Source organism: Cryptomeria japonica, chromosome 3 (genome assembly GCF_030272615.1).
Source record: "Cryptomeria japonica chromosome 3, Sugi_1.0, whole genome shotgun sequence".
NCBI lineage: Eukaryota > Viridiplantae > Streptophyta > Pinopsida > Cupressales > Cupressaceae > Cryptomeria > Cryptomeria japonica.
Window position 1 is genome coordinate 350327717 of NC_081407.1, and position 72089 is coordinate 350399805.

The 72089-nt window shown below is 34.6% G+C and overlaps 1 protein-coding gene across 2 annotated transcripts; it reads right to left on the reverse strand.

The window, feature by feature from the left end:
- Nucleotides 1-5246: 5246 nt before the first annotated feature.
- LOC131076518 (leucine aminopeptidase 1) lies at nt 5247-48321 on the reverse strand. Of its 2 annotated transcripts, XR_009113385.2 has the most exons (11): nt 47834-48321; nt 47081-47486; nt 46557-46751; nt 45326-45551; nt 31639-31765; nt 31275-31370; nt 25000-25077; nt 24660-24720; nt 8261-8448; nt 5882-6089; nt 5596-5734 (listed from the first exon to the last, which is right to left on the reverse strand). XR_009113385.2 is itself a non-coding variant. In XM_058013752.2 (10 exons), the coding sequence occupies exons 1-10, from the start codon at nt 48143-48145 to the stop codon at nt 5606-5608; spliced, it is 1818 nt and encodes a 605-aa protein (XP_057869735.1). In that variant the 5' UTR covers nt 48146-48319; the 3' UTR covers nt 5247-5605. The 2 variants fall into 2 exon arrangements, 1 of the variants encoding a protein (XP_057869735.1); XM_058013752.2 differs by lacking the exon at nt 5882-6089 and having other exon boundaries at nt 5247-5734; nt 47834-48319.
- Between the last annotated feature and the right edge of the window lie 23768 nt (nt 48322-72089).

Here is a 72089-nt window from a genome sequence, read left to right on the forward strand (position 1 = left end):
AAATAAACTAAAATATATAGCATACAAAGCAATGACTAAAACATAGTTTTCCACGATCGTTGGGGATTGAGAGACAAGGGGACGGGTTTTGGGGATGAGGGGACAAAGGGCCTAAGTTTGGGGATGACAGGGGGGTCACGGGGTGGTGGTGATGATATAGTTATACATATACTTATAGTACTTGAAAAGCTAGTTTTGAAAAGATGTATAACAGTATAAGAATTACATTTCAAATAAAACTGTAGGAAATTAGTAAAATTATTAAATAGCAAAATTTGAAATACTAAATCTAAATACGAAGATTTCTTGAATGCTTATTGCTAAATAAAATTTGACAAATGAAATTGTCAAATTTGAAATTTTTATTATATCGAAAATTAAAATATGAATATCTGATGTCATATGAGATATCACAAAATCTATAAAGATGATTACATGATTCATCATTACAATGAGTAGAAAATATAGATACTAATAGCAATAGAATTACAAAAGACAAAATGCCAAAATGTCAAAACTCAAAATGTAGCGAAGGGAGACCTCTAATCATTTGCAAACTCCTCACCACTGGAACTGTTGGACTCCTTAAAGTCAATCTATGAAGGCTATGAAGGCTCCTCTGGCTCTACATCCCATTGTGTCGCTTGACTCTTCTTGTACACAAGTGTCTTGCGGTCCATGAGACACAAAGCACTATGTACAGCCACAAGATTCTCTACTCTCTTAGAGGTAAGGCTATTCCTCTTCAGAAAGTGGATGAAGCTATATGTGGACCAGTTCCTCTCAGCAACTGAAAAACTGGACACCTCAGATAGCAAACGGATAGCTAGAGTGGTGGTCAAATATTCCAAACCATAACAATTCCACCACAAAAGTGGATCCTCATGTGCCATAGTTTCTATATCCATCTTTGTCACATCTGAATAGCCTCTAAGAGTGGCAAATCTTCCCCACTCAGTGCGAATTATGTGGGCATCTCTAGAAGCATACATCTTCTCTATGCACCTAAAGAAACACGCCTTCACCTCATCATCCTGAATTGGTGTCACTCTACTCGGTCTAGCCTTGTACCACTTAGGATTCTAGGCAAAGGCAACCATATGCAAAGGAGTGTTCAACTTGTCCCATCTGCAATGAATGATTGGTCGGATGTGCTCATTGTAGAATGCTAGAGAGGGGACCTTCACTCACATAGCAGCCCTCATCTAGTCAAGCATAGAGTCAATGCACTCATACACCTTTCCAAGGTTAGGTGCATCCCCATCCCCTTATCTAATGACCTAGACTACTGGAGAAATGATGGAGAAAATGTATTTTGCATCAAATCCAAAACACATCACTCTTCACTATATCCTTCACCCTTCTCCCTTGCTCTGTCTTGGCCTCGGCTCACCTATTTCACTCATTAGTCATAACCATGAGTTGCAATGTCTCTTGCAACTCAATCATTCTCTCCAAGAAAATGAAATAGGATGCATATCTGGTCTCAACTGGATTCAAGAACTCCTTCGCGAAGGTCCTGAAGAGTGCATGTGAAGTGTGGTGGTTGCAGATAAACATCTGCACATCTCTCGCATCGCTGACCACTCCTCTAATCCAGTTAGATTTCCCCATGTCCTTGAAAGCATTGTTCATGGCATGCACACATGGGGTCCACCAAATATGTCTATAAGTTGCCTCAATGAGTTTCTCTGCTGCTCTGCACACATGGGATGCATCTGTCACTACTTGGACCACATTTTGTGGCCCAACCTCCTCAACAGCTGCCCTAAGGACCTGAAAGTGAAAATCAACATCTTTGCAATGCCCTGTACAATCAACTGCTCTAAGGAAGTATGTGCCCTCTACACATGTGACCATGATGTTGATGAGTGGATGGTGGCTAATGTCCATCCACCCATCCATAACTATATTGCACCCAAATGCCACCCAACATGCCTTCATCTTCTCCATCAAAATATTGATCTTGGAATAGCTCTTATCCAAGATCGAGGTCATCAATTTCCTCACACCTGGTGGCACATATGATGGTCCTCCCTTTGCCACCATAGACATCATCTCCCTATAATAAGGAGATCGTGCAACACGAAATGGGATGTCATTGGCAAAGAAGAATCTACCAATGGACTCATCTATTTCATCCTTCAACTGCACATTAAACAAATCAACTATGGAGTTACTTTGCATCTTGTGATTCCTTGTCCCCTTAACCTCTTGTGATTGGGGCATGGCACTAGAAGTGGAAGTGGATGAAGGTCTACACAACATTCCTCTTGTCTGTGATGCATGAGGAGAAATATGTTACACTTGATGGTTTTGTTGAAGATTGGCCCTAGCAGACAAAGTAGTAGAGACTGAAACATCTCTATCATCTAGAATGTCCCAAAGCTTGTTCATCTCAATTTTGTACTCTATTTTTAGTTTCTACCAAAAACTTACAATAATCCACACCTTTTCTTTTTCCAAAAAAGTAAGTATGCATTCACTCTAGTGATGCTACCAAACCATTCAACCCCACAAATATTGCACTTCCACTTCCTTGTTCCCCCACTTGTACGTGATGTGCCTTCTACTGTTGAAGCAAACTGTCTTAGAGGAGATTTAGTATCATAAGCACCCCTAGCATATTGTGCCAACAACTCTGAAGGGCAACCTATACTAGCTGGCGCACTCGCCATAGAACTAGATTGGGTTCTATGATCAGCCCCATGGTCACCACCCTCATTCTCAAGTTCAAAATTTGAAACATTTTCACTATGAGAATATATTTTCATCTCATCCTCACTCATGTCATGGGAGTTCATCGTGATAGTGACATTGCATTTCACAAAATAAAAATAAAAATAAATTCAACCTCTTAACAAATTAAAATACAAATTTGAAATTTCAATTTTGAAAACAAAATTTACACTTTATAATTTGTTATTATTTAAAATTAAATTTTGATGTTGAAACTTAAGAGCATCATTTTGCCCTCAAGATTCAACATCAAATATGATTTTGAGATGAATACAAAAAAAGTTTAAACAAAGAATTGAAAATCAGAAAATAAAACAAACAAAATACAAGAAAAACCCTACCTTGTGCTTGAAAAATCTCTCCAAAATGTTGTAGAATCATCTTCTTGCTCCACTCCTCTCACACTTGTACTCACTCTTTTCACTCCTTCAATCAAACTTCTCCAAGTTTTTCCTCCCCTTTTGCTGGGAAAAAAAAAATCAGACTTGGAAAATCTAATGAAATCACCAAATGTGATGGTTTTGTGTTGTTTTGAGGGAAGGGGTGGGGCCCACGTCAAATAGGGTTACCCCCAAACCCCCAAAAATAAGTCCTTTTTTAAAAATTATTTGTGTCTTTTTACGACTTTAAATTATTTTTTTTGTCTTTTTACGACTGGGTGACGAGAGACGTCTAGGCATTTCTCGGCCTCTCGATAAACGCCTAGGCATCTCCCAAAGAGACTTGGAAATGTCTCAGCATCTCCACATCTCCTTGGGAGACACAGAGACGTTTCCCTGTCTCCAATGGAACACCGGTGGCGGTGGCAAGATGACGAGGGATGCCACGTCCCTATTTCCCTATCCTGGAAACGTCCCCATCTCAAAAAACGCGGGTCTACGGGGGGGGGGGATGCGTTTCTATGGAACATTGCTAAAGCATCATTTCTGAATACTAGCTCAAAATTGCACTTATTTTGGAATGCATTCATCATTTAAAAATAGTGACTACCTCTTAGACATTTATTGGGAATGAGTATGTCTGGCTTATTCACAAAGCATTTTGGCACATCTTTTGCCAATCGTGTAATGAAGCAAGCATTGGCTCCATCAAGGAAACTGGGTGGGGGGAGGGGAGTGAGTGTGGGTGTATATAGTAGTACGATCGATGGATTTCTGTCCATTAATAACTGCAAGCTGAGATGGATGAGATTAATGGACATTAGCTGAATGCTACTGCAGGTACATGTGAAGAAATGATGAAAGAGCCCCATTGGATAGACAATTGGGAATTCCTAAAGTCATGCATGACTATCTGACAGGAGGTTTTACAGAAAATACTTAGAATTAGTAACTACCTTATTAAAATTGAAGGTTCAGTAGGGAAGAAGGGCATTCCATATGCCTGTAGGGTTGGGTGGGGCAGAAGCAGGGGTATGAGAAACAGTTGATCCGGTTGAAACACCTTAGAAGAGTACGCTGATCTAGATCCGGATGCCCCTACCTCTATAGTCCAACATCGCTCACTCCGGCAATCTTGTTGTTCCCCTCAGAAGGCAGTGGTTCCATAAGCCATATTACCTGTTCGTATACACAGGTGTAGCAGAACAGAGGTGGAAACAACTATAATCCTCTCACCAAACCTAATCTATAACCTGCGCTGATTAATTAAGTGGTTACTATATTTGCTTTCATTAGCAGGCTTAGCAGATGTATTTTAACTTAGGATAATTATGATCATACCAATAGTCACTTTTAGCTAGCACATTAATAAAATAGAATAAAATCCAGCAGACAGAAAAAAGCTCATTAGAAATAAGAAAACTTTAAATAAAACAAGCATCCCTTTTTCATAAAAAACTACTACATGCATTTATAAAAACATCATATGCAATTGACATGATGCAGGTGTCAGACCCATACTCATGTTTTCTATCGATAATACACATGCAGGAAAATTACAAGGAAAAAGTCAACAACAAAATGAGCAGGACATTCAAACTTCATGCATCAACAAATGTTGGGATGACATTGTAAAATATGCTAAGAACATGCAAATGTTCGGATCTCTGAGGAAAATAATGAATCGAAGCAGCTAGCCAAGCTCTTAGAACATGTCAAAAAGGCAAAGACAACTACACAAAATGAAAAGTCTAACTCAAATTTGAATCCGAATCAACTCTATTTCTGTGTATCTTTAAAAAGCTTTATGACTTGATACTGCAACCATAAATCCTAAACTTTGAACCATACAAAATATCATATGCCTGGCTGGAATGCACAATAATGGATAAATTCCACCGCTAGTGTTATCCTTGGCAAGGCAGTGAAAAATAAGAATATCTCACTAGGAGCCTAAGTAGAGGAGCCTAACATAAAACAGTGATTTTTTGTAGTGTCCAAAGATGCGAAAGCAATCATGTACAATAATATTTGAAGACATCACGCAAAAATTAAATGTATCATTTACTGATGCTATGACTATGAGAAAATGTAACATTAAAACAGTCACTTGTATATAGAAATTAGTAAACTTAACCCATCATTTATTATTGAGAAAACTTTAAACACCAGTACATTGATTTTGAAAGTTGATTCTGAAATTTTTTAAGCATATCAAAACCTATGGAACATTAATAATCAATATCAAAAACTCAGTCCACATAATAGAGCAAGCCTTATTTTTTTGTAAGCAGTTCTTTTTTTCCCTAACAATTTATCCCTAAAATGAGTAAACATAGAAATTGGGAATCCTATTGTCTCTATGCACAACTTATATTTAAAAATTTGAAAAAAGATGACTACATAGTCCATCTGGATTCTTGCTAATGAGGATAATGCTTTCATAAATATGCAAGAAACCAGATAATCGATTTTTCCAATATCACTCATGATGAGTTTTTCAGTACCCATTCTACCAAGGTTGGGACAGCAAATCCTGTTGCACAGCGTTTCTTTTCACTCCAGACAGGGCCAGCCATGTCTATATGTAGCCACTTCACATTGTCATCCACAAACTGTAAAGTAGTAATCATCAAATAAGCACATAAATTATGTTGTACCCAGTCATTTTTATAAAATGCTCCTAAACTGGAAGAGTAGACAGTAGCATTTGAAAAACAATTTACAGCAAGAAAACACAAATCTCAGAAAGAAAAATTTACTTTGGAAACGAAGAATTTCATCTTCAAAAAGAATACATTGATCTTGATGATGTCATATGGTGGCAGGATAATAAAGAGGGTACATGTAGTGTAAGAACTGAGTATGCTGTACAACAAAGATGTATTTCCTCTGTTGGTAATGATTGTACTAATAATATAATCAGGAACGCCAAGGCTCTGTCAAAATGTTGTACTTTTGCTTGGCTAGCTGCAAGGAATCAGATTTTAATTTTGTTAATTTTATGAGAAAAAAAATTTGTGGGTCTTCCAGGCGTCTGTCATGCTGTGCAAGGAAAAGGAGACAGTGAATCATATGCTATTGCATTGTGACAATACCCAATCCATATGCTCAAAGCTTCTCGTAAACCTGAAAATGCTCTGGCCTTTTCTGGGTGCGCTCAATCTACACCTCAAAAGCTGGCCTAGAGGCTTGACTAATTTACAGGCCCTGTGGCAAATAGCTGGTATGTGTGTATCATGGGGTTTGTGGTTCAAAGGAATAAGTGTACTTTTAAGGGGATGAGGCCCTCAGTTGTCAGATGTTGGAACCCGATATAATCAGTCGAAAAGTATATCTATGCTCCTATTTGGTTAGTAGAAGGCAGCTTTAATGCTTTTGAATAAGTGTATTAGTCTACCTCTATTCATGTTAAAGGCTGAATAGAGAAACATAAGTGCAAAGAGGAACTGACATAGCAAAGACCGAGGTAAGAGGTGAAGTTAATTTTTATGGGCCATCCAAAGCAAACTCCGGTAGGGTTGAGACAGGATATGTGTTATGTGATCAAAATGAAGGATTTGACGAATAATTATCCAAAATGGACAGCATTGCTTGCTGGACTTAAAGCTTCATATGAGTTGAGTTTTCAAGAAGTGGAAGTTGAGGGCAACTCTCAAATAGTCATTAATGAAGCAATAAATGGACATTGTACAAATTGGTAGATGAATATATTGGAAGCAGTTGAATGATGGAGAATGAAATTTATCTCTTTCAATATTTTCAAGAAGTGGAAGTTGAGGGCAACTCTCAAATAGTCATTAATGAAGCAATAAATGGACATTGTACGAATTGGTAGATGAATATATTGGAAGCAGTTGAATGATGGAGAATGAAATTTATCTCTTTCAATATCTCTCATTGCTAGAGAGTGCAAAATAGCGTAGGACATTATTTAACTAATCAGGGGGCATCACTTCAAGACTTGACTTTAGTAGAAACTAAGAACATAAATAATCAGATTAAACTTGCTACCTTCATTGAGAAGGATTGGCCAGCTTATGAATTTAATGTAAGTGAGGTGGATTGAAGTACTTAGAGGCTCTTAGTTTGTGGTGGCTCATGGGATAATCATAAGTATGGAAATGCATCTGTTGATAATGTTGGGTGGTGTTATTCTAGTATTTGTTGTTTGAAGTGGCAGATTCTTGGGTAATGTAGATGGCTCTTTAAGTCTGGTTTGGGTGCTAAGTGTAGGCTTCTTGTTGCAAGGCAGTCATGGTATTTTCTTTAGGATCTTGGATAGTGTGTGGGGAGTTATCCAGGGACCAGTCTGGACTATTGTTTGAAGCAGATATTCAATTGTGATAATGCCATCAATTTGCAGCTGATAAAAGCCATTTTGGGGGAGGAGGGCTTGGCTGATACTGGATGCATTAGGTCATGTGTTATGATCATTGCTGAATTTCAGGAGAAGCTTTCTAAGGCAGTAGTGAATGAAGAAATTAGGGCTTGTCTGTTGGAGCTCTTGAATAAGTTTAAAGACGAGGAAGATGTGCAGGAAGGAGATCTTTTCTCTGGAATTGTCTAGTGGCTTCACAATGCCCAAATTGGAGAATGGTCTGCTGACAAGGGTTGTGCCGCGATCAAGCTGCACCAAGTGGCACAGGCTTCTGATGCTTTTGCATAACTATTACTGTCTCTAGGAATGGGTTGTATGGTAGTGTTTCTGCACATTGGAAAGCAGCTCCTCCAGATGCTGCTGTGCTAAAGATCTTTCCAGTTAATATCTATTCAGATGTTTTCTCTAGCCATGGGTCTTTAGTTTTCTGGGTCTCTTCTGTAAGGTGTTTTTTCTGTTAGAGCTGATTTTGCGTGATACTGCTCTATTTTGGAAAGCAGTATTTTAATCCCATCTTTAAGTGTTTTGCTGGCAGTGCTTGGATAAGGCTGGTTGTGTAATTTTCCTGTTGTGCTTAATGGTAGCTATACTATAATAATGTTTGTACAATTTATTCTATAGTTGGGCTGGTACCCCATTTCTAGATCCCTGATAAAAAAGTTTAATACATTGATCCTGATGGAAGAAACCATAAAAACATTCACTCAATAAAGTTTGTGAGTAAACCTCCATGTCAACATTTTAAAGCAATCTTGTATACCTGCTTCAGAAAAAGTGCCGCGGTGATAGAGCCACCTGGACGACCTCCAGTGTTCACCATATCTGCTATGCCTGATTTCATGCTTTCCCAGTAGCTTTCCTCCAGTGGCATTCTCCAAAATTTCTCTCCTGAAGCCTCAGAAGCTTTAGATAGTTCTTCTGCCATGTCATCATTGGGAGTGTACATTCCTGTATATACCAAGAGTTTAATAAGATAATCCTGTACTTAAGCTTATTGTTTACAGTTTACTGTTTATACACTAAGCATTATTTTATCCATACAGATTTTTTCATAGACAATGTTAAATGTTGGCATCCCCAAAGGAATTAAAACTGTTGATATCATATGCCAATGTTCTGCATTCAATGTTTTTCCCTACACATCTTAAAGTCAATCTTCCTCATATGTCTTATCATCAGGATTAATAATTATAGATAAAATTGAAAAAAAATCCTGGATATTTTCACCAATCATTACAACATTTGTCATTTGATCAATTCAAAGCTTGTATTAAGGCAGGAAAATCTGATTGTAGTATTTGAATATATAGGTATAGAAAAACAGAGATAATTAAAAACATAATGAAGTCTATAGCATTTACCATAAGCATTATACTTCCAAAAACTCAAAACCACATTGATATATTATTATATAAAAGATACTGACCAATGCATGAATCATTTCAAAACCACCATATATTAGAGACTAGATAGAATTGCGGGGTGAAGGATTGTGGCTGTTGAAGGTAGTTACCATGAGTACCGTTTAAGTAACTCCAAGAAATCAAAGAGTGCCAAGATTAAGGAAAAGTTCTTGCAATCCATCAAGAAGCATTTAAAAAATGATGAGACCATTTCTGTACTAATTATATCTTGTTATGGTATTAGATTTAGAATTTTCCTGTTGCTTGAGAGAATAATTTTTTTACAAACAATTTGCCACCATTACAATATTTTAGACCTAAAGGAGTCTATGGAATGATGAAAGCTAAAACAGATTTCCTCCATGTACCCTTGCTCAACAGCTGCTACAGAACAACTTAACATAGATATAAACCTGGAAGGGGATGAATACCAACTCAAATCAACATATTTTAACTGTATTGCACATGTAATAGTAAACATGGCAACGTCAACTAACCTTGGGCAGGCCATATACATAAATTAAGGACAAAATTTATACTGCAAAGCAATTCAGTGCAAGACGTGCTGTGTGTAAAACATGTGTAACCAAACAGACTACTTACAAAAGTAGCATTTTACAAGGCTTCCAAAATAAAAATGATGAGAGAATTTCTTTGTTTTAATCTCACCCCTCTACCTATATCTTTTGAGCTATGGAAGATGAGTTTGACCAACACTGCAACTACTATTTGCAGCAAAATTCATACCAAAGATCACAATCAAACTTCAGTTAAATTTTCCAGGTAGAGACACTTCTTGACTACCTTTGACGACAGAGAAAATGTAGGTATTGCAAATCTGAGTCAGTATGTTGCCTAGTTTTTGTATGTACTAAACTCAGAGATGTGGATGGAATCCATAGCATCAGCCAACAATTCACAAACATAATCACAGACAAAAGTTTCCCATAAGATTGAATAGTAATACATATACGCTACATGTTTTGGTCACAGCCTCAAACTAAATAATCAAATCCTATGTATAATGTAAGTAATGATGTACACAGAATATTTAGACAAAAAGATCCTTCAGAAAAAGAGTACAATAAAAGTTTAGAGTTTATTCTCTAGTATTACAGGAAATAATAAAGTGCAATGTATAATAGCATGGTGGCTGCACCAAAATTGCCACAGTATGATGAATCAGTATTAGATTAAAATCAACGTTCAAATTAACAAATGGAATGTCATTTAGGAAACGGAAGCAGCTATGTTGCTTTATCGTACACTGATAACATTCAAAGTTCTAGAGAAACTGTTAATCCTATGAGGATCCGGTTAATACTAAGACGGGGGGTGAATCAGTATTAAGACCAATTCAAACTTTTAACTCAAAATCAAACTTTATTTCAGCTTATCTCAGATCTGAAACTATATGAAAAATATCTCAACTTCTGTAATCAGATCTAATAACCTCTTTATCAGATTTGCTTAACACATTAATCAAATCATTTACCAATACTTTCACCACCAAAGTAATCATATAAACTTGATCAATTACCAACTCATTAACCTTATCAAAAAGATCAAATACTTTCTCAAACAACTTCTTATCAGTACTGGTAACCTCTGATAAACTTCTGATAAAACATCATAACTGGTTTCTCAGAAATAATGCATGAAATATAAACAAGAACATCACATGAAAAGCATTCCATGCATGAACACCATAAGTTTTTGACATGGAAACCCAAATAGGGAAAAAACCACGGTGGGAGTTGGCACCCACAACTATTTGTACTCTTTTGAAGTACGCCCAGTTAGGAGCTTAGCCTTGTTAGAAGCTTACAATACGCCCGGTTAAGAGTAGACCCTGTTAGGAGTCACCCGGTTAGGGGATTTGCCTTGCAACTCAATTAGGAGCTTGATGATTTGTTAGGATCAACCTCCTGAGAGGATTTAACACTCTTTTGAGAGGTGCCCTGTTAGGGGACTTAAAAGTTTAAGGCCTGTTAAAACCTACCCGGTCAAGGGATTTAACCTGCTGCAACTGTTAGGGAACAACAGTAAGAAAATGATCTGTTTACTTGCACTTCTCTGCTTGCTTGATCAAATCCAGTTATACACAACACTCTACAACTCTCAAGCAGATTACACACTTCACTTGGATGGCTTAACACATTCTCTAAGACCACCGACACAATAAACATCAACTGTGTCAACATAAATAGCCATCTCAACTAGGTCGGCCACAAAACCTAATTACATCATGAATTTACAATAAGATCACAAAAGATCATCGTAGATCGCTATCCATATCATAACAACAAATTACAATGCAATACCAATCGTTGATTGATCATAACTCATCACGGAAATCCAATCTATATCCTCAAAACACTCTACAAAGCATTTCGTTGATTCCCAAGAAAATCTTCCTTGAATCACGCTAAAGCAACAATTAAATGTTTCATGCGGGTTGTTTTGTGTTACCAACTTTAAGTAGACTCGTTGTCAATCACCGTCATAACAAAAATCATTACCGGTTTGATGATTTCTTCACCGGTCCTTAAACCCTACAAAAACCTTAGCAAAACTTCATTAGAAATTGAAACACACCTTCCGGTAATCATCACAAGTTCCGGTTCCGGTCACATACATCTTTCCATGATACAAGTTCACCATCCAAACCACAAATCACCAATCATTGCCAATCGACCAATCCAATCAAAATAATTCAGCTTTACCGATTAAAGTCCTATTTCACAAACATTAGCTCTCTGTCGGTAAACCCTTTCTTCCGATAAACCAAATCACTTAGATGATACAACAAAACATCAAGAACATCAGTTGCCAAGAATGACAACACAAATAACTAATCATGTCATCTATTCATAGAATCTCAATCTCTTCATCACAAATAGACTTCTATCATTTACCAGTGCAGTCATCCAACTTCAATTGCATGACCTGATCTGCATCAGTTACGCCAAATGCCAACAGAAACCATCATCAAATTTAATTTTAGAACAATAAGCAATCAAAAATCAACAAGTTAAACTTATGCTGACAAATGATAGATTAGACATGAATATTATGTTTGTGGAACCTTCTATCTATCCAGACTAACCATGACATACTATGCTCAAAAGCTAAGTATGCATATGAAAGTTGGAGCTATGAGGTAACTACATGTACAGTTGTACAAGTTAAAACTACATAATCAGAAGTAGGCAGCACGTATCCTATGAAGGCATTCATTGGTGGCCACTCTCAACCCTCGAATAGAAATTAAAGAATGGAAAGAAGAAATGGCTAAAGGATAAAGAAAATTGAAAATTATTCATAAATCAAGAAAAAGGCCAAAGAGCAAGATGTGGAACATTTTGCACAGAGAAAATAATATACTCTGTAATGTCCCCACTTTGAAATATAATTTAATAATAAATAACAGCAATAAAATTTAAAATACAAAAGAATAAATATAAAAATTAAATTAAAATATCAAATAACATAATTAAATATAATTAAAATTTGATTAAAGTTAATGAATGGTCAAAAGGCATGAAATGATAAGTTGTGACTCCCCCAAATATGAGGTATAAAAGGGAGAAGAGAACTCATTTGAAGAGGAGGTAATTTGGGAATCAGACGTGCAGATCTGATTGTGAAAAGTTGTGTCCCTTTCAAATGACAGAAATAATGAAGAGTTGCACTCTTTCAAAGGGTGCAAATGGTGAAAGGGTGTCTCTTGCCAAAGGGCATACATGATGAAGAGGTGTGACCTCTCCCTCACATTAAGAAATATAAAGGAAAGGAATCAAAAGCATCCAGTGACATCACCATCGGTCAGTTCAGATCACAACTGTTATTAAGTTACAGGCAGTAACATCCTTGTTCTTGGTGGTATGCATGGGGATGTGCTTAATATGTATTGATTAATATATGAAGCATGATAATGTTCTTATAAAGAATTTAATAGTAATATTAATATAGACTGCAATATGTATGACAGTCATACTTAATTTCAATTGTTTACATATTTATTCATAATACATTAGAAGTTAGTGTGTACTCATAGCCCATTCCTTAATCATTCGAGAATAGGTTGGTTTTGTTAGGGAGAGGTGGAGTAAAACCTCACAAGATAAGTAAGCCCAAGATGGGATACGGACGGAGTCCTCAAACCTTGAGGAACCCTACTTGTAGACTGGTTTCCAAGCGCCCTATGACAAGTAATTCCCCATCCTCGGTTATGGTTGATGATTAGGAAAGATGTAAGGATTGGGGCTTAAGTATAGTAACTGTCAAATGAATTATGAATCCTAATTGTTCCTTAATTTTAATAATCTGATTTACGATATAATAATGCATAGTGATGTATGTTAATCATTGGCAATTGGCAGCCTCCCAAAAGAGGACATTACATACTCTGCTCTCCGAAACTTGTGATGACTCCACGTAAGACTTCTGCGAGACAGGTAAAGCCCAATTCCACTAAGAATAATCATGAATAATAAGGAAAATGAAGTATAACAGCCTATTCATAAATGAACACTGGTGAGTTGGAATATTTTAAAAGAACTGAATCCCTGAATGATTGTGAATATAATATAAAAAAAAATGAATGCCTCTGCACTTTTGTTCTACGAAATCAAATAAATAAGGTTCAAATTGTAGTGGCAGAAATCTTTCTGAATCATTAATTAATTGGCACTGGATCAGGTGGTGGTTTTTCTTTATAAAACCAGTCAAACCTATCTTTTGACAAAAAAATCACAAATTTCCAAAAGGTGATGATTTACTTTTTGTGATTAAATCATAATTTTTTATGATTTTACCTTAACCCAATTTTTCCAAATTAATTGAAAAAATATTTATCTTTAGGTATGCCAATTCATTCCTGAGAAAGGTTTTGGCTACTATGGTTCAAATTATCTGTCACTTCCAATTTATATGAAAGCATGATGTCATTTTTAGTTTGATGAAGCACAATTTTTAGATCTGATATTCATATTTCTTCTCGTCATAGATTTCGGTTTTTAGAATGTTGTGATGCAGCACAGTAAAAAAAAAATTAATAATTGAAATATCCATGTGCCTTGAACTCCAAGCTTATTTCCAACTCTCATAGGAACTTACCATTGAGAGACTTGTTCTCATGGAAGTCCTCTCGCATAAATAATCAAGCTCTGGCATTCTTTGACAGAAAAACATAACAGAAAAAAATTGCTCTCACAAAGCAAAATATCACTTCTGGAGGCTGTACCATACCAAACAGCATTTGATCCAGAAACAGAGATTATTTTAAGCAGCCAAAATCTGGGAAATTTGTTGTTGATTTTGTTCAATAAGAATGTTCATTTGAGACAACATCTTTATTCCCAATGGGAGTATGAAATATTCTGAGGTACTTCAAATCCTAATAAAGTTTGTTGTGGAACAACATCATAATTTCCTTTCACAATTATATCTGATACACATATTGCTAGGAATTGTTTTCTGAAGCAAAGTACATCATTGCCATGGTTGTTGATGTGGCCATTGAGCATGTCCTAGATTTGAACCCACTCTATCAAGTAGGCATTGTTGTCATCGTGGTCATTCTACATGCTCTGAAAGGAAGGGTTTGTAGTGGATATACTTCGATCTTAAGCTTAGCACATCCTTGTTCTTTGGCAGCCAGTTGATTTAGAGAATAAGGATATAGGAAGAGGCAGTCTACGCCCTAAACAGAAAATTTTAAAAGAAATAAGTATACTAAAACTAATATAAAAAAATTCCCCATTTAAGAAATAAGAAATAATAAATATCATACATGTTTTTAAACAAAAGAATAAATGCAACAATTGTCTTAGCAAAAAGACACCTCCAATGGAAGAACCCTTGAAGCCAAATGTTCAATTTTGCAACAAATTGCAATAATGATCCATATGCAGCTCATTCCACATTTTTAACCTTTCCCATTCTACCCAGTCTTCCATGATAAAACAATGCTTGTTGATCAAATTCTGTAAGATTCAACAAGGTGAGGAAATTGGCAAAGCGAAGCTAATTTCTGCAGACAAACAACTGTTGGATGCCTCAAATTACCTAGCATAGAAGACCATCGTGAAGACAATCTTAATATGTGTGCATCTCTCTGAAGTGATTGAGTTCAAAGAACCACAGAGTTTGAGCTACAAACAAGAAGAGCAACCATTCAAACACAATTGGAAGGCCCTCATGCTCATTATGATGTGAGTTGAATATAGGGTGTGCTTATGCACATTAAAAGCACACAGGATGTTTGTGGGGCTTGGAAAAAAATTAAGACTGTGTATGAGGAAAACAATAAGCCACAAGTATTAAATCACGTGGAGAAGCTACACATACTTCAAATGCAGATGAAAAAAAGTCAAATAATATCTAATGCAACTGACAAACATCAAAAACCACAAATTTAAAGTGGAGAAAGAAGTTGAATAACATCAACTAATGGTGATCATACTTTGTGCTCTACATCATTCAAGTGTTTGTAACCTCCTTGAGTTTTCTCAATCAACAAGTTACCTATCAAGAGCTCTTAAGGCTTACTTCAACAAGAAGTAAAATATGCAGGTGAAAAAAATGAAGAAAGAGAGGCTCTTTTACAAATAAAAAGATTATAAATTCTTCAAACGAAAAAAAAAAAGCTTTAGCAAGAACTGTCATGTACAGTAACTTCCAGGAAAGCTCATAACACTAGACTGTTAGCATAAATGGCCCACACAGAAAAATTGAGAAAATCACCAAGGACACAAATGAGACCAGAATCAGCGACATCAAAATAATGTTGTCAAGAAAGATGATAGTGAGGCCATAACAAAAAACAAAAAAGAAAATGCATCAACTCAACCGCTGTAAAGTATATGTATGAAACATTGGTTCTTTCAGCTTAAAGGGCATAAAAGGAGAATGAACCTTGGAAACACCTTCACTCTCGAAATTGTAAGTAAAGGCATTGTGCCTCCCACTCACAAGAAAGTAGAATGTAAGGTTTAAGCCAACCTGCTCATCCCTGAAATGAATATAACGTCAATGAGTCAAATGCTTGAAAGCAATCTGAAAGTTGAATTTGACATGACAGATGCTAATAAATTTTCTCTGATCAAATACAAATCCAAGCACAACAGAGTTGTGTCAAATTGGTCTAAGAAAGGAGGTGCAATTGTTGAAAAACTATGTAACAATGGTCGGATAATTCTTACCCTTGATCATACTTCACTGTATTTGCATATTCTGATCACAGATCACGATGATTGATTTACTCTATAATCATTTATATAACAATCGGATTATACGTAGTATTGTTTATGTTGTATATCCATTGTCAAGAGTTATGATTAATAGTTGTTGATAAGTCATAGTATCGGTCACTAATTATACAGATTAGTAATTGTTTAAACATTGTGTATGTTTACCATCAGTTACCAATGGTCATTCCTCCACATAGGAGTCACGACTCTATGTGGAATCATGTTGATTCCACATAGAGCCGTGACTCTATGTGGACCACCGAGTGTTTACATATATCTCAGCCCTATTCCCTTCGATGGTTGAATACGAAGTTGTTGATAATAAGCAAAGTCGGTATCGTAAGGAAAGACAGACAGAAGTCGATATTATTGTGATAGCAAACAGCAGCGATCTGCAAGACAATAAGCTGTTATATTATACAGAATATTGTTGATCTTCATAATTATAATTTAAAATTACCTATAGATAAATCTGATAAACAGTAACATGGTATCCGAGCCAGCATAAGAAAAAGATCAGATCAGATTTATATAGGTGAGACTACACTTATATTTTCTCGAATTCTTCAACTCCCTTCTACACATCAAAATGGTGAATGGTGTTAGATTCGAGGATCGATTTGATGGAGCTTCCAACTTTGTATCTTGGAAGTTCAGTATCATGCTTGCTTTAAGAGAAAACGAATTAGATGAATTCGTAAAGAAAGCTATACCTGTACCTAATGAAGAAAGTGAAAAGCCTCAATGGATGAAAAAGAACAATAAAGCTATGAAAATGTTGGTGGATGCAGTAAAAGACCATATTGTACCAATTATCTCAAAATTGGAAATGGCCTATGATATGTTCAAATCATTAGAAAGTATGTATGGATAAATAACACTAGTAGAGCTCTCGCAACAGCTCAACCATGTTAAAATGATCAAGGGTGAAACTATCACCGCATACTTCATGAGGATAACAAACTAAGAGACCAGCTCTCCACCATTGGTCACACAATTGAAAGTAAAGAGTTAACCATGTTGGCCCTCAATGGTCTCCCTTCTTCTTGGGAATCATTTATTCAAGGGATAAGTGCACGATCTTAACTTCCTAAGTTTGATCATCTAAAAACTGATTGCATTCAAGAAGAATCGAGACTCCTCACAAGAGGTATTGGACAAAACTCCACGAACAATGACATTCATGTTCTAGCCACACACTCCACCAAGAAGAAGGGAAAGAAAGGATACTTTAAAAGAAAGAAAGACAAAGAATCAAATGGTGTTTCTAAGTCCAAGAGAAGGAAGGATATGTCAAAAGTATAATGTTTCAGATGTGACAAATATGGTCACTATGCCATGAAATATCCTACCAGGAACATGCCTCAAGCTTCCATTGCACATGTTGACAAAACCCTTCCTCAAGGAGATTCAGATGGATTCATCTTCTATTCAGCTCTTTCAAGTCATGTGGCTACCGGTCACAATACTTGGATAATTAATAGTGGGGCATCACGCCACATCACAGGATTTAAAGAACACCTAGATAACTTGGTGGAGAATACATCAAATGAAAAAGTTACCATTGGAGATGACTCTAGCTATTCAATGAAAGGAGTTGGGACCTCTACTTTACAACTAAATTCAGGCATCTCTATACAATTTGACTTATGTATTATTCGTACCAGGGATTAAGCGAAACTTGGTCTCCATATCAGCCTTGGAAGACAAAGGCTACCAAATTGCTTTCATGGATGGCAAGGTCCTAGCATGGCCCAAGAAGACAAACGTCAAGAAGGCTCAAACTATATAGAGAGTACCTAAAATAGAGTTTAACCCATGAATTGTAGAAAATAGATTCTTGTTGTTTATATTCATATTGCTGATTACATAGGCAAATATTCAATTAACTTTTAAAAGGGCAGTCACCAAATACACCAAATGGTTGTCAGACAGCTGAGATCAAAGATTAGCTAAAGTCTATGAAGTAGCTGAGATCAAAATTTATCAGACAGCTATCCAGCTATAGTTAGGAATTTAGTAACAAGAGAAGCCATTTTGAAGTTGTTCAAGACTTTCATTGTGATTGAGGCCAGGAGTTTTCTAGGGGCAGTTCAATATTGAGAAAGCTTATCAAATCATATTCGAGAGTTGCAATGCTTTATATTCCCTGATGGCAATTGGTAAATCTTTTATATGGGGTAGAATTCAACAAAAGTCATTTGTTTAGCTGAAGTAAAAGAATAGCAAGCCACTAGTTTTGACAATACCTAGCTTGCAACTACCATTTTAGGTTTATGTGTTGGAGGCTGTTTTATTACAAGTATGTACGCTTGTTTGTTGTCATTCAACTTTATTTTGTGGAGCACTTTGGATATATTACTCACATAATGAATTGTATGTCTTTGTTTGAGCAAACATTAACTATATCAATTAAAAATTAAAAATCATAAGTCCATATTGTTGTTTGTAACTAGGGTTATATGGGTTCGGATTGCCTTAAGGCAACATTCGAACCCCCTTTAGGACCGGGCCCTATCCTAGGGTAACGTGACCCTATCATATGCACAACCCAATACCACGCTATGCTAAATACACGCCATCTAATTTATTGGCGCCAAAAACCCAAGGAGGCCGACTTGCATTCAAGGAGTAAAAGATGTGTATAAATAAGTGACAATTTACAAGTCAATACACATTCATTCATTTTTCTACATGCAAATGAGAAAACAGCTCTGCTCATCAAGTGCGAATTAATAAGGAAGAAGGCGAATTCATCCAGACTTATGCAAATTTGTGCAAGATGACATGGGTGGTGTTGTACAACTTGAAGGACATAGCAAGAGCAGATCTGCTACACAAATAGATCAGATCTGACAGAAAAGCTAAGTATTGTAATTGTGCATTTAAGAGGAGAATATATAATCTGACCAATGGGTCTTTCATGCTGGGTTTTTCCTCCTTGGAGGTTTTCCCAGGGTATGCTTCTTTGTCTACTGTTTTATTTCTGATTTATGTTGGCTTATTAAATACTGCAAATCTGATTACAATCTAGGGCATATTTAATTTATGTTGGCCTAATAAAATACTGCAAATCTGATTACAACCTAGGGCATGATCAATTATATAAATCTGATTAACATACCTAGGGTTTAAAATTACACATATCTATACATATTATTTATGTCTTTGGATGTTTAGTGTCACGGTAGAAACACTCCATTGGTGAGGCAGCCACCAAGACTCAAACCCCTGCTGGGCCATTGAGCTCACAAGCCTTTTGCCTTCGCGAGGACGTTTAGCTCGTGGGTTTGAACAAGGGAAGTGTGGGGAATGGTGACCCCCAGGAAATTGCCTAGTCGAAAGAGATCCTCTATAAGTGGTCCCTTTGGGATCAGACAAACCCGAGTTTCCTCCATCAAAAAAAAATATATTATATATTATATATTGTATTAAAAATTAAATATGTACATTATAAATTTTACATTATTTTTAATTTATAGTTTATTATATAACTATTAATATATACTCATAGTCTATAATAGTTTAAATTTTAAAACTACTTTATAGCATTAATTATGAACCATAGGGGTTCGCTCCTTACCCATTAAAATGCCATCTATAATAGTGCATAATAGTATTAATTTTAAAGCTAGTGTACGATATTAATTATATACTTGTACACATCAAAATCCATGGGGCAGGATGTGCCGAGAGCTTGAGTCATATCGAAGCCGCGATTTAGAGCAGATATGCCAATATGCCCCCCACGATTTAGGATGATTGAGGCCCTTTCAAATTCGGTTGATGACCACCATTGCTCCTCCCACACCTCTATTCAAGGATTTTCAAAGGTTGGAAAGAAAACTAAGGGACAAAATAACAAACTTTTTCAACGTTGATTCCACATTGACTCTAATTTTGTCTCAGATCAACCCTATTTTTTAGCAATTCAATAATTTCATGAGTTTTTATAGGGTTTTGCAAGTTTTTACAATGATTTTTTTCAAATTTTTTGCCATTTTTGGGGGTTTTTTGTTGGTTTTTATGTGTAACTAGGATAGGAAAATAAATAGGATTCGGATTGCCTTAAGGCATCATCCGAATCCTTATAGGGCAGGGCCCTATCTATTGTATTTATATGTAATGTGTAAAACCATTAAGGGTTGGACCTAACATGTAAAGGGGCGCATCTCTAGGTCCAACGTGTGGACCTATCCCCAGCACACACATTTTGTGGCGTATAGTCTTATGTATTGATGGGCTGGGCCCAAATGATTGTATTATTAAAAGGACGCATCCCTTCTCCAAACATGTGGTCCTATATCTTATTTAGCACATCTCTATGTAGCGTGGGCTCTTGTAACGTGGAAACTATATTGTTTAGGTCCCATGCTTATGGTGGTGTGTGGAACTAATATTATAGTGTTGGCCCCAAGGATGGATTGGGCCGACCCAAGATAGGGCTCACCTCTTGTATATATGCACAAGCATATCACTAGTTGAAAATGCAATCAGGCTATCCGAATATTAGACAATCAATGTGAAGACCCTATGCTCTGCAATAAAAGGTCAATGCGAATTCTGATCAAGGAATCAGCGAATTACTTCTGCCATCAGTATTTGCCATACATGCGATCTTGGACAGTGAATACATTGAAGAGGATAGCGAGTTCCTCTTGAAGGTCTACAAACACCATTAGGTCTGCAATCTTCAGTGAAGAACTACGAAGAGCTGGAAGTTGTATGCTGATGATATTCTTATATAAGAAAGAGATAAGTCTGCTATCTTCTGTTGTTACATTGTGCCCTAGCTGGGTTACGACTGTAACTCTAATTCTGCCCTAGGTTGACAGTTATATCCGATAAGTAATCTGATCTTTATTGCCATTGTCCGATAAGTAATCTGATCTTTATTGCCATTGTATTCTACAATTAATAAAAGGATCTAGATCTGATTTGTTGCTGGGTTTTTCCTCCAAGAGGGAGGTTTTCCCAGGGTATGTGTTGTGTCTTGTCTCTTTTGTATTCTTGCATTGACATTGTTCTCTGCAACTATGTATGTCAGTTTTCTGCTCATTGATTTACAATCTGATCACTAAAGTTAACATTTTTAACATGATTTAAATGCAAAATATCAATAAAAATTGGGTCAACGATTTTTTCAACAAAAAATCGACTAGCTCTAGGATTCAAGATAAATCGGGTATAATTGTGATTTTTTGCTAACTATTGCTTCTATGGTTTGAATCCCCAACCTAAGATTCATCAATGCCTTCGTGCCACCCCTACTAATTTAACATAGCTAATCCTAATACACAATCAAATATAAGCCATGCACCACCTAAAACTAGCCACATGTACCCAATTCTCTACAAATATTTTAAACCTTTTTCAAAACTTCACAAGAAACGCTGATCAAAAATTAGTATATCCTTTGAACACAAATTTCAATGGATCTCTCTTCATCATGAATTTGAACCTTAAAATACAACTAAAATTGCACTTCAACCCTAATTGGACCCTAAACCTAACAATAACCCTAATTGAAATAGAGCCCTAACCCTAACCATAATTAATTGAACCATGATTGATCCTTGCGCTAACTCTTAACCCTCATTAAATCCTCCCTAACACTAACCCTTACTTTATTGAAATCTAAACCTAATCCTTACCTAACTGAATTCTACCCCTTACCCTAATTGAACCCTATTCATAACCCTGTTTGAACCTCAAACCTAACCATAACCCCAAGCTTTACTATGGAACCCTAACCATAATTGCAACCCAATCGTAATTGAATCCAAACCCTAACCCTAACCATGAACCCTGATTGAATCAGAACTCTAATTGAACCCTATCCCTAACCTTAATTGAACTATAACCCTCACCCTAACACTAACCCTAATTGAACCTTATCTATAACCCTTACAACACACTAATCCTAACCCCAAGCTTCATTGTAGAACTCTAACCCTAATCCTAATTGAACCTTGATTGAGCCCTAACCCAAACTCTAAAGCCTAATGAGACCTAACCCTAATTTAACTCTAACCCAAACTGTAAATCGTAACTGAACCTTAACAATAACCCAAATTGAACCCTACCCCTAACCTTAAGCATAACCCTAAATGTTAACTTAAGCTTAACTATAATCGTAATTGTAGCCATAACTGGTAATTCTAAGCATAACCCTATTTAACCCTAATAGTAATTCTACATAACCCTAAATGTTAACTTAAGCTTAACTATAATCATAATTGTAGCCATAACTAGTAATTCTAAGAATAACCCTATTTAACCCTACTAGTAATTCTACCAACCCTTAACCCTCACCATAACGCTAATTTTGACATTAAGCCTAACTCTAACCCTAATTCTAACATGATTATAATTTTGATTTAACTCTAACCCTAATTCTAAACATAATTATAATTTTGATTTAACTCTAACCTAATCCTAATTCTAATCAAAACTGTAACCCCAATTCTAACCCTAATTGTAAGACTAATCCTTAATCTACAATGACCCTAATTATAACACATTCTACATCTAACCCTACCTTTAACCATTGCTCTTACCCTAATCCTAACCCTAAAGTTAACCTTCTCCCAAACTCTAATTCTAAACTTAAACCTAAATATAACCATAATCTTAATTCTAACCCTTACCCTCATCCTAATTTTACAATAATTCGTTCATGTTACATTCTCTCCTAGTAAAACAGATATACATCGATAAAAGTTTAAAAACTTTCGATACACCAAAATTGCATTCTTTACCTTTATAGTTCGTTCATATGTCATAGTTTATTCGCTATTTTAATAATTTATCTAAATATATAAAATGTCAAGTGCTATTTTTAGGTTATTTAATGTTCTTTTGAAACTTGTAAATCTTATAGAAATTATGAACCCGAGCAAGGCTAATGAAATTATTGCTCAACCTTTCTTGTTCCTTTTATTTAAAATCTTTACTTAGTGCATATTTAGGTTGCATAAATATGACATCACATGTCCCTTGCCTCAGTATTAGGAGCTTTATTTGTGAGTGTTAAAAGGGTTCCAAAATAGATAATTTTGTATATGAGAGTCTTGGTTCAGGTTTGTGTTAATGAACATATCATAAGAATTAAATTATGTAATTGAGTTATGTATCATAAATGTTTAACGTAATGTCATTGAGTTGTATATTGAGATCAATGATCCAAAAGCAATTCCGAGCCCCATGAGCATTACAAATTGTGAGTATATTTTAACTCATAGAATACAACAAGGGCCATTAGATTATATTTTAAATCAATGGTGGCAACTAAAGATCAGTTATGGCCCTAAATTAACTAATAACTATGATATATTATTGATGAATTAATTTAGATTTCAACAAAAACTTATCAAATTTAAACAACTCAGATCTAATCATGTATCGAATATTGTGGTGAGTTTTAGAGTTTAAAAGTTAAATAAAATAAATGCTTTAGCAATTTAAATAAGAAGTGATTCAGGTCACCTTGCAACTTGAACTATTAGCCAAATTTTAATTCCAAAATTTCAACTATTACCCAATTGGCAAATATTCACCACTAAAAAAATCAATGGCATGCTCCCATATGCAAATGAACTCCCCAAATCAATAATGACCCCCTTATTCCATTGTCATCCAACCAAAACACAGAGTCAAAATGGAGCTTAGTCATCCTCCCCTAACACTTATGTCATTCAATTGCACATAATAGAAAGCAACAACTTGGGATTGTCCAAAAAAGGCATATAAACTACCAATTTAGGTAGGCACAGATGGGCTGCACATGAGAAAATTACTTCTTCATAGAAAGTGCTTGTCTACAAAATAGCAAGAGAATTTGTTAGCGAAGCAAGAGGCAGCCTGAGAAGGGAAAGAGAGGCGACCACAGTCCAAACCAAGCAAGCTCATGGCCCAAACGAAGAAACTCTTATTGTAACACCCCCACTCAAGTGAATTTATTTACTCTTCCACTATCATCAATTACAACCAAGAATAGTAGGTGTTAAATAGAAATCAATTTCAATCATGAGACATTTTTATTGACACAAGCTCTTACCATCTATATGCAACTATAGAATGCCTACCAACATAACCAGTATTGGTAACTTGAGGGACCTAACAAAATGGGCTTTACAAACTCCTACAAGTTACAAGTATTGTATGAGTTATTCTTTTATCAAATATAATATTCAATACAGTCAAAATGAGTAGTATCTAAGCAAATTACTTTATGAGGAATGTTGTTAAGATCAAAATAATTATGTATTGCTAATAATAGAACCTAGAGCTATAATTGTATACATAATAGAAACAAAATGCATGGCTGATTCCAACAATAAGTTCCTAGAGGAAATGACTAAAACATCAAGCTAGGAATTCTTCGAGATGAAAGAATCAACATGTCCCTAAGAATATCTAGCATCCAATGCTCATAGAACATTCTATTCATAATGATAATTATAAAGAGAAATAAATGTGAGTGATGAAGGCACATTACCAGCAATTTCATTTCCAAGTGCTATTATACAAGCTCCTGTGAGTGTTGCAAGATCAACAATCTGCGTAAGGATAAGTAAATTTAGAAAAGTAATTAATTTGTTGCACAAAATTCCTCTACATTCCTGTTCCGCCATTTACGGTTAAACAAAACAAATATGGTCAAAATGCAACAAATCTCTTTCATTTTTTTCATGTTCCATTGTATGGCTTACTAGTGCAAAATTTCTAAAAACTAAGTAATTGCATTACAGATATTTTGCCAAAAATCATATAGTCAATAAAAACCAACAAAAGTTCATCATAGCATTCTAGGGTTAAAGTTAGCACAAGCAAAGTACCTTGTCAACACCTTGTTTACATGCATATACTAAAGCATCTGCCAGTGTCAGCCGACCTTCAGCATCTGTATTATTTACCTACAGAATTAAAAACAGAAAACTTAAAATATTAATTTTCAAACAAGAAAATCACAAAATGATCACATAAAGGTAAAACAACTTCTGTCAAAAGGATAATTACTTCAACCTTTTCTTATCATTTACACACGGGATTATTTATTGTAAATATGAAAAACTACATTTCAATCCAGAAAACTTCAAAGTATACGTGCCTGATTACACATGTTAACACCCAGGAAATATTGTACAACCCTGCTAGTGCAATTCTTTAAAACATTGGACAGAACAACATTATAATTAATATTAAAAAGGAAAGCATTATTAATAGCTAAGGCAGTTAGTGCACTAAGTCACAGGGTTCGCCAAATTTCAGCCATGAAGTTCGAAATTCGGCGAACTTCAAAAACATACTAAAAATTTGTAAAAGTCCGCTTCATATTCATACGGAAAAAATGGTGTAGCTTTTAAAAATGAGATATATTTCAGAAAAACACTTTTTTAGGGATTTTCCAGCTTTTTTAAGGTTCGGAAAACTTTCTTTCTGGCTTCTTTAGGTTCATCATGATTTTCTCTGCCTCTATTGGGTTTGTCGGGATTTTCTCTGCCTTATTTAGGGTTTGTCACGATTTTTTCATTCATCAAAGTTTGTCAGGGTTTTTCCCACCTTTATTTGACCAGCATACAGACATTTCTAAGTATGGCAGCTTCAAAATTTGGATTAGTTTCTGAGAGCATTTGAAATTGGTCTAGACTTTTATCTAGGGATTTTGCGATGATTAGTATGGCGCGTGGGTACCTGTCCAGCGATAAGAAAGCAAAGAGTTGATGCCTCTATGTATCAATTAAAAACTAAGACAGTCAAAACACCAAATCTGAACTGTTATTAATTTAAGAATTATAGTTATACTTTAATATTTAATACAGTTTTATTTGAAATTCAATATTTCTAATTTATTAATATAATATTATATATGTTTAAAATGTTATATGGGAAGTTTAATATTTTTAATTTTTTAATATAATATTATATATGTTTAAAATTTAATATTATGTAATTTATAAATTATCAATTTAATTTATGGTGATTTTGCTTATTATATACATAATATAATATGTTATGTAATATTCTAAATCAATTTTTGATTTTAGATTATAAATATGTATATATTTATATTTTTATATGTTTGATATGGATAAATCCAAATCTATCTATCAATTTTAAACAATTTTTAATCATTTTGTAAATATATTATTTATATATGTTATAAATTTGAATTTATATAAGGCGAATTTAATCACGAATTTTTTTTCGAATTTTTTTCCCTTGCCGAATTTCATCCGAATTTTATGGTTGCCAAACTCAAACCTTGTGACATAGGTTAGTGGTATTATAACAATAAACCAAACTTATATGCCTTTGTTGCAACCCAAGATAATTTTCAGTGCTTACATATGAAGTTTAGTGCTTCAAAAAAAATGGGCATCGTGGTTTTGTACTAGAATCTTCTTTTCTTGTGGATCCTTTCTTACAAAAAATGTTACCAACAAGAACACCAGTCAATGTAGAACAAGAAAGCATCAACAATAACTAAGGCAGCTGATGGCAATACAACACTAAACCAAGGCTTATAAACCACCTATCATGACAAGTGTAGATCTTTAAGAGCTTAAATATGTAGTCTCATGTTTTTGCATAATCAGGACCTTGAGGTTCTGTATTGATAGAGCATCTGCTTGTCTTGGAGAGTCCTTCCTTGCCAAAAATGTTTTGCACGAAACATATTATCCCATCAGACCGAACCCATGGGCAGGCAGCTTCATCTAATTACTTCAACCTATTGGAATACCGTAAGTAAAGCAAAAAATATCACATCACTTTAAACATGCACACAAAGATACCTAAAGCATCAAATAAATGCACTCCAGATAGCATACTTATGATGGACTTGAAAAGCACTGAGAGGGGGGGGTGAATCAGTGACACCAAATAAAACACTACTTCAAACACTAACCGGTAGATGAACTTAACCAAGCATTTAAACAAAATACATGCTATCCAAAATGATATAACAGCATCCACAAAAAGTAAAGCATCCACCATAACACAAGTGTTTATACGTGGAAAACCCAAATAGGTAAAAACCACAGTGAGATGGAACTCACAAGTTAACTATCTGCAGTAATAGATAATTGACCGGTTAAGGTCTACAAAGTGCTCTGCTAGGAGCGAATCTTGTTAGAGATCCCAAAGCTTGATTAGAAGCTTATACCCTATTAAGAGTACTACCCTGTTACGAGTAACCTCGTTGGAGGATTTGAGAATCCAAACTAATGGATCACCTTGTTAGAGGATTTGTACAATGAAGCTTGTTAGAGCTTACCCGGTTAGGGGATTTGATTCTGTTGTAATGATTAGAAAACAACAAGAATGGTTTGATCTGTTCTGAGTAGCACAATACTTGCTTGATCAGATCCTTCTAAGTACATTCAACACTACTCTTCATCTTATCGCTCTTCAACAAAAGCTTTCACTCTTGATGCATATCAGTATTCGCATAACATCATAACCATACTCATTCTCTATATATTTCATATGATTCACTAAGATGTCTTAAAATAGACATTCAAATCTTATGTCGGCCTAAGGAAATCAAAACACAATTTCCTAGGTGCAGTGTATCTAGACAAGTGACCAAAACTCATCACAAAAATGACCGCCAAGAAATCGGTGTGGGTAACTCATCACAAAATCAGATGCCGATTAGAACAGTCAATATCGATTGGAACAAAATCCTGGAATCTTCCGCTTGATCTCCATCTTCATCTTCATCTTCATCTTCATTTTGATGCCGATTTAGTGTAGCCATAGGTTGTCTCTTATGCACATATCGGTTGACAGTGTAAACCAATTGAAGTTACATCGGTAGTCAATGTAATCATATGTGTGTGTGAGAGTGTTTCATCAATGACAACAAGTGATGAATACATTACAATCATCATCAAGCCAACAACTTATGCTATACAAGATTCTCACACCAGTCACAAACTATCCTTTTTTAAATTTCCCAACAAAGTAGTAAGCATTAATTCTTATGTTCCATAGGGACACATCTCCTGGCCAAATCTTGTTGTTCCATCCTTAAAACATATCAGGGACATGGGAACGGCTAAAAAACGAAAGGGTACAACAGGGGATGCCTAGATGTCCCCCAACCATCCCAAGGATGGCTAGCCATCCCCTACAGCCTAGCCATATCAAAAAAATTTAAAAAATTAAAAAAAATGGGAAAAAAATTATGTTGCTAGGATTGGATAAAGTTCTTGAAGAGACCAGTATAGTGTGAGAAGACAACCTTGAAGCTTGTGATGACAAATTCATTCAGGGCTTGAGTAAAGGCTCGATAGAGATTTCACTAAGCACAGCTTGTTGGTTGGGATTACGATGCTGTTCTAACTGTTGTTGCAGGCATCCGTATGACATTCTTTTTGCCTCATCAGCAGTAGTGAGGTGCTAATATTGAAGATCTCCACAGAGGAGGTAATCACTCAGGTGTCGATTGCATTTTTTCTGAGCCTTAGAACAGTCAACAAGGTGGGCCATGCACCATTCAAGAAAGCAGATTTGAAACCTAGTTGAAGTTATCCTCAATTTTGGTGCATACCATTGTGATACTGTGCATTGTCTTGGTAGAATAAGAGTTGCCTTGCGATGTCTTGCGATTTCCCCCTCATTTTTGTCTCAATTCTATTATCACTCCCTGTCTATCTGATTTGAGCCAAAGCTCACACCTGAGGTTAGATTATTCCTCCATGCATAGCAGAAATAATATCACCTTTGTTTTCTTTAGACTTGCTTTTGATGAGACAAGCGAAATTGAAGCCACAACTCCAGGGGAAATGCCATGATGGCAAGAATTAAACCAATGATCTCCAAAGTACTTTATTTCATGCACCCAACAATGCAAACATATTAAATCAACAACTAAACAAGGAGAGAAAACAATTGCTCAACACTCGTAATCTTCTCAGTCAACACTAATAATCAACAATCATTCCCAAAAGTCACAATAAAATGCAACGCAACAAAGGGACCTGTGCCAACAAAATGTGAATCGCACCAATATTACTGCACCGTGAATACCTTCAAGAATTATTTTTTCCTTATACACAAGCACCCAAACTATGCATCCTTAATATAAATCGACTCGTAGCATTATTTTATTAATATTTGCATTCATTATCTTTCGGCCGCATCCCATTAATAATTCCTTCACGACTACAGAAAGGCTTTCGATAATGATACTCGCCTCTTTTTTCCACGGTTGATAAGGCTTCTACACCAACAATCATTCATAAGCCTCAATCATTTTAAAAACAATAATCTTTACTTGTTTAATCATGGACACCAAGGATACATATTCCATAGCCAAATAAGATAAATAAAACATCAACTCTCCAAAAATGTGATGCCCAGAATGCAAATTGAAAGCTTTACTTTTATCCAATAAAATAATTAAATCAAACCAGTCATCTAAACTTTATCTTTCCCTCTGAGAAATCTCCAGGATGCCTTCAAAAATACGAACAATATAGTGCAGCTGCGAATTCTGGCAAAACCCAAGGGTTTCCGTCCTAGGGCTTGCTAAAAAACATAATCCCACTCAACCCCAAACTGCCTTTTAAATAACCTCTCAAAATCTTCTGGGATCTTTATTCCCTTCTTTTAAATTTTAAACATAGCTAAAGGGAAATAATAAAGTTACCCATCTTTTAATTCATCATTGACATAAAAGTCACTTTAATAACCTTATTAAATAACTAAAATAAGTCGTCAATAAATTTATTTAATCGCGACAACTTAAATTTTAATTATTTAATTAAATTATAAGGTTCGGATAAAGGGAACATTACAGAAAAATCCATAATGTTGTCAATAGCTATCCATTTGAGCATACCAAGCCCTTAGCATAAGGTTTTTTTTATCAATTTGCACGCCTGAAGGACTTGCCATTAGAAATCTCAAATCTCAAATCCTTGAGGTTGTGTCATATAGAGTTCCTCTGCGAAACCCCCAATCAGAAAAGCATACTCAAAATATGCAAACAACTCACCGAAGCTAAATTTTATTTATATTACATATTTCATTTTTATCTAGGGTTATCAGAAAATAAATTGATAAGGTGTACCATATTTGATTAACTTGACAAACATCATCATACAATATAGAAAAAACCAAAATTAGAATTTCAAACAGAAAATTCAGCAAACCCAATAATTAGAGTACAGCAATAAAATAATGTAGTCTGAATATATGCTCAAAGGCAAAATTTGTAGGATTTAAAGGGGCCTTTAAAAAGGAACCTAGATGATTCCTATTAAATCTATACATTACTGACAATTTTTTGAATTTCAAACAGAAAATGGCAAACCTGGCAACTTAAGAGTATGACAAAATTAGAAGGATATGAAATGACCTTTAAAAAATAATTTGGAGGCTTTCCTTCAAACCTACATGTTCTTTCAAAGGCAGTGAACCGGGTAAACATATTGTGCACCCCATTATAGGACATGATTAGAGTACTTGATATCATCATTGTTTAGTTACTACAGAGACTGAAAGATTAGTCCCGAATCAACAACTATGGTGTCACTAATAGACATGTTCAAAAAAATGGAAAATAGTCAACACTAAAAAAATGGTATCATTTGGTTCACGTAAAAATCAGGGAAAAAAAACAAGCAATTGACATCAAGTTTTTTATACAAATCTTAAAAACAATGGCTTTTGGAAGCCAACCATGGCTACTGACTTGATATTAATGCACAGAAACCTAGATCTAAATTTTACAAGGCAAACTGCATCAAGAAATCCAAACATGAAAAAAAAAACATGAGCCACTGCACAATGAAATCTATCTTTGAAAGCATGAAGTGAAAATATGCTAAATAGAATTCCCTTATGAAATTTTGAATGAGAGTAACATCGAAGCTCCTGACCCAAATGAACTGCGATTAAAGGATTTTCAAAATTTGTTTACACTAGCTTTTAAGGAAATAGGTTCAAAGATAACTTTAGTTTAAGCTGATAAAACTTCATTAAGTAAAATCCTAAAAAGTTAAAAACAATTAAAATATTCAAAGTTATATTGTTAGCGATATCAAATTTGGTAGAGAACCAATTATTTACAAAGCCCATTGTTATACCACATGATTACCTCAATTGTCTTCCCATTTGAAGCTGTAATTACATCGCCAGGCCGCATACCAGTGCCACTGATCATGTTCTCACATGCTGCAACAATAAAATGAACCTGCCAAAGATAAAACATAACAGAACATTCATACTAAATAGATTTACAATTTTACAGTAAATAATGTTTTATGCTTCAAAAATATAAGCTGATCATTACAAATAATAAAAGGAATAAATTATTATGCTTTGTGCTTCAAACAACCATTCACACTTAGGTTTGCAGTATGCAATGCTTTGTGTTTCAAAAAACATAAGCTACGATTAGTAAAGTAATAAATTATAATACAATTTTAAAACTACAAGCTATCCATATAATCCATACTCACCTCCACCCCTAAAGGCTTGATTTGACCAATAGCTTTTGCTGCACCTAAAGCTGCCGCAGAACCTCCCATGTCAAACTTCATCAATTCAATACTGCAGCCTGGTCCTGTCTTGAGGTTGTAACCTCCACTGCTCAAATATTAATTGAAATAAATGAATAACTTCATAAAACATAGGAATAGTCCTGACAAAATGATGTGAAAGAAGAAAGATCAGAAGATAGATTAGGTCTAGACATACAACCTCGTACATGAATATAGGCTCAGGATTATTCAAACAGCATTTTGATGACATATACTTGACTCACACACATTAGAGACAATACAAAACCTATGCAATAGTTGGGAACGGCCCTGCAGCTCAATTTAATATGTTCCACCAAATCCCCTTTTGGGAATAACAATGAACTGCACGAAGGTGATATAGGAAATCTAGAAGAAAAGAATGGTCAAGGGAATGGGCATGAAAATAAAATTATATTTAAACTTTAAAAATTGAAATAAAAACATAATGATACTAGACCACACAAAAATAGAATTGATTCTTATAGAGTTACTAGTCTCACAACAGAGAGCAACACCAAATGCTAAAGCAGGAGATATATATGTCAAAATAGGATCGAATGAGCTTTGCAGATTACAATGAGGATGTACATACGACCATAACGTCACACACAGCTCCAACCTCAAACACAAAAGTGAAGATACATTTTGAGCTCATGTGAAGAAATCAAAATGTGTTTACGCTAGTTTTTTTCTTTTAGGAAAACTTTTAGCTGATTTTAAAAAAACATTGGTTGTGGTTGGGACCCTAAAGGGGTGATGAGTTCCCATGGAAAATAGAAAGTTAAGGCAACAAGATATCCCCAAGTCGGCCCTTCAAAGGAGGGCAGCTCAGGAGCTTCCCCACCACATCCCCCTGCCCTCTACCCACGGGAAAGTTCTTGTGGAAATCTACCACCATGGTGCACAGCATGTGAGCATTCTATTTGCTATGTCTTGCATATTCACATATGCATAGCCCTTTTTATATTTTCAATTAATTTATGATCCAGTGTGACCCTCATGCGTAACTTCAAATAACAATTTTTTACAAATATTATCAAATAATCCAACAATATGATGCATAAAAATGTGACACTTTTGAAGGCCATGTACACTGCAGCCTTTGGGCATGAAGTTTTACAAACTACAAAGCATTCAACCACCAATAAGATATCTGAGAAAGCATAAAATTGATCACTCTTTACCAGATGCCAAAGTATTTTTTTTGGAGCGAGTTGTAGGAACAGTATAAAGAGGAAAATCTAAAAAATTATTATCTCTAATGGAATTTTCTTATCTTCTGATTCTCTGAACAAGAAAAGGTGCGTAGAGAAAATCATGATTTTCTAGGAAAAGAGCATTTATGTTATATGGCTGCCTAAGCATTCCCTGAAAACTTTGAATATAAAGTCAAATTGCAAATTGCAAATTTCAAGAGCTTGATCATTGGTGGAATGGAGAACAAGAGATGGATTGCATAATAAGTTCTAAAAAGAAAAAAATACAAAGCAAGTCTTTTAAGGAAATTTTTATATATATCATGGCTCAAAATTATTAAACTTCCTTGATTATAGTGGATTGCATTTTTTTAACTCATAGTCATGATCAATAACCAACATCAATGTAAGAAGCCATTTTGAGCTTTCTGACCTTTGGGCAATAGCATATCCATGGACCAATGTGAATGGACCTCACGGTAATGCTAATAACTTATAAGTAATGTTTTAGTTGATTTTCATATTTTAAATTAAAGCATGTATCGCCTGAGTTGTCAGTCCCCATTAAAATCACTGTTTCTCATTTTTGGAAAAAAAGAAAAAAAGGATTAAAAAGACAGGTTATTCAAATAAGGGAAAAAATCCACAGGTACAGTTTGCTTCCTAATTGCTTTTTCCTACATTGGCCACTAAAATGTCTCACGTACAACCAAAGACAGGTTTGACTAGCTCCACTGGTCAAAACTTCAAAAGAGGGAAATCAGATGTTTGAGTAGAATGAGAAATTATAACTAGAGCTAATTTTATGAACATTTTGGACATGCTTCCCAAACTATTTCCAAATATAGGAAGGAGTTGCATTTTAGATGAAGATTTAACGAGTAGTCAACACACAAAAGGATACTGAGATGTCATCTTTGAAGTTGATGAGACTCGTAATAGTCCTCCTTTTCCTTTGTCATTCTTCCTTGTTACTTTCTTTTCATGCCTTGAAATCATGATTATGCTATTGACGTCATATATATGTATTATAATTGTTTACTAATGCTTGAAGAAATTGATGGTAGAAAAACATGGATTTTCCATGTTAGATTTGCCATTAACCATGTGTTCCTAACATACACTGGCTTGCAGTAATTTTGCCAATAAAAAGGAAATTGTGTGGCAGAAGAGAATCAGCATCAAGTGAATATTTTGCAACAGATGATGATGCTGTCCAGGAGCTGCAAGTTATATTGTGAGCGGGAATATTGACTTTGAGGTCATCCACAGATTATACTGGTCGATTACTACTGTCACAGGCATAACATATTTGACAGCTAACAATCTACAGCTGGCAGCTGGTAAGAAAAGTTGTGCTGTGATTTTGTTCTCACATGGATAACCTTCAATAGAATCTAACTATGTCACAAGATCCATGTTAGCGTTCATGTTTGACAAGGACAAAATTTGGATCAAATTAGCAAAGACAACTTTGCCCAAAAAAACATCATGCTTAAATTTAACTATATAAATTTATAAAAGAAAATTAATATAAGAAAATAAATTTATAATATTAAGGTATAAATAAATTTTAAAAATTTAACTCAAATATTGTAATTACTAAATATGTAAAATTTTATATATATAACATATTATTAATTATAAATCTGATAAATATTTTTGAATATTAGATTTTAATATACTTAAAAGTTAAAATGAAAATGAAATAATGTCAATGCATTTTTATGTATTAAACTTAATAGAAAACAAAAAGATAAAGTAAAAAAAAAAATGTAAAAGAAAAAATAGAAAACCTAAAAAACAGATGAAATGTATCACCTATTTCTGCCTCCTGCTAAGGAATATAGATCAGTGATAGAGAAAAACAAGTCTTTTATTTCAATGTATATCTGATATATATATTTGATTCTGTCAAATAATAACTGATTTTATTATCGACTGCTTGCTGTATAACGTAATTGCCACTGTTATTGATTATGGTTATCAGCAAGCATCGATATCATTGGGCATATGTATATCGGTGAAGGGTTATGTCTACGTAGAGGCATGACCACGTAGGGTCCAGACCCTACGTAACCATAGCGCTTCACCATATATTGTCAACCGTTATTAGTTATGCACCGAATTATTTATCGTGCTCGATACTATCGTGCTTAACAATAACAATTCAGTAGTACTAATATCAAACATGATTTGAAAGTCATCGGATAAATACAATGATAATATGTTAATGTTACTTTCATTCAATATGTATATGATTTTAACTGAAATAATATATATATCTGTGTGCGTGTGTGTGTGTGTGTGTGTGTGTGTGTATTTCTATATATATATGTGTGTATTATTTTCCTCATAATATATTGCATGCTTCAATCCGAATGAGGCTACATCCTTAACAATCCCTCTTAGCTAAAGAAGATTGAATTTCATAATTATGTTTAAGGGACAACATTCTAGATATACATTCATTTGGCATGAGCATATACATTCACTCAGTAATGCTTACCAGTGAAATACTTCATATCTCAGGGAGATATGGATTATCTGATCTCCAGCACTCTGGGACAACAACTACATGAAGTCTATCAAATAACAACCTTGATCCTCGTGACAATTGTAAGATTGTCATTATCACAGGTATTATATTCTTCAACATATTAATTGTTGTCATTATCATAGGAGCAATAATTTAAGTATCATGACATCTAGCACATTCCGGGACAGCAAATTAATGTAGTCAATCATGATATGATTGTTATCATAATCTCCAACACATTTCGAGACAAAACTTAATGGCAACAAATCAATAACTCAACATAACAAATTTAGTATCAAGATTTCCGGCACATTCCGGGACAGCAACTTAATGTAGTCAATCTTGATAACAGATCGAGCTATTGTTGAGGTCGTCACCTTACAATAGTGATCTTACACATACATCACATGAAAGATCGCCACCTTTCATGACATAACACACAAATACAATATTGCATCCAAAATATTCATGAATATATCAAATTACATATGACTGAGATTCAATATCAGAAATTTCAATTATAATTTAGTCATACCAAGTTTACCTCTAAAGTACTCCACTTTCAACTTTGCAAGAGGTTTGGTGAATATGTCAGCACTTTGCTCTTCAGTGCTAATGTAGGCCAATTTGATAACATCTCTGTCAACCATATCTCTTATGTAATGCTAAGGGATTTCTATATGCTTGGATCAATTATGAAAAACTGGATTTACAAAAAGTATGATGCAGCTTTGATTATCACAGTGAATCACAATGGGGTTCAGGGGCTTCCCAAATAGTCCAACTAGCAATTTCCTTAACCACACTGCTTCACGACCTCCCATGGAGGCAGCCATTTATTCGGCTTCAGTGGAACTCTGAGCAATTGCTCACTGTTTTCTACTAAACCAGGATATCATAGCCGATCCAAGACTAAAACAACACCCCGTTGTACTTTTACGATCAATGGAATTGTCTCCCGAGTCGGAATCAGAATACCCTTGGAGTTGTATCTCAACATTTTCATACTTCAAGCCAAGCCCAATAGTACTATGCAAGTATCTCAGAATATGCTTAGCGGCCATTAGGTGAATCTTCTTAGGTTCGCACATGAAATGACTTAACACATTAGTAGCGTAACAAATATCAGGGCGAGTGTTTACCAAGTACATAAGAGATCCAATAAATGGTCTATAGTATGTAGGATCTGTAGGTTCTGAATCTACTGCTTCACTTTTGAGCTTATAAAGATTTGTTTCCATTGGAGTGGATAGAGGTTTACAATCCCTCATACCAAATTTGGTCAAGATATCAATGGTGTATTTTCCTTGATTTAGGAAAATATAATTCTCTTTTTGCCATATTTCTAGACCCAGAAAATAGTGCAGAAGACCTAGATCCTTCATATCAAATTCAGCCACAAGATCTTGTTTGCATTTTGCAATAAGATGATCTTCTCCTGTTATCAACAAGTCATCAACATAGAGAACAAGTATTAACATGTCACCATTTGATATTTTGAAGTATATGTTAGGATCTGCTTCATTTTTGGAATATCCTAGCTTGGAGAGATAACTATCTATCCTTTCATACCATGCCCTAGGAGCTTGCTTAAGGCCGTAGAGAGCTTTTTTCAGTTTACACACATAGAGGTTTCTATCATGTGTAGCAAAGTCTTCAAGTTGTTCTATATATACTTCTTCATCAATAACACCATTCAAAAATGCGGTCTTTACATCCATTTGATGTATCTTCCACCCTTTAGACGCTGCAATGGCAATAATGGTTCTTACAGAAGTATATCGGGCAACTGGAGCAAATGTCTCTTCGTAATCAATTCCAGCCTTTTGAGAAAACCCCCTGGCAACGAATCTAGCTTTGTGTTTTTCAATACTACCATCTGGTGCATATTTGATTTTGAATAACCACTTTGAAGAGACAACTGATTTGTCTTTTGGTCTAGGTACAATGTCCCAAACATCATTTTTTAAGATAGATTGGTATTCCTCAATCATTGCATCTTTCCAAACTTGACATGTTAAAGCCTCTTCAATATTTGATGGTTCAGATTTTGTAAGCTTGGTCATGAGTGCAACATAGCATGATTGACTTCTTGTTTTCTCATTCTCTCTGAAGATTTCATCAGGTTCCACATTATTTTCTTCAATCATCTTTCTTGCCCATAGAGGTCTTTTCTTGTTGTTAGGATTTTCAGCATTCTCAAAATTAGATGATTGAGGTTCATGATCTTCTATGCTATTCTCCCTCTGATTCTCAATTGTAAGATTTTCATCTAATTCTGTGATTTGATCATCTTCTGCACTTATAGAGAGTTTATAAGCAGCATCTTCTTCAAATTTGACATCTCTACTGATTTCAATAGATCTTCGTCTTGGAATATAGACTCTGTATCCTTTAGTGGTTTCATTGTAGCCAACAAATATGCCTTTCTTCCCGAAGGGTTCTAGTTTGGTCCTCTTTTCTTTAGGAACGTGGATATACACGTGACAACCAAAGATTCTTAGATGGCTTAAATCTGGTTTATTCCCTATAAAGGCTTCTTCAGGTGTTATATTCTCTAAGATTGAATGAGGGCATCTGTTTTGAATATATAGAGTTGTATTTGAGGCTCCAACCCAGAATGAGATATGTAGATTTTGATCATGCATCATGGCTTTAGCGGCTTCGATGATGGTTTTGTTTTTCCTTTTTGCGACTCCATTCTGTTGAGGATTATAAGGTACTATACACTCCCTCTTAATCCCAACAAAAATGCAGAATTCTTTAAAATTTTCAGAGATATATTCACCCCCATTATCTGATCTTAAAGTCTTTATTTTCTTCCCAGTTTGATTTTCCACTAAGGCTTTAAATTCTTTGAATTTCAATAACACTTCATTTGATTCTTTGAGTTTTATGAAATAGATCCAAGTTTTCCTAGAGTAGTCATCAACAAATATCACGTAATACAAAAATCCCCCTAGTAATGGTAATGACATTGGACCACACAAATCAGTGTGGACAAGTTCTAGTACAACTTTTGATTTGTGTTCACTTGAAGGAAAGGACCCTTTTGAGTTCTTCCCTAAAGCACATCCTTTACAAGTTCCACCATGATCAGATTTTAGATTAGGTAATCCTGTGGTGATCTTTCCTATAGAAGGTAGGGCACTAAACCGAAGATGTCCTAATCTTCTATGCCAAATTTCATTAGAATTTGATACTTCATGATTTAGTGCATGTTTTTGAGTATTACATAGTTTATATAAACTACCATCTCTAGATCCTATAGGAATAGCGTTCTTTATGTTAGAATTTTTAGGCCAGAGTAGAACTTTATCTTCGTGGAAGGTGACGCGATATCCTTGATCAGCTAGTCCTGAAATAGAGACCAAATTCCTTTTAATACCCAGTACAAAAAGAAAATCTTTCAATTGAAATGTAACTCCTATTCTTAATTGAATTGAGCAGGTCCCAATTCCTTTCACTGGATAGGTAGAATTGTCTCCAATTGTAACTTCTTCAGTTGAGTGCCCTTCAAAGGTTTTGAATTGATCTCTAAATCCGGTTATGTGTCGTGATGCTCCGTTATCAATTATCCACATATGTTTGTTTGAATTTAGTTCGCTTGATAAGGCTAAGAAAAATAGAGGATTCTCTACTCTCTACTTCCTTGACTTCAGCTATGGTTGCTTGGGCTTTCTTTCTTTCTGGGCAGAACCTGTGAGTGTCTCTAGATTTATCACCCCTGTAGCATTGAATCTTGGAGAAGTCTTTGTTTTTGTGATTATTTCCTCTCTTCCGTTTGAACTTCTTTTTCTTCCCTTTGTTGCTTGTGTTAGCATACAGTGCTTGAATTTCTCCCTCTTTGTTTGGACCCATCCCTCTTATAATTAGTCGAGATTCTTCTTGAGTGCAATCGTTCTTCAGTTGATCGAATTTCGGTAGTGTCAGTCGAGCACTAATGCCTTGAATAAAGGATTCCCAACTAGATGGTAATACCTTAAGTGCTATTAGAGATAGCTCCATATCATCTACATTATTTCCAATAGTTGTCAATTGGTCTTTCAACTCTGAAATCCTCATGAAATAGGATGTGATTGTTTCTCCTTTGTTCATGTTGATATGCATTAATTGTTGTTTTAAAGTAAGCAATTTGCTTGCATTATTTATTTCATATGTATTTTGGATGGTCTTGAACATATCATAAGCAGTAGTTAGTTTTGATATGGTTGGAAAAATGTGGTCTTTAATAGCATCAATTATTATTTTCTTAGCCTTGTTGTTGTGTCTTTTCCAAGTTGTTTTCTCTGGTTCGTCTTCGAGCATCTTTGTGTCTTCTTCAATGTATGCATCCAGTTCAAGTTCTTGAAGAATTGCTATTATTCGAATTTTCTATCCTCCACTTTAACACTGTTCACCATGATTGTTCTTCCCAGTCTGAATTTTAATTAAAAAATCTCACTATCTTTTATTTATTTCTCTATACCATGTAGGAATATAGATCAATGATAGAGAAAAACAATAGTCTTTTATTTCAACGTATATCTGATATATATATTTGATTCTGTCAAATAATAACTGATTTTATTATTGACTGCTTGTTGTATAACAATTGCCACTGTTATTGATTATAATTATCGGCAAGCATTGATATCATTGGGCATATGTATATCGGTGAAGGGTTATGTCTACATAGAGGCATGACCCCTACGTGGCATGCCACGTAGGGTCATGACCCTATGTAACCATAGCGCTTCACCATATATTGTCAACCGTTATTAGTTATGCACTGAATTATTTATCGTGCTCGATACTATCGTTCTTAACAATAACAATTCAGTAGTAGTAATATTGAACATGATTTGAAAGTCATCGGATAAATACAATGATAATATGTTAATGTTACTTTCATTCAATATGTATATGATTTTAGCTGAAATAATAAATATATATGTGTGTGTGTGTGTATGTATTTCTATTCAAACATATATATGTGTGTATTATTTTACTCATAGTATATTGCTTGCTTCAATCCGAAAGAGGCTACATCCTTAACACCTCCCACAGCCATCTCTTCCAGAGTTGGACTTCACTTCACCTACATCTGAGTCCTGTAGAGATGGACTTTAATCATCTCAAGGCTCAAATACAGACTCACAAACTCACACAATACTATAATTCAATAGTCACCCGACTCTCTCCCACTTTTGCAATACAACAGCACTCAACACAAGCCAATAGTCTGCAATGCCAAAACAGCACTTAAACACAGGGCACTCAACAATGTCCATGTCTACGACAATGGTCACCACGTTACAACTCAACACTAAACATTGCACTATCAATGAAACACTAATTGTAGACACCTGAATTCGTCCATACCCGACTACACTTGACTTTATCCCATTCTAGTCTCTAATTCATATGTTATCTTTACCTTTAATTAAAAAAATTTACCTAAACCTTATCCCACATACCTCCAACTAAATCAATTAATTAATATCTACTTAATTAATTAATTTAGTCTAATATTTAATTCCCCCTCACCCTCAATCCTTGTCTACACAATCTTAGCCATCAAATCGATCCACATAGATCAAGATCTAAACTTGTCGTCATGTGACAAGTGTCCCTATCCTCCTCTTGCTCACACAAGTGAGCATGAAAGGTCACCTCATAACCAGCCTACCTCTTACACATGTCATAGACATGTCTCTTTCATGACCTTTCCCATGTGGGAGCGCATATAGCTCTTACACCTATGACACATCATTTGCATGCCTCCTCCTTGTGAAACTTGACACTTGTTACATGGCTAAGTCTTCAATCCGTGCCATCTCTCTAAATCAATCCTAACCATCCATTTATCATCACATCTTGGCCATTGATTTTCCTCATGGAAAATCTATACAGTGAGGCATTTGCTCTCATTTTGATTATCTCTTCATCTCCTAACTACACACTGCCCTATTTCCTATCTATCAATCCTTATCATCCTAACATCATGCTACTACTATAAGCAACCGCATTCCTCTCATCAACAACAATCTAAAGGAGCAAATCAAGTGGAGAAGGGTTCATCTACTTCTGCTCAATCCATGAGATGTGAAGGTTAAAGGCAAGGTAACTTGTGTATTTCACTTACATTTATCTATTTATGTCTTTTATCCCATTTTCTTCATCTTCACTACTCTTGCAAAAACAAAAAAGACACCCACAAAATAACAATGAAACTCGCAATCTTTTTGCATGTCGTGGTGCTGCTTCCATAGTTAAAAAATCTGTAAAAACTAAAAACCTTATTAAAAATGCATTTTTTAAAAAACCTAGAGCCCTTTTCTATATGACGTTTAGGGCGAATTGTAATGATTTATTTGGGCTTTCTTTTAAGTTCATCAAAATTTGAAATTTTTGCTTGGAATTTGATGAATCCTAGAATATAGAAATCTAGAAATTAGCACACAAAAGCAATAGGGAAGAAGGCAAATAAAGGTAGCAGTTTCTATTTTATTTTTTTAATGTCATCCTTTGGATGTACCAAATTTATAGGAACTGTGTTATTTTTAAGAGCAATGTTTTACTGGTCCATTACAACTGTCACAGGCAAAACATAGTTGACAGTTAACAATCTACAACTAGCAGCTGGTATGAAGTTGTGTTGTAATTTAGTTCTCACATGGATAACCTTCAATAGAATCTACCTACGTCATAAGATTCAGGTTAGGGTTCATATTTGACAGAGACAAAATTTAGATCAAATTCAACAGAGACAAAATTTGCCCAAAAAAAACATCATTAAATTTGACTAATATAAATTTACAAAAGGAAATTAATATAAGAAATAAATTTAAAAATTTAATTCTATAAATACTAATTATGTTAAATTTTATATATTAAATGTATTATTAATTAAAAAAAGATTTAAATATTAGATTTTCGTATATTTAAAAAGCTAAAACAAAATGAAACAATGTCCCATGCATTTTAATGTATTAAATTTTAGAAAACAAAATGTAAAGGAAAAAATACAAAACCTAAAAATAAATTAAATGTATCCCCTATTCCTGTCTATCACAGCAATCTCTTGCGGAGTTGGACTTCAGTTCCCCTGCATATGTGTCCTGTAGAGTTGGACTTAAATCATCTCACAACTCGAAGACAGACTCACACAATACTACAATTCAATAGTCATCCGATGTGATGAACCCTTGCTGGTTCAACTCTTCAACCTGCTGTAATTTGTAGATCTTCTTTGTAATTTTTAATTATTAAGATGGTCTTTCAAAAATAGACAAAAGTTGCAGAAAAGGGTTTCTTTAATTTGCAACACATATTGAATAATACATGAATTTAATCAACTAAAACAATGAATTGGAGAATTTAGAAGCATACCCATAGGTCCTTAGCCAATTTATTGAAAAGAAAGAATAAATCAGCAAATTACAAAGTTGCGATTTTTATTCTGGAACAATTCAGATCTGCTCTTATTTAAATAATAAGACACCCAAACAGTGGAAGATGGTGCCAATAAATGAGCAAGCTGTGTGTTTGGGAAAAGAATCCTCCAAACCACAGAAGAATCAACAACAAAATAGTAAATAGGAAAACCCTACAACAAATCTGCCTTGTAAGAAGCCAAATCTGCCCCAATTCAATTCAATTTGACTTCTGAATGAAGCCAACCAAGCTGCCACAATTCGATTGATCTTTCACAATCTCAAAGCTACTGAATTCTGAAGAATGCACGCTCTCCAAAACAAGTCCAAACCCTAGCCGCCATAGCCAAGTGCTCAGAAGAAAATGTCAAATGCTCAATATCAAGAAAATGAGGTTTAATTTCCATCTTGGCTGCCTAAATACCCAAAAGGTGCGATTTTTGGCAATTAGGGATTTAAAAATAATAACTTCCTTTTAGGGTTCCCAACTTAACCCTAAAAGCAACACCTAGCTTAGGAGATAATAAATTTTCACTTAAATAAATTTAAGTGATGCACTTTATGATTTTATATTAATATTTCATCAAAATATTAATTGTCTAAAAACCACTTAAAAATTCATCTCTCTCTCATTATTCCTCGGAAACTGAATCTGTCAGAAGCTAGGGCCACAAATCGCCATGCCAATGAAAATAGGACCATGTCTATTTTTAGACATTTTTCCCAAAATAATAGGAAATCCTCATTAAATGTCAGAAACTGATGAAACGAAGACCAGAACTGAACTCAACACTGAACTAGAACAAATAGACAGACCAGTTCTCAAGATACTGCATTACTGACCCCTTTATCCATACTCTGTTAGCCTACAAGGGTCCAAAAATAAGCTGACTCCTCAATCCCAAGTCCCTGACTAGGATGGGGACATTACATCCGACTCACTTCAACTTTTGTAGTCACAAAAGCACTCAACACAGGCCAGTAGTCTGCAACAACACTTAAACCCAGGGCACTCAACAATGTCCAAGTCTGCAACAGTGACCACCACATTATGACTCAACCCTAAACATTGGACTATCAACAAAACAATACTCACTCGTGCAAAACCAAAAAGCGCCTACAAAATAATAATGAAACACACAATCTTATTATGTCGTGAGTGTTGCTTTTATAGAAAAAAAAAACTGTAAAAACCTAATAAAAATGAAGTTTTAAAATATTATTTAACTAAAAACCCTAAAGCCCTTTTTCTGTACAATATTTGGTACAAACTGTAACGATTTTTTTGGGCTTTCTAAGTTCATCAGATTTTGAAACTTTTGCTTGGAATTCAATGAACCCCATAAGAAATCTACAAATTAGCACGCAAAAGCAACACGAAAGAAGGCAAATAAAGGTAGCAGTTTGTATTTCATTTTTTCATGGCATCCTTTAGATGTGCCAAATTTATAGGAACTGTGTCATTTTTAAGAGCACTTGTAATAATAATATAAATATGGGTCCGATTGAGCATCACAATATAGACTACTGTTAAACATATATTTCAATACAATTATAGTGTTGTTGTTTTAAGAAGAATTCTCTAAGGTGGTGCCTCAAATTCAGGCCCCTGGTCCCCCATCCCTAAAAACCCATTCCCACCTCCCCGTATCCCCCCGTCAGGAAACTCCACGGAACTATGTTATTTATTATACTTATGCTTGTGTGGAGTGTTTATATTGTGAGTGCTAATGTTTGATAAAGTCTTAAATTATTGAGGTTTAGTGTTCCAACTAAGACTCAAATAAAATTGCTTTGTATGTGAAGACACTGATTATTTACATGCCGCCAAATCATTCATGAGTGTTGTTACCTTAATTACTTGAAGCAGTTGTTTGGAGATTCTTTTTTAGCTTTGCAATAAAACCCTTCTCGATCTTTTTCTTCAATAGAATATGCATTCATTGTAAATATACTTGGTTCAATTTCCTACATAGGACCTTGCTGATCCATATCTTTAAAAAATTGAATAGGAATTATTGAGTTGCATATTAATCAATGAACAAAACCAGAACTAAGGTAAAAGACAAGCTCAGTTTAGCCCAATCAGATGTCATCATACTTGGCTATAAATATAATTTCAAAATACAGAAAAAAAGAAGAAAAGAAAAAAAGCAGAATGGATTATAGACAAACCGGGTTAATGAATACCATACACTATATAAGGTTCTGAGTTTGGGGAGAATAGATAGGTGTTTAAGAGAATAACAAATTAAGCTTATTGGATCAGATTTCATTAACTCAAGCATTTCTGATAGCATATCCTGCAGCTTAAAAGGGAATTCAGGTGCAAAATCCAGTTTTCTTTGTCAAGAACCATAAGAAGGCACAAATTGAATAATATACAGTCATATAACCACTAAATAATACAAAAACATTAAAATGTGATTAAAACGTGAAAGGTAAAATTAAAAATCAATGTATAAGCATACCTATCAAATGTCAACCCTTTTCCCACTATAGCAAGCCTGGTCTTAACATCTCCGGTTGGAGGTTTATAAATAAGGTGAATGAATTTTGGAGGGTTAGCAGATGCTGCTGCTACTCCTAAATATGATCCCATTTTCAGCTCTTTACATTGTTCTACATCTAGTATCTTTGCAGTTAACACATCACTGTATGTAGAAGCAATAAAGGAGGCTTCATCTGCAAGTGCACCTGCATAAGAAGGGTGATCAAATAAAATGAGTATTACTTGCATGGCCAGTTTGGGAAGATAATATCTCTATCAACCAGAGACCAAAAATATGCATCTCTTTGGACTTCTCTTACTATCACACCCCACAATTAGAGATTATTCACAGTTTTTTTTCATTATATGGGATAAACACAATAATAAAGATAAGAATTGCCTTCAGATTGCAGCTAATACATTGAGAAGAGCATCTCTCAAGATAATCACATCGAAAAGCACAAGTAAACATATTCTAAACAAAAACTAGATTAACTGCTGTAAACAATTCTGCATTTGTCTTTCAGTTACCAACATCATCCATCTTCTGCTATTGCATTTAAACAGTCTTCTATGCAAAGGCTGCTACAACCGTAATTAATAATTAAGGGAAAACCGAAAAACTGAATTAGAATACATGGCTATTTTTCCTTAAAGTTTGGTTCACAGTAAAAAAGTTAAAAGTAAAACTGTAAAGGATTTCTCAAGCCACAGACATTAGGTAGATAACACAGACATAGAGTTTCAATGGTGAACCAGAAGATATTGAGCAGAAATCAGAGACATGTAGTTTTCAATGATCTTTGTGGAAACAAAAAAGCAACTCAAACTTTGAAGATTTGTTTCTCATATTTTGGTTGTTTTAACCTTCTGATAATTCTTTCCTAGCCAGCAATGCCTACGCAATTTTTCCTCTAAGATTCTGATCAAAATTTATGTCCATCACCAACAAAACTTCACTTTTGTAAAGCTGGGTTCCAAATTTTTGAGTACTGAATGCTTGAAAATGAGCATGCAAAATTTTCTGACAGTTCAAAGTTTCTACAGTTTTCTGTATTTTGTGCAAACCCTATTATCACACTTGTTATCAGATTATTTTAAAATTTATGCCTCACTACAACCTGGTAAGTGTATAATGATTATATTGTGACCTCGCCTCTAAGTGAGAACGAGGAAACTGTCGACAAAAACTGCAAAATAAGTTGACTTACTTGGTGTAAGTACATTTGCGGGTGCATTCACAAGATGCCTAGTTAGAAAAACACCGGAGCAAACTTGCTCTACATACTTAAATCTATGTTCAAACTCAAGACCACTGCCCAGTTCAAGAAAATCCAAACTCTTCAGAAGGGGCTGTTTTGCCTCTGATTTGAAACGATTGTCCTCGTGAACGCCCAGAAGCACTCCTGAAAAAGCATCCAACGCAAAGACAAAAATTAGATCCTCAAAAGCTTTCAGATCCCCACCGCAACCAAGTGAGATGGTGGATAATTGAAATGAGGATTGAATCGAAAACCACAAGACTCCAAACGCTCATTGACAATTCGTAAAAGCTACAAGAATTAGGGCACTGAGTAAGCAATGATATACAAATCTCCGATTGAACACAACATAAATGACATGACAAACGAATTTCTACAATTGAACACACAACAGAAATAGCATGACAAACGAATCTCCTATTGAACACATCAGAAATCGCATGGCAATAAAAAAACAAACAGAAATGCAAAACCTGCTGCGATGGCGGATAAAAAATCAAGCTTGACAGTAGTTGACAAGTCTTGAGCGGAGGGTAATATGACGCCCACACGAATAGCCTGGGCACTCTTAGCAGCCGCAGCAAGGGCCTCTCCGAAGCCCTTCAACGCCTTGTTTACCCCATTCTTCTTTCCAAGCCCAACTAAACCCAGCCTCTGGAATCCAAAGCCAGAAAGCCTTACGAATGTTGTCTGCCCGATCTTCCCTGAAAAGTCCTCCTCCTTCGCAACTTCGCTTAACACACCATTAACAAAGCCATCCAGCTCTTTCAACCTACCATTCTCGAATACACCATTCGATACATCCTTCTCAAACACACCCACAGCCAAGATATCACCCTTCCATTCTTTCAGGTCAATTTCCTTTGCAGAAAATGCAATCTGTACCGCTTACAATCAAAGCAAATGCAATCAGTAAAATGAAAAAGCGACACACTGTAAAAATTTCATCGCTCCGAAAGTACCGACAGCCCAATCAAAAGTGGGTGACGGGGGAGCAGGGAGGGGGTAATATGCCCAAAGTATTACTACTTGTGCCCCCCTAAAACGACATAGGCGCCCACATAAAACAAACGTTTAGCAGGCATGGAAACAAGTTAGAAATGGGAGAAGATTGCTGTATACAAGAAAGAAAGCATAAACCCATTTCTCAACTTGAACTGCGGGCACTAGATAAATCCAGCATATACTTCATTAAGAAACAAAAGAAGAAGAGATGTGAAGCTGACCTGTGGTAGAGATAACTCGGCAGGCTTAGTTAATCCCAGTGTATAGAGAGCCTTGGGCACTCCCCTATTCCCCATCTCACTGAAGCTGCGAGTGATATGAGGGTTTAATCCACTGAATAGAAAACTGGTTGAGCCAAAAGTCCTATTCTTGTCACCAGCAGCAGCAATAGCTCGAGTGCAACAGAATGAATGTGATAAGGTTGATGAAGCTGATTTCAGTGTGACTCCCACGGGAAGCGTTTTCAAAGTCCCCCGAGATGCAATGAGTATTGATGAGCACGATGACGCCACATTTATTCTTATTCCCACCATCTCTCTCCCCTCCTATTTGTTAGGGAGAGAACACAGCATGCTTCATGGATTGCAAGTCTTTGATTTATTCCATTTCCTTCCTTATCACCCTTTGCTGGCATGTAACTGCTCCCCCTCATTCAACACCATATCACATCAAATTCACCATGCATCTCACCCTGGATTGTGCGGTAATGATCCGAAATTCCAACAAGCTTTATAAGATTGTTTCTTAATTAAATTTATGCATTGTCTTTAACCATATCTCTCATGGTGTATAATTAGGTAATGATCCAAAATTCCAGAATTCTTTTAAGATTTTTTAAGGTTTTTTACTTTGTCTCTTTCTCTTAATTTTATGTGAATGGGATCTAATGCTTTATTAGTGCATGATATTGATGTGGGTAATAATAGAGAATTTTTAACAAATTATTTTGTTAATTTTTTTTTTATTTGTCATTCTTGTTATCAAAGTTTTATTTCTTATGGAGATGTTATTTAGGTGTATTTATGTTGGGATGAGGTTCTTTATGAGTGGCTTCATTGATTTATAGGGAAGTCATTGATATATATTAGTGTTGGGATGAGGTTCTTCATTAGTGGTTTTTGTGATTTGTAGCTCCAATCAAAACCATTTACCTACAATTTTTTAAAATAAAAATAAAAAAGTAGATATAAATATTTGACCATATTTTGGTATTTATTATCAAGATGAGATAAATTTATTTTAATGAAAAAAATTTATATTTTCTTTTTTGTTTTGTTTGGATTTGTTGATCTTTTTTTGTAATGATAGGTGTATAAGTGGTGTGCTTTTTTGTGAAAAGTTAATGTATAATTTAAGTCTTATTTGATTTTATATGCACTCATTTTTTAGAGATCAATTTTGATCCTTAGTTTGTCTTTTCTTGTCTAGATTCGAATTTACAATTTGTGCAAGTGAATCAACTTGGTTGTGTGATTTGCAAAAATGAGCTTAAAACTTTTAAATCTGAAATTTAAATTTGAGATGGCCTAACCTTTCCTACTAACTATTATTTGTCGACTTCAAGTACAAATGTTTTACTTACCAAGTTTACATATGAATTTTAAGAGTTAACCTTATTTTTATATCTAATCTACTTAGCACTCAACTTACTTAGCACTCAACACTATAAAAGCATTCAAACAACATCTACTATTAAATTAAGAGCATTCGTAATTGTATCAATATCTAGGGAGAGCATTATCTACATATCAATATATTGTCTTTGATATGTAATCACGTTCATTAAATTGACCCATTAGAAGTTTGACCATAGTAAAATACAACTTACCTCGCAAATCCTCAAAATTGTTCTTAAAAATATGTCAAATGGCTAAAATAGGTCAAGTATTTGGGTGAGCCAAAAAGTAAATAACAAGTTTAGGAGAGATTGGATCTACACAACAAGTATATCTATATTTAAAAAATATAGGTAAATAATGTTGAGAGATATCTTATAATAGAAGGGAATCTGACATTGCTACTTGATTTTATTATTGTTCCCTTTTAAATATTATGGCACTCTTCTACTATCATTTGAATGTAACAGTTTCATATAGTTGGAGACAAGTGGTGTGGGTTCTATTTAATTTGGAGTAATAAAATAACACCTCCACAAAAACCAAAAGATGGCATATTCCATGCATGTACTCGTCATTTGCATGTCAAATTGTTTCAAAATTGAATTTTTGTTTACGGACATTTTGATGTCAGTGTAGATGCCTCTCGGCATAATAATAAAGTGTAGATAGGAGCATATTTGCAATTGTGTGAATAACTTATGTATTCAAATGTTGGAGTATTAGTCTAGTCATTCTTATTCTTTTATACACATTGGTGAATCTATAATCATAAGTTGCGTCATATCTACATTAAATTTTTAACTATATATCTTTATTTTAACTTTTTTTTCAATGCATTATTTCAAATACTTACATGTGCCGACTATTTAATCCTATGACAATTATTAATTTATTTAATCACTATGATTTTATTTGAAAAGTTTATTTATTTCTTTTTCACTTATTAATGAAGCATAAAAGGAACCCTAAATATCTATAAGGTGTTATATCCGTAGTTTCCAAATTATAGTATTTAAGAATAAAAATGATTGTCAAACAAATCAAACACATGGATTAATATATAATAGTTAAGTATAATTCAGGTAAATGTGAAAGTGGAAGGAACAATAGTGTGCATGCCTTTATCCTTAGAATTTGGATATTGTATTATGTCTAATATTGATTATGTATTAGAACATCGTTAAGAAGGATGTGTAGGCAACTATGAATGACTAAATTTGATGCTTTGAACTCCTGGATAGTATCACATTAGCAATGCCAACTTTCAAATTAGTACTCTTATTCATAATATATGATATTTGAAATGCGGCATATAGTGTTATTGGAAACATTTGTTTTTTTGTTGTCCTAAGATTGAAGTAATTTGTGTCCTTATGTTTTAGTTAGACCCCTATTAATTATTGTTTATAAAATTAGAGATATATATGATGTAGAATATCTATATAAGTTTTAATGCAATATATAATTTTTGAATGATCATACAAACCCAGGATATATCATCCTTTACTTATTATTTTTTTGACCAAACAATATCCAATTTGAATTCCTAAGGGTGGATGTTTAGTAACAAAAACTAATGTTTTGGGGCATGTCTTTGCTATGAATAAACAAACTTGGTACCCAAGTTGATATACGATAATTAAATTGTTGAGCACACCACAGGACTGAGAAAGGGGGGTGAATTAGTCTCGACCTTAAAGTATTTTACTTACTATCCTTTAAACTTCAGACCGTAATTAACTTATCATTGCAAAAATGAAACATGAAAGCACAAAGCACAACATATACAAGAACACCATATTCAGGTGGAAAACCCAAGAAGGAAAAAATCATAGTGAGAATCACACTCACAATACGAATATTTGATTACAATATTTTGGGCTCAAGGCCAAGGAGCTCATAGCACTTTATTGGACTTGCAAAACTAAGGCACACAGTCTTAGGGAAAGATACAAAGGACTTGAAATATTGAGACACACAATCTCAGGGCGAGATACAAAGAGTTGCACGAGCTATATATCAAAGGAGCCACTGTCTCCCAGTAGGTACAAAAAATAATAAATTGTAATGAACAAGATCTCTTGATCATGAAACTATCATCGAACCATTAGAACAAGCGAACAATATCATGGCAAACATCACTCTTCATTCATTGTGTCAACAAACTATTGCACTAAAGATATGTTCATCAAAGCTCATCACAAACTAAAATTCACACTTTTGCAACTTGCACACCATTCACATCCAATTCACAATAATCCACACACCAAATCATGCATCTTCGCTTCCATTTATACAAGATTATACATTGTAACCCTCAACTAGGTCAGCCACATATAGAATAAATAAGAATTAGATAAAGTTAGTCACCTGGACCAAAAATAAATATTGTGGTCCACTCCAAGAGATGAGGAGGACCCAAACACATCATAACACATCTTTTAAATTTGATTCCAATGAACCACACATGCTAGAACATCCACCAAAGATGATATCAAATGTGATGTGTAGAACAATAATGAAACATGTTAACCAGTCGACCCAAACACATTACCCAATGCAAAATACTCAATGTAGATCTACACATGCCATGATGAGACCCATATCAATATTCTAACTCGATATCTAGTGCATATCCAAACCAAAAGATCATGATCCAACTAAGATACACCACCTAAGTTAGAAAGAGACCAACATAGCTAACAACATAGAACATAGAACAACATAATTTTACTTGACAATCAAACCAACACTAGAAATCTGAACTGGAACACTAAAAAAACCATATGAACATGTCCTCCAAGTCACGACACTTGAATCACCATAGCAAAGAAATGCAGAGCATTCTCTAGACCACTCTTAACAAACAACCTCAATGTTAGCAAACATCATGTAATGACCCTAAAACCTAAACTCTTAGGAAATAAATACTTTGACTTTTACACGAGGAAAAATATCATAATAGCAGTAAAAGCGTAACTTTCTTTTTATAACATAAATGTATATTCAAATAAAATACTTTGACATTCTTGCCAGAAACATCAAGAAAACAAATGGGAAAACTTCTAATGGATCTCATCAAAATCCTCCCAAGTAGCACTATCTTTTGAGTATTGGTCCCACTAGACCTTGCATTGCAAAATCTCTTTGTTATGTAGGTGAAGCTTACGCATGTCAAGTACTCCAAGAGGCCTGATCATTACTACTCCTGGATCTTGCACCTATAATGTGTTCCAGTCCAAGATGTGTTTAAACCCACTAATGTACTTTTTCAAATATGAAACATGAAAAACATTATGTATCTAGGCCAGAGCTGGTGGTAAGGCAATCTTGTAGGCAATCGAGTTAGCTACTTTGTGAACTCTAAATGGCCCTACATATTGTGGTGCTAGTTTGGAGGACTTTTCAAACTTGATAGAACTCTTATGGGGTTTAACTCTCAATAAAATTGTGTCCCCTACTAAGAACTATCTCATAATATGCTTGGCATCCCCATAACTCTTATACCTGTCATCCGCCTCTACTAATCTTTGCTTGATTGATTTCACTTTTTCCTTCATTTTTGCTAGCATGTTTGGACCAATGTTAATCCTATCTTCTAACTTATCCCATCTTATAGGATTTTAGCATTTCCTTCCATATAATGCTTCAAATGGAGTCATTTTGATTGCAGAGTGATAAGAATTGTTATAAGCAAATTCCACCAATGGAAGATAATCCTACCACTTGTACTATTGATCCATGCAATATACCTGATGCTCTGCAAAAATGGATGGTTAGGATATTGTCAAGACAAACACAAAACAACAAGCAGCAAACAAGTGTTAGTGTTAGAAATCACAAATCAAACACTATCCTAAGCAAGCATATCAAGAGAGACACAAAACATAAAACAAAAAGCTTGATAAATCTAACAAATGCAAAAAGGCATCTCAAAATGCCCTCCACCATGCTTGTAGCTACTCCTCCCTTGTTCCTCTCCTCTCCAAGTTCCCAAATGAGTGTAGCTCTCAGTAGCTTTTTGCACTATTCTGGATGTCTTATGGAGGTTCAATATTGTAAAATGGATGATTATGAGAATGCAAATGTGAACAAGCTAAAACAAGATATTATCTAATTATCTAATATTAATTTTAGCCCCAAAAGACAAATGTAGATGATTATGCTAAATGCTCTCTAAATTTCACTATAAGCTAGATGCATACAAGATTTCAGGATTATAGATGTGCTTGAGAATGCTTGAGGCTTGAGGATTTGAAAATGAGGAATGTGAGTTCTATTTATAGGTAAAATGGAGCAATGGATGGTTGAGATTGAGTATTCTCATCAAGGGTCGGGATTGAGGGGTTTATGATCTATGTGAGGGCTTTCAACCCAATCCTAGGATGACAAATGTCAACATGAGATGGGTTGAGAGGAGAGGGAATAAGTATTAAATATTTGGCATAATTTGAGGGTTAACTTGGGAGGTAAGGTTAATGTTGAGTTGAATGAATAAAACCATTATCCAATAAATAATGCCTTTATCCAATGGATAAACTCTTGTGCAAGAGTTAGTGAGGATAACCATGGTCAAAGCAATAAATGCTTGAAGAGATCCATGAGTCAAATGGGGGTTGAGTTAGAGGTAAAGTCTCTAACCATGGGGGCAATTGGATTTAACCATAAATGGTTATGTAAGAGCCATTAATGGTCATGTGAAAGCCATTAGTGGTTTGGAAGACTTTTAGGGGTTAGCTTGTTGAACACATAAAGCATTAAATGTTTTTCAAAGACTTTGAAGGCTCTGAGAAGTGACTCTAAGTTGCTTAGGAATGTGACAAGATTTAGGGGATGGATTAGGCTAATTAGGAATGGTTTAGAAGAGTCTAGAAGGGGATTTAGGATTGCAAGTGGGTGTGGTGGGTGAGGGAAAATAGGATTTAAATTAAAATAAAATTAATTTATTTCAATTATGGTTGCAACTTGCATTTGTAGGAGAATGCAAGTGGGGGGGGATTTCATGATTTAAATAAATGTTTTAATTATTTATTTCAAAGAGGAAAGAAAATAAAAAAATTAAATTATTTATTTAAAAGAGGAAAGAAAATTAAATTAAATAAATAGGATTTATTCATTTAATTGATTGTGAATTTGGTTTAATGAATAATTTATTTAATTAATAGGAGAATGTTTGAAGATGAATTAATTAAATGTTAATTTAATTAACTATTGGCTAGTGGATTTATTAATCAAGTAAATAGTAAATATTCATTTAATTAAATGGACAGATTTATGTGACTACAATACCCTTAACAAATCTTCCAGGACTTGATTAACTCTCTATGTTTGTCCATCGATCTATGGGTGATATGTTGAACTTATGTTAACTTGAGTCCCTAGTGAAGTAAACAAGGCTTGCCAAAACCTCGATGTCATACAAGAATATCTATTTGAGATGATCTTCTAAGGAGCTCCATGCAATTTGAACACCTCTAGGACAAACTTATGATCTATAACAAATGCACTATCAGTCAATTTTCCAGGTATAATATGTGCTACCTTGGTGAGCCTATCCACCAATACCAAAATAGCATTATGTTTGTTTCTCAACATAGGGAATCCTTGCACAAAATCCATGTTGATGACTTGCCACTTCCTTTTTAGAATCTCATTATTATAGGAATCTTGTCAAGTGTTGATGTTTTTCCTTCACCCTTTGGCATTCTAGATACCCTGCCATAAATCTTGCAACATCCTACTTCATGCACTTCCAAATATATAGCGGTTTAACATCGACTAGAAATTTTGTCACCCCAGGATGTCCTGAATACGATGCAGTGTGTATTTCCCTCAACACGGTATTCCTTAAAACTCTATTGAGTTTGGAACATACATCCTTCCCTTATACCTGAGTAATCCATCTAACTCGAAAAATTGAATCCACCGTATCTTAGGGCTAAGGGATTGACTGAAAGCAATTTCTTAACTTTCTCATAATACTCATCGCCTAAAGAGTTATGTAAAACCTAAAACCTGAAGTCTAAATGAATATTGACCATGGATGATATGCGTCATCTATGAATTAGAGCATCTACCTCTCTATTCTCCTTACCTATAATATAATTAATCTCAAAGTCATAATCAAAAATTAGCTCCAACCATCTTTTGTGCCAAGAATTAAGATGAGGTTGGGTAAATAAATATTTAAGCCCATGATTATCGATCTTCAACTCAAAAAACTTCCCCAACAGGTAATACCACTACATCTACAAAGCATGTACCACATCTACTAGTTATAGATCATGAGGAGCATTATTTTGCTCATAAGTTTTTATATTACAAGACTTGTAGGCTATAACTATCCCTTCTTGCATGTGTACTTGTTCTAATCCTTCTCTTGATACATCATTTATTACTACAAAATGACCTTCTAGATCATGAACTTTTAAAATCATAGTCGTAGTCAACAACCCTTTTAGAATCTCAAACACTCTTTGGCACTTCTCAGTCCATTTGAAGCACTTACCTTTCCTTTGAAGAGAGGTGTTGGGGTATGCAATTATAGAAAAGTTTGCCACAAACTTCCTATAATATCCTACTAAACCCATAAAGCTCCTAACCTCATGCACATTCCTTGGAGTAGGTCATTCCTTTGATTGCATTAATATTTGTCGGGTCCACAACAATTTCCTCAAAAAATATAATATGACTCAAATACTAACCCTCCTTTTGAAATAAGGTTCATTTTGAGATCTTTGCATAGAGCATGTGCTCTTTGAGCCATTGAAGTATGAACCAAATATGTTGAGCATGTTCTTCCTCCTTCTTGGAGTAAATGCATATATCATCCAAGAACACCAAGACAAACTTGTCTAGACAGTCCCTAAACACATTGTTCATCAAGTTCATAAATGCAGCTAAGGCATTAGTCGATCTAAAAGGTAAGACAATGAACTTATAATACTTGTATCTGGTTCTAAAGGTTGTTTAATGAGTATCTTCTTCCTTGACACTCAACTAGTGGTATCCAGACCTAAGGTCAATCTTAGAAAACACTGTCACCCCACACATTTGATCAAAGAGATCATCTATATGTGAAAATGGATACTTGTTCTTTATCGTTGCCTTATTAAGCATACAATATTCAATGTGTAATCATAGGGTTCATGTCACAAGTGTGGTTGTCATTACATCAAAAGATCGACTTGTTAATACTTGATACAACCACTAGACTTATAGAATCCATAGGAGGCGGTTAAGCCATGTCACAAACCCAGGCGTTGCACTACATAACACAAGGAGACCAAGGGCGCACACCTTGCAACAATCCCTCCAACACAAGAAAGGGGTTTGAACCTGTGACCAAGCTATGATACCACTTCTTACAAGTGTAGTTGTCATTGCACCAAAAGATTGACTTGTTAATGCCTAATACAACCACGAGACTTATTAAATCCATAGGAGGTGGTTAAGCCATGTCACAAACCCGAGTGTTGTTTTGCACAACACAAGGAGACCAAGGACGCACACCTTGCAACAATTCCATCCTTCTTCTTGACGAATATAACTAGAGCTTCCCATGGTTACACACTCGACCTAATTAGACCCTTATTCAGTAAATCATGCAACTGTGCCTTAAATTCCATCAACTTTGTAGTAGTCATTCTATAAGGAGCCTTGGAGATTGGTACTGACCCAAGCGCAAGATCTATAGAGAAGTCAAAAACTTTATTCAAAGGTGTTCTTGGAAGTTCTTTTGGAAGTACATCTTGATAATCTTGCAAGAATGGATTGTCTTTTAGACATGGTTTCTTTTGTTCTTCTAGTTTATCTTCATCCATCCCCTAGATTAAAGGAGAATCACTAAAATCTAAATCGTCAAAGACACAGGTATCAAAAATCTCCTCAATCTTCTCCATTTTAACCATGAAGAGTTGACATCCTCTTCACTCCACTCTTTTTAATTGCATAGTTGAGATCTATCTCGACTTCACTTTGAATTCCCTTGAGAAACACCGTATTTCCCAAATCATCCAAACATTCTATTTCCTCGATGAAACAAACTACCTTAGCCCTATGCCTCCATAACCATTTCATATGACCCCAAGGGGGCTACATAAAGGTTGACTTTAGTTGAGAAGTTCAAAAGTTTAACTATGGCTTCAAACAGACATTGCTCTACCCTGGCCTTAGATTGATTGGAATATTCTATGGACCAAGGTTTTGTCTTATATCCAGCTCTCCTAGGGAAGATATTTAGTACTCTATGTGCTATGTAATTCTCTGTCACACCAATGTCAAAAAGAATAGAAATAGGGACTCTAAAAAGTGTACTTGAAATCTTGATGAGAGTGATTTGTTATTCTGCTTGACAATTGTTGAGAGTGGCATGGATTATTTACTATAAATCTTCTTGTGGACTCAATAGTGATTTATCTCGGGGTGGGGCACCTTGGTTCTTGTTTGAGCACTAGTTATCATAGTGATCATTGCCATGAGAGAAACATCCACTTGGAGGTCCTTGGTTCTCAACAATGTTACCCCTGTTGTCACCATTATTTTTCCCATTATAGCTCCCTTGCTTCCTATTTTTACCTTCATTTTGATTGCTCTTGAAACTTTTATCTTCCCCTTTTTCTTAAAAGATTGATTGGAGTGGGCCAATTAACTTTCTTAAAACTTTTCTCACATTGTGTGGCCATACACCTTAAAAAATACTCCTACTTAATGGATTGCTCATATACTTGGTTCGTAGTCGTTGGACGCAGAACATCCACATGTCCTCCAATTTTGGTGTTCAAACCCATGATAAAATTCCTTACTTTCCTCTCATCTACTTGAAACTAAATCGCATATTTAATCAAGTAGGTGAACTTCTGCTAGTATTCAATCATTGACATATTCCCTTGAGTCAAATTTTGGAAGTCAACCAACTTCTGATCGAAGAATAACTAGGGTAGCTACCTCTATTGGAAAATGGCCACAAATTGATCCCAAGTCAAGGTCGTAGTTTTAATTCCCAATTATACCAAGTTCTTATTCATCCACCATGTGGATGGTTCTCCTGAAAGTTGGAAGGATCCCCAAGTTGCCTTGACAACTTCTGAGTAATCTTAACATCAAAATAGTTCTCCATTTTAGAGTCATACTTCCGCTGCATCTCTACTAATATCCCATCAAACTTGCATGGGGTTACTTTCTTGATATCCCTAGCTAGCTCACGTGCCAACTAATCTTTCTTATGGCCTTATTCATGAGAATGACTGTCTCAATGATCCCTCCAATTTGTGTGCTCAGGGTGAAGACTCTAGTCGTACATGGACTCTTCTTCTTGCTCTTGGTGTGTTCCTCCATTATAATGGCCTTGTCCTTCTAATCTATGCTCCAAGGTTCCAATCCTATTGGTATCTTGGTTCAATCTTTGCAATATTTGGTCGAACTTGTCATTTAAATTCTTTGAATGGTGGGAAGCCTCCTGACTCCCCCCGGGTTGGTTTGAGTTCGCACCATTATAAGCTTCTAATCACCCTAATTGGTCATTAATTAGCCCATCATACACATACATCCTAAACAAAAGTTTAATTTTAAAATTTTCATCATTCACAAAAGACAAAAACAAAAAGGATAGCTCGAAAGAAAATTCATTTCTTTATTATATTTCAATTTTGGAATTTATATCCTTATTTCATGGAAAAGTTAATGTAGCTACTACTTGTCATGATTAAGAAGGGTATAACCCTCAGAACCATAAAAAATAATAACTATCACTTCAAGGGGTGGTTGCACACACAGGTGCTCCCCTGAACCTACTAGTTTAACTAGTGACTTAGTGTGAGTACCCTCACTTGGGGCATATCTGTTGATGGATGTCTCATCTAGTTTTGCAAGAGGAGTATCAACTATGACTCTAGCAATTGTTTCCACCACCCTTAGTTGCTTCTTCTATTATATTACTCAAGAAAGAGATTGAATAAAAGTCTTATTGTCTCCCAACCATTCCTCTCCTAGGATGTTAGTTCCTTCAATGGTTTTGATAAGATTTGCCCGCTCTTTCATTGCCTTAAGAACTATCAAATTTCCAATGACTAATTTCATAGCAATTTGCTTAATCCTTACCATTTTGGTACAACAAATCATACAAACATTAGTTGTTGTAGTGAGATCATAGGTCCATGAGTTGAACCTTGTGCTCAGATACCACATGTAACAACTTTGAAACCTAAACTCTTAGAAAATAAATACTTTTACTTTAGCACAAGGTAAAATTTCATTATACTTTAACATTCTTGGTAGAAAACATAATGAAGGAAATGTTTTCTCTAATTTCATTGTATTGGAAATCATGAAACAAAAACAAGGCATAAATAAAATTTTACCAGATATACTCGCTAAGAAAGTACAGTATTATCTTGCAAGCCTCAACTAGTCAATTACATGAGAGAGATCATCATCTAGGAGTTACACCTCCAACCATAGACCAACGGTTTCCTACTCACCTTCTCACTAGAAGTGGCCCTACCATTCACAAGGAGCATATACAATGGCACCTATGTGGTGTCATTTGAGTGCTAGTGTAGTGTGACATATCTCAATCTAATCACACCAATATATACTATCTTCTAACTAAGTATGACCATTTTGGATGAACTATGTTTTGATGACACTTGTGAAATGACTTGTCGTATGCAGTGACAAATACGACACTTTGGTCAGAGTTTTTAATTTTCATAAAAAGTCACTATTCACTCACCTCTTACTCGACTTGGAGACTACTCTCTTCCTAGGGTTTGGTAAGTAAAAATAGCAAGACCAAGAATAGAAAAGTACTTGCTTACACAAACACTTAATGGTATGGACATTCCCTTTGCAACTGCAACCTAAATAGAGTCACTACCCTTAGTCCATCTTAAGTTCGTTTTAGGTTTACCTTCCATGCATGACTTATAGAGTCTACAAGAATATAATAAATTCTTTGACTAGGATTCTATGACCCACCGGTCTCTCTAGAGTTCCTAGTTCTACAAAATGGCATTCCCTTGCCAAAACTAAGAACAAATACATATCCATAACATATTTACTCATATAAATACTTATGTATTTCAGTATTCTCATGCATTATAATATTACAACTATCTTTATCTTTGACTACCTATCAAAAACACTCATAGTGAGTTTAATTACAATGGTATACATTTCTAGAACGAGAATACATGTAATATTGAATTAAGAAAACACATGCATTATTTATGAATTTACACAAATCTCATTTATTTTTTTCAAAAAACTATATCAAGCTTACTCATCGTGAACACTTCATAAAAACACAATTATCCTTGCATTCCAAAAGTAGACATAACAAGTACAAGAATTAAGTTATCAAGAAAAAACATAGAACATGCCTAATTGCTTTGGAGATTGGAAAAGGAAGAAGAAAATGAGTCTCAGAGTCCTTCCTTGAAATCTCCTCCACAAGCTTATCCATGCCTTATTCAAACAAGATAAACATGAAGGAACCCTCTTCTAACTTTTCTTCTAAAAGGAAAGAGTAATCTTCTCCTCTTCAAGACTTCCTAAAACAAAAATAGGACTTTTGCAAATTTCACAATGATAAAGACCCCAAAAAATCCCTTAAAAAACCCAAGGCTATTCTATTTATAGCCTCCCAAGGAATAATAATACTCATTTTTAAAATGGCCTTTCCCTCAAAAAGTTGATTATCTCAATTAAAAGCATAAAAAATTAACTTGTTAACGTATTTATTTTATTGCCATTAAATGTGATTTGACCCCATGTTTCTGATTACAGGAAAAACGGGTTTTGAAGGGACCCCGAAACCCTTTACAGAAGAACTTAAAAAGATAAGAGCATTAAGAAACAAGACAAGACAGACTGCAAAAAAACTTGCAAAGTACTGGGAAAAAGCTAGCACAAAAGCCCAACATAACCAGCAACATCCAGCCAAAACAGAAAATAGACAAATTACTTAATATTTTTAAGGGCATTAGCCAATTTTCCACTAACCCCTTGCATTTCTTTGATATTATCCCTGAGAATTGGGATTTCCTTGGAAGAGGCCAAGGCATCTTTTTTCATACTCACCCTAGTCCTTTTGGTCATACCTCTAGGAGCACTATCCACATTCCCAGCCTCAATAGCATCATCATCAACATCAAGGTCCACAACAGGTTTGGAAGTGCTAGAGCCATCAAGGTATTTGGCAATTTCCTCCATATTCTTGGTCACAGAGTTGAGGATGTCCAGAATCATAATCAGGAAGTTCTTCATGGCTGTCTTTCCTTCCTCCAACTTGTTGATCTGAACTTCCAGCTTCTCCATTTTTTCGTCCATAACCTTTTTCCACTGCTCTTGGTTACTTTCACCTTTCTGTCCCTGCTCTTCCTGTTGATTAGCTATTTTTTCCATTTTATTAATTATTTCATATACCCACCTATCAAAAACCGGATGAGCATCAGACTGGTTCTTGAGCTTATCCAGAATAATCTCATCTCCAGCTCTATCATTTTCCCTGCTCGTATCCTCCTTATCCTTGTTCTACTCAGTTTCCATTTCCCTTTCCTCCTTATTAATCTAGTTGTCCCGCTCCTCCATAGGCTGGAAATTACTAGTACTCGCGTTGTGGGGAGGTTTTTTTTTATCAAAATCATCCTCTTCTGCTCTTTTCTCTTCCCCCACTTCCTCATCTTTCCAGCTCTCCTCCCCGTCAGAATCATCAGTCACCATAATATTAGTATTTATGAAAGGCACAAACAACTAATAAATTAATTGTTTAATAAAGGAAAAGATTCTATTCATTTCACCATTATGTAACGATTAAATATGATTTCTAATGTCATGTTTAAAATAACATAGATCATCTTATGATTTCATTGTGTGTAAAAAGATATATTAATGTATACCTTCACTTATATATTTGTTCAAAATATGTATACATACGTATGTATATATTTTGAACAAAAGTATAAGTGAAGGTACACACTCACACGTGCACGCGTGAGCTCATGTACACACAAAAAAAAATTAAAAAAATGAAATCATATCATGGTCTATGTTATTTTCAAAATGACATTAAAAGTCATGTCTAATCACCACATAGTGGTGAAATGGATAAAATATTTTCATTTATCAAACAATTAATTTATTACTTGTTTGTGCCTTTCATAAAGGCTAATATTATGGCAACTTTAAGAAGAGTTTTGTGGTAGCCACAAACCACAATTTTTAGGCAAAAAAATAAAATTTTAATAGTCATAATAGCATACCACATGGAGGTAGCAATTTATTTAAAATTCATTTGAATAATAATGAAGACTTGTTCAAACACCACATAATGGTGTAATTAAGGAAAAGCCAAAAATAACAAGTGGTGGTTTTTAAATTTTGTTTGGGATAAGGACAATAAAAAGAGAGATGAAAATAAAAAATATTGTCAAAGAAGAATGATGAGGACAAAACACCATGTGAGTAAAAGTTACCCTTACCCCCATAAGAGAGAATAAGAGACTCCCCCCCCCCATTGATGTAAAACATGCCAATTGTAGATGTTTAAAACTAGATGTAGGTTCACAATTGTAATTCCCGCCAAAATACCCTAGATAAATAAACCAAAATCTACTAACAAAAGAGAGATTTTTTTTAAAACATCTATTAATGCAACATATACAACTAACTATTCATACGCATTTAACATCCATTAACACAACGTACAGTTACTCCTCATAATCATATAACATAAACACATAAACTAATTACGCAAGCAAAATAAACACAACATAACATCAACGTCATTACTCATGACATCACCACAAGCAATAATTATCATGATCACTACTACTATCTAATGCAACCTAGTACCATAATCACCTACTCCTTTTATGCATATATGTATGATCATTTACTAATCCAAAACATAACATATCCATTACCATTTATTCTTTCCATGCAATATAAGCTAGATCATCTACTAACTACCTATAATGAAATGCAATCCATTCCAATTAGGTTCATTTTAGAGCTCCAATACCAAATATTCCTAATTCCCCTTTTACATTCAAATTCCTACATGATCATATACTTCCCCCGTCATGATTTAATTAATGTCAATATGTTCTTTTAACATTTCTAATTCCTTAATAGTATACACAATACCAAATGTACCACCAAAATTCCAATAATATTATTTTCCATTTCAAAATTCTATTACACAATACACTAAGATACTTCCATACTTATCCTCCTACTAGAGTCATAATTGCATCCCACATCAACTAATGCAATATAGTTCATTTCCTTAAGGTTAACCATTTATCCTAACAACTACCCATTCACATTCATATTCCAGAGATATCCACTTACCAGGAATAACAAATTTTCTACTAACAAATTTTCTATTAAGAAAATTCATTTAATGCCATCGTAAATACTACATACATATCGAATATTCATTTACAACAAAAGCATTACAATGACTTCAATCCACTACTAGTCCACAAGCTACGGGATACATTACAATACATCTCAATGTTTTCTTTCACCAATCATAATCAAGTCCTAAGATAACATCTACCATTACTTACATACATCTAATATATCAAAAGCATTACTCTTCTACTATATTTATAACATTTACATGTTGTATACATAACAAGTGCCATAAGATCAAATACATCTATCTGCTACAATATTCATCCATAAGCCATCATAATAGAAGAATCCACATCCACGCATGAAGAATCCAATGAAGACATCCCAATGGAAGAATACATTAGCCACCAGACCATGTGGAACCAAAGAAACCACCCCCCGTGCTAGGAGATGACACATGGTCCCAACACACACTATAGACATAGGTTGACACTTAACAACCAAATAGACTCAACAACCCAAGCACTACAACAGTATATAATCATAAATCAATCACAAATAGAAACTCCCAGAGGCATACCAACCAATCAAGATATAAGCGTAAATCAAACAAAGAACACATGTAGGGGTGGAGTGTCATCACATGCTATCCTCTAAAACATAAAAGCGTTGCCCCGAAAGGCATAATCCTAATAGACATGTGGAGCCGTCTCAACCTATGAGAGAAACAAGTGAGATTGACTTGTCATCGCAATGGCCTTCCCAAGCTTATCCTAAAACATCCTCCCTAGGATCAAGTCTTGGGGCTCACAACTATTAATTATCTTGATTAGATGAATTCTAATTACCCAACCCATCTAATTAATTATTAATGTTATCACTTAATTACAGTAAGGAAAAACTTCCAATGTGCCTAAGCGGTCTGGACTCTAAGCATTCTTACAAGGAACCTCTTAGTAGCCTATCTCTCATGGCCCTGATCATCACATGAAAGCCCACTCCCCCTAACACGTTCCCAAAACAACAATAGCAACAAGGAGGCTCAAAGCAACATCCAAAAGAATCCATAACAACCCATAAGAAGACATAGCCATCAATATCAATCAAGAGCCTTAATGCAAGATAATGAATCAAGAGCCATCTCATGGGCAATCAAAATCTGCCATAAACATGAAGCAATCCTCTACAACAAGGCTTATCAACTCATTGGATAAAAAACAATAAAAATAAACCTCACAACATGACTTATCAACTTTTGGAGAACCATAAAAACCTCTACGACAAGGCTTATCAACTCGTCGGAGCATAAAACCACAATAAAACATCAAATCTGAAAGCACACAATATAGGAAAAACATCAAAAAACCTAAATACAAGCCTCTGGTACAAGGACGGATACGAAAAATTCATCACAAATAAGCAAACTAAGAAAAACACCAAAACTACACAAACTAGCGCATATGATACACAAAGTAGCCCATATGACTAACTCTGCAGCGCATATACAAACTCTGACAATGCATTCAATAATTCTTGAAGCGCATATGAAACATAAAGTAGCACATACGATGAATAGAAAGGTGCATTTAACCAATGAAATAGTGCATATGAAATATAAAGTAGCACATTTGATGTAAACTTTAGCGCATATGATATCCTCAAAAAATTTACACGGAAATACTAGAAATACGAAATCAGAATAAAAGTCACAAGAAAAGTTCTAAGTCTCGAAAACAAACTTAAAGGAAATGCCCAGACATAAGGAAAAAGATGAAATAAACAAAATAGAAAACCATAGACTAACATGAAAGATTTCACAAAACAAAGCTCCATGACTTCTCGACAAAACTTTACACAGAATAATTTACAGAGAATACAATAAACCTCGATAACACTCCCAAAACCTCCAATTCCATAAGAAAATTCACCAGGTAAAGATAAAACCCAAATTCCAAATGAAATACCACACACACATGAAGCCAAATCATAGAACTAGAAATCCAATTGTCGGCCATTCATTGCAATGGTGAAATTCCCAATACTATAGTCAAAACTTTATAATATAAATTTACCCATGAAATATTTCATTCTTTAACTATATAAACTGTATGCGGGAAAATCGGGTGGATAGAACTAAAAATGTGAAAAATGGAGTTCTAGGGAGACTTGTCCACACACCCACAGAACTTCTTGGTGCAAGCTATGGAGTCATGAAGTATGGCTTAGCTTTCCAAGGTTGGTTCCATGGTTCTCTATCTCACAAGGTCCCTAATATGGTCATTTTTATACGTCTACATAAACTATACAAATATTTTTCCCATTTCCTGGAAAACAATCTTTTCTCTGCAGACACGGAGAAGACAAGAAATAAAAAAAAAATTCAAAAGTAAGATCCTCCATCTTGGAAATTGAAGTGATGGAAAGAGAAATCTGAAGAAGCGCAACAATCCAAAGCCAAAATCCAAGCTCCAAGCCTTCAACAAAAATTATCAACAAGCCAAGTAAATTCTCCATATTGTAACCTGACAAAATGCAGAGGGTGCCATTTAAATAGAAAATCATTCAAAACATAGTCTCAATGTTAGCCAATGAAAATAATCCAAAAACCAATAACTCTTACCTACCCCACCTTATATAATATTTTTTTTCCCCAATACATATTTAACCTAATAACAATTAACGGTAGGTTGGAAATATAATAAAACTTATTTACCATGTAACAAGAGAATATATATTATAATAATATAATAAACGATAATAATAAATTAAAGCCCAATAAAATAAATTAAAGGCAATATAAATAAATACTCCAGTTAAATATAAAACCACAAATAATATAAATAAATAAACAATTATGTAATATCATCCTCACGATCACAACTCCCAAGAGGGCCAATCATAACAAGGGGTAGGTACATAAATAATAACAAATAAATAAAACAACAATGCAAATAAATAACCAAAACAATAAATAATTAGATAAACAATAATTAACCCAACAATAAATAAATAAACAATAAAGAAGATAAATAAATAAATGATTGGAAATACAGAAATACCCATCCAGTAATTAAATAATAAATAAATAATAATCCAATAAATCAAAAGCTCAAATAATAAATCAAAACCAATATATATATATAAATAATAAATAACTAATAAATAGATGAGCCAAAAATAAATAAATAGATAAACAATAAACAAATAATTAAATGTAAGATACATATTAATGCTCTAGCCAATATAATTTAAACTCAATACTATAAATATCTCTCACACACATATAAAATAATCAAATAAATAATAAATAAATAAATGGATGTACCGATAAGCATAAATACTCAACTAATATAATTTCACCAATTAATTATTAATTAATTCGCAGTAAATATAAGATACATATTAATGCTCTAGCCAATAGAATTTAAACTCAATACTATAAATATCTCTCACATACATATAAAATAATCAAATAATTAATTAATAAATAAATGGATGTACCTATTAAGTTCTGATACTAAATGTAAAGAACTGATGCCAATAGCTAACAAGATGAGAGAGTGGGGGGGGGAATCATACAAACTTAATCTCCCATAAAATCAACAGATTCAACCTCGGTAACATATACTTCAGCAATATAACCAAAAACTGCTAAACTTGCAAACTCATAAACACATAATCATCATAACACATATAACACCAGATTTAACGTAGAAACCCAAATAGGGAAAAACCACTGTGGGATTTCAGACCCACTAAGAAATATACTCTTCTAGAGTATGCTCGGTTAAAAGCAAATCCTGATAAGGATTACAAACACATTGCTAGATGTGACCCAGTTAAGGGATTTCTCTCATATTTGTTAGGATCTTCGCTTTGTTAGAAGTGACCTTGTCAAAGGATTTCAAACACTCATTTAGAATGTCACCCTGCTAGAGGGTTTACAAACAAGACTGTTAAGTCTACTCGGTTAAGAGATTTTCTGTCACTTACAAAATAACAGTAATAAAAATATATCTACAACTTCACATCTAAAATGCTAAAGCAGATTCTTATTTGCTCAAAACAATTATGTCATAGGACTTATCTTGTCCCTCTGCTGGGCTCCTTACTCTGTTATTCAAACAGGTCTTCAAGCTTCTATGCTCAGTAATCACTATGTAGCATCCCTGTGCTTACACTTGCCCGCATACATTGTTCATCAACAATTTCTTATTTATAAACAATTCTAACCACTGAATCTCCTTGATCACATTTCCCATGATTAATCTTAGCCATCAAATCTTCAATCTTGACTAGGTTCAATGCATCCTTCAATCTGAAAATGTTTTACCTTGCCTAGGGACTTGCATTCCTTTCTTGGAACTTGCACAAGGTTATTGCGGTTCAATCTACGTTGTAGATCTTCCCGCCGATCTTTAATTGCCATAGATCCTTAACAAACTTCATGCACGGCATACCAATCATTTATACATCTCTAGCTAATCATTGTCCTTCATTAAATAATGCTTGTATTCATCCAATGCGCTTTGTCATAACTCGGTTGCAACGCGGTAAATACTAAACTTTACTCGGTAGACATTCCGCCTTCATTAATCGATATCGATAACCTTAGGGTTTAACGACTAGGTTCTTTGCTCGGTAACATAGTATAGTATTAACCTTACAATCAACAACATATGTAAGATATCAAAACAATCTAAACATCATGATCTTATCATTGTCTAACTCGGTAATAGTTGCCCATTTAATAACTTATTTCTCCCCTTTCTTATCACATTCTTTCTGTGTATTTTACCGACCACTTAATTCTCTTCAAATCAATCTTCTCAAGATATGGCAACATCATACTGAATCAGAAAATCAATTTCTTGACATCAATGACAAAATAATGTTATAGAGATAGTTATCATCCATTTTCCAGTTATATCAACAATCTTCAACAACCTTCTCAATATCCTTAATGAATATCAACAATCTCCTTCTATTGAAAATGCCAACAATCTCCCCCTTTGGCATTGATGGAAAAACCAACTTTTAAATGGTAATACCAACAAGATATTCAAATTGATTCGGATTCAGATTGATGTTAGACTTCTCCTGTTATCCTTGAGCTGTTAAAATTTCCTGAAGTCTTCTCCCTTTTGTATTCTTCTCCCCCTGTCATTAGTCTTCTGTTATCTTCTTCATTTAGGACTTTACCATTTAGTCTTCTCCCCCTTTGACAACAATGCCAAAAAGTAAAAGAACTAAATCATGATTTCTCCCTCTATGAAGTGATTTGCCTTGCTGTGTATCATCTCAGTCTCAGTCAGAGCAACCTGTCTCTTTCACTATTTCCTGCACACCATTAGAAAACCTTCTAAAGTGCATAAATCAACATCAATCCACACATAATATTCTGTAGATTCATCTAATTGATGCTTTCACCGAACTCTGTCAATGAGTAGAAGATAGGGTTAGGACCTCTAACTTGCTTCTGAGATACTCAAAAGTGTCCCTTGGCAGTGGCTTTGTGAAGATGTCTGCTAATTGCTCCTTTGAACTGATATATTCCAGCACAACTTTCTTCTCTTGAACTTCTTCTCTGAGATAATGATACTTTATAGATATATGCTTTGTCTTAGAGTGTATTACTGGATTCTTTGAAATGTTAATGGCACTCGTATTATCACAGAATATAGTTACTGGGTCGGTAACTTTCTCATTTATACCTTCCAACAATTGTTTGATCCATGCTATATTGGTACAATTCAATGTTGTAGCAACATATTCAGCTTCTGTTGTTGACTGTGAAATACATCCTTGTTTCTTGCTAAGCCAACTCACTAGTCTTTCTCCTAAAAAGAAAGTTCCACCACTTGTGCTTTTCCTATCATCTATATTGTCTGCCCAATCAACATCAGTATAAATTTTTTAATTTAAATCATGTCTCTTTTCATATACTAAGCCATAATCTTCAGTGCTTCTCAGGTATCTGAAAATTCTCTTGATTGTTGTCATATGAGTTTCCTTGAGATCTGCAGAGAATCTTGCAACAATACCTACTACATGTGCTATATCCGGTCTACTATGCACAACATATTGCAACTTCCCAATCATAGATCGGTAAAGTGTCTCATCAACAGATGCAGATTCATCATTCTTTGATAGTTTACAGTTAGTAGTCATAGGAGTACTTACTGGTTTAGAATCCTCCATTCCAAATTTCTTCAAGATTTCCTTTATGTACTTGGATTGAGTAATGAAAATCTCATCTTTCATTTGCAGTATCTGTAAACCTATAAAATACTTTATCTCACTGATTAATGACATCTCAAATTCTTTGCACATTTCATTTCCAAAATTCTTGCATAAGGAGTCATTACCACAAAAAATAATATCATCAACAAATATGGCTGAGATCAGTATACCATCGTTCTCATCATTCTTCATGTACATATTGTTGTTTTCACTTGTTCTTATAAAACCAATCTTGATTAAGTAAGAGTGCAGTCTCTTATACCATGCTCTAGGTGCTTGTTTCAGACCATATAAAGCTTTGTTCAATTTGCATACTTGATCTTTACTTTTGTCTTCAACAAATCCTTCGGGTTGTTCAATGTAAACTTCTTCTTCTAGTATACCATTCAAAAATGCAGATTTAACATCCATTTGATATACCTTGAAATTTTTGAAAGCAGCATATGCCAACAATGTTCTTACTCTCTCAAGTCTAGCCACACGTGCAAAAGTCTCACCATAATCTATTCCTTCTTCTTGAGCATAGCCTTTGCAAATTAGTCTTGCTTTGTTGCGAATGACCTCACCTTTTTCATTTAGCTTGTTTATGAAAATCCACTTTGTACCGATTACATTTTTGTCCTTCGGTCTTGGGATCAGTGTCCATGTGTCATTCTTCTTGATTTGATCAATCTCTTCTGTCATAACATTTACCCAATCTTTACTGTTAAATGCCTCTTTTACTATTCTCGGTTCAAATTCAGATACCAGACATGTGTTTAGTCTCAGTTTGTTCCTTGTCATCATTGGATCATCCTTATCTCCTATAAGCTGACTTGATGCATGATGTCTTCTGACATATTTGGCTAATATAGGCTCGGTAGGCTCTGTATGATCTTCTTCATCACTCAGTAACTGGACATTATCTTCATTTTCTTCAGCAGCTTTTTCGGTAGGACTTCTCAATTGAACATAAACAAATTCTTCATAATCTTCTGGTTCTTTGGAATTTCCTTCATCATTTCTTTCTACAAATTCATCAATTTTCACATTTGCACTTTCTACTATTTTGTTAGATGATTTGATCAGACATTTAAATGCTTTGCTTCTAGAAGAATAACCAAGAAATGTTCCTTCTTCACTTTTCTGATCAAACTTTCCATTTCCGTCATCTTTGTGAACATAGCATTTACTTCCAAAGATTTTAAAATAACTTACATTAGGTTTCTTGTCATACCAGATCTCATATGGTGTCTTCATAGTTCCTTTCTTCAGTTGAACTCGGTTCAAGGTGTAAACTGCAGTGCTGATTGCTTCTCTCCAAAATGTTTGAGGTACCCTCTTTTCTATCATCAGGGTTCTAGCACAATCTACAATCGATTTGTTTCTTCTCTCGGCTATCCCATTTTGCTGAGGTGTTCTTGGTACAGATACTTGTCTTTTTATACCATGATCATTGCAGAATAAGTTAAATTCATCATAAGTGAACTCTCCTCCTCTATCAGATCTAAGACATTTCAATTGTCTTCCTGTTTCATTTTCAACTCTTGCCTTGTACCATTTAAACATTTGAAAAGCTTCTGATTTTTCTTTTAAAAACATAACTGACATCATCCTTGAGTAATCATCTACAAATAATATGAAATATTTATCACCAAAATAACTTTGAACTTTCATGGGGCCACAAAGATCAGTGTGTACTAGATCTAAAATTCCTTTAGAAGTGTAGGACTTACTTGTAAAGCTTGATCTTGTCATCTTACCCATTTGGCATCTTCGGCATATAGCAATCTTAGGTTTTTCAAGACTCGGTAGACCTCTTACTTGGTGCTTCTTGCTTATTTTGATCAGATTATCAAAATTTACATGACAAAACCTTTTATGCCATAACCAGGTATCATCTATCTTTGCATAAAGACACTTGTTCCGAGTTGAGTCAAGATGAAATGTGTTACCTTTTGTTTGTGTCCCGGTAGCAGCTAACTTTCTATGCTTGTCATGAACTTTGACAATTCCTTTCTGAAATTCTATTCGGTATCCTGTATTGTTTAGTTGTGCTACACTCAATAAATTGTATTTCAATCCTTCAACCCAGTATACATCATCACATTTACCATTGTCAAGAAGTGTTATAGATCCTTTACCTTTCACCGAACATGATGCATCATTACCAAATCTTACATAGCCTCCATCATAGTCTTCTAATTTAATAAACTTGTGTTTATCACCTGTCATATGATGTGAGCATCCACTGTCTATGATCCAAGAATCA

Bases quoted from the DNA above. Each gene is read 5' to 3' on its own strand.
- LOC131076518 (XM_058013752.2), bottom strand. From the start codon at position 48,145: ATGGTGGGAATAAGAATAAATGTGGCGTCATCGTGCTCATCAATACTC. The intron at 47,487-47,833 runs GTCAGCTTCACA...TAAGCGGTACAG, and splicing joins CCGAGTTATCTCTACCACAG to ATTGCATTTTCTGCAAAGGA. The intron at 46,752-47,080 runs GTTTTGCATTTC...ATGCTTTTTCAG, and splicing joins TTTATCCGCCATCGCAGCAG to GAGTGCTTCTGGGCGTTCAC.